We start from the raw sequence: 72,089 nt of genomic DNA, 5'->3' as shown, positions 1-72,089 counted from the left end.
AGTTTGCCACTTTGTAACACGACAAGCATATATATATATATATATATATATATATATATATATATATATATATATATATATTGATTTAACAGGTTGTTGGAACGCTGTGGTTATATGCCAGATTAATAAAATTGATTAATTAGGCGTTTTAGAATTTTCCGAATGTGACCCGAAGTTTCGATAGGCCATATCTTAGCAGCCGTTCGACGTAGCCGGATAACAATGGCTATCTCTAAATATGAATCGTCCCTTCTGAATCCAAAAATGCAGGTTTCGGGGGCGTAACATCACTATTAAGAAAGTTGTCAAAAACGATATTTGGCATTTCCGGAGGATATGGAAATGTTACACGTGAGTCAAGACATAGGTATGAAAGATATTAGAAAAATATTAAAAATAAAATTGGTTTCAACTTGCTATCATTCATAGTTTTCGAGATAATCGCAAATAAGTGCCAAAATCCCAACGGCCGAAGACTTATTTAACAGAGTGTACACCAACGCTGATACATTAAAATTAATTGTAGTACTGCCAGACAATAATTGTTGACTGTAAGAACAATCCCGCTAGGCATCTACATTACTGAATCTTGGGCATGAAAATCGCTTAAAATAAAGTCTTAAAATTTTTAGCGACCCGACTATTGATTATCCTGCGCTTGGCTGTATTAATTTTAGCCATAGGAAATCGCGCTGACCGGCCATTCTTAATACATTCTAGTCTAGGCTTACGGTGAAGCTTCGACTTGGTTCTTTTAGCATTGTGTAGTCACATCTTAAGCCTCCTGGGCCCCGTTACCCTAACATTATATTGAGTGTGGCCACATAATTGGTGGCAACGGTAAACGGTTATTTTATTATTATTAATGTGTCATATGCGGTCTGGTGGACCTCATGTTTGGTGATATTCGTTCATATTTATATATTTTTTGCCATTGTGCGGTAGATTTTGTCCCTTCTTTGGTCGGTCGCCATATTGTTTTTGCGGCGTCGGTTAGTTTGACGGTGAAGCACCCCTTTTTGTGGTTTTAGGGTTAGTTGGGATTAGCAGCCTAACGATCTTTTTTTTTGTATTTTTATAATAGGTTTAGTTAAGTTGGTAATTCTCCGTAATTGCGTTGCAGTTATTTTTATCTATTTTATTTAATCTTGTTCTTTTAGTTGTGCTGGGATTAATTTTTTGTATTTTATTATTTACTTTTTTTAACTGATTTATGGAAAATGAGCCTGTTGGCATTGGTTTGGTTAGGACTGACTCAATTGACGTTTCTTCAGTCGATTCTACCGATTTGAGAATTAGCAAATTTAATACTGCCTTTTATAAATTGTGTGGAATACCAAGCAGTGAAATGAGTCAGGAAGGGGAAGAAAGTGTATCAGAGGGTACTGAAATGGGAAAGGTCGTAGAGCTGTTGAATTAGATGGTAGCCGGCCGTAGACCTAATAAGCGTCCACCTGTGCCCAATTATTGGTTTTCAGGGAAGGCTGATGACGACCCTAAGTTGCATTTACAGCGCCTAAAGTGTTTTGCTGGGTCATATGACCTCACCATGTATAAGCTACTTATTAAATCGATTCCATTGACGCTTACTGATCAGGCGGAGTTATGGTTCAATAACAATGAATCTAGATTTACTTGTTATTATAGATTTCACGTGTTATTTTTAGAAAAATATTTCTCTCGGGAGTATGGAAGGGAGTTAAAAAGGCGGTTAGCTCAACGACGACAGCAGCCGAATGAGGATCCCGAAAGTTATGTTGCCCAGATGTTGGCCCTAAACAATCAATTGACCACCCCTTGAGATTCATTAGATTAATTGGACCGCATGTACGATGGGCTTAGTGCTGACCTAGCTTCTTGTTTGAACCTCAGTGTCTGTCAGTCGGTACATGACTTAGAGCGTGAGATACCAATTGCTAAGCGTATTCTAACACGGAAAAGAGAAGTTTATTCCCATATGTTGAGTAATAATAAGCACATTCCCTCTCCGGTTCCTCAAGATCAAAGGGTATGTAATGGCCGTGGTCAGGTAGGTTATCAGCCCCAGAGACCCGGTGGGGTCGAAGTTACCAAATCCGTTGTTTTAACTGTGGGAAGGACGGTCACATGGCAAATGAATGTCGAAAGCAGAGGGTACGGAGATCGTTTGGTAATGATCATAATGAGACCAGACCTAAGGAGGTTATTAGCCCGCAGGCTACAAAACACTTGTAGGGTCGGAGACAGGTGATGGTGGCTTGTCTCCGACAGCGGTTAGTGCGATTAACGCTATTTATAGTTTCCCTCAGCGTATGGCGAGAATTAATGCCTTTTTACCAAATAAAGTTAAAATCGAATATCTAGTTGATACGGGCGCTGATTTTTCTTTTCTTTCTGAAGCCGTATGCTCTCTGTTGTTCCGTTATTGGTTCCCGCGTGACGTGTGTGACATGGTTATATTGGCTAATGGCCAACCGAGGGGCTGATCACTCCCCGTAATCGGTGTACAGGCCTGTAGCTTTGACTGCACTAAAATGATTACGTAAATGACTACAGATTTAGCACTAAAAAAGGCTGTACTCACTTTCATATTTACGTAATCGGTGTACATATTATCAGAGAGTGGTTAGCCCCTCGTGGCCAACAGTCGCCCATTTTGGATGAGCAGAAATTATCAATTTATATTAAGAATAAGCCTTTTACTTATATGTTTCGTCTAATGGCTGACCTTCCCCTCGACGCTGTTCTTGGCAGGGTTTCGCAGTTTTGCATCATGGTAAGCTCGATGATGAGAGAGGCACTGTATCGTTGGGTAAGTCTCGACCTATCAGTTTCTTTTTCTTATCGGAAGAGGATGTTGAGGTGTCTGAGGAATTTAAGACGTCTATTGATCGGGTAATGGGAAGGACTAATGTCCCGGCCGAGATGGGAGTGCCGTTATGTGGCTTATTGAGTAAATTTCCTGAGGTATTTGCCCCAAAAATTGGTTTAGCCAAAGATGAACGTTATCAAATTAATACAGGGTCATCCCCACCTATTGCGCAAAGACCCTATAGGGTGTCTAGACAGAAACAGGTGTTGATTGAGAAGCATTTAGAGGAGATGTTAGCCCATAATGTAATTAGACAGCTCCTGGATAAGAATAATAATCAGCTAAGCTAACAGCCAAGGCACCACCTTATGCCCTATTAATTGAAAATGGATCAGGTTCCAACCAATAGCGGCGCCAAGATTTTTGGGGAGGTAGGCCAACCACTTGGAGGCCACCCAATATTATGGAGCCCCCCCCCCCCCACCACAATTTTTTTAAATCCGTCCAAGTGGATTATTAAATTTATTTTAAGCAAGTGGTGCGATTTTTGGGTAAAATGGGTACGCTACGAAAAAAATTAGAACCAATATCACTAAACAAATGAGTGGTTATTTTACTTATTTCTATGACTGAATTCACGTCTATCAATTTACATTCATTCCTTCGGTACTTCGCATGTACATCCCTTACATCAGAACTTACAACTTTAAGAAAATGAATGTACATAGGTACACTTAGTAAAGTAAATTTAAGAACCATTTATTTGTAAATAGAAAATTAAAGATACAATTTGCATATAGTAGCGCTCGCCAAAAATTAAAACTAAAAAATAAACTACTGTCAAAGAAAAGTTACTCGTACCTTTGAAAGGAATAAAAACAGCAGTGTCGTTAAGCGAATCACTCGCAATGAATATTAGAAAATTAATAAATAAATAAATTATTTCGCAAACAAATTACAGAATTTTCTGATATTAAATAATTTGGAGGCCCATTTATAAAATTTTGGAGGCCCCTTAAGACGACTTTTGGAGGCCCCTATCAAAATTTCAAGTAGGCCCAGGTCTACCCCGGCTTGTTGCTGGCGCTGCTGGGTCGATTAAGTTGGCCCCCCTTTTTTGATTTCCCAGAAAATTTCTCTATCAATTTTATGCAACCACAATGCGACAAAATGCGACAGCAAGAAAAAGAGATGCGACTTAACCATTATCGAGATATAATTAAAATTAAAAGGGGGCTAAATTAACGTCAGCCCCCATAATTTTGTTATTCAACCAGGACAGAATATCATAGCCACTACATGTCAATGCGAAGAAATGCGACAGATATAATTTTGATTGCGAAAAAATAGTTTATGAGAAAATTAATAGAGAAGGTGGGGGGGGGCTAACTTAACATTAACCCCACCATATTAATTCGTAATTTTAAATAATTAATGCGACACTATTTTTAACGAATGCGACAAATTAGGTTATGAGATAATAGACAAATGAAAAAAGGGGGCTAAAATAATAATAATCAGCTAGGCACTCCATTTGTGTTTTAGAAGTGACAGTTTTATTCAAGCAAACTGATAGTACCGACTGCATATGATTACGAATCATCTCTTTTTGAAATCGACATCTGGGTGACTGCTTGATACATCATTTTAATGAATGGTACTTCATTTTAAGTGAATGCGACATCAATATAAAAAGTATCATCAATATAAATGAATGCGACATCAATATAAATGAATGCGACATCAATATAAATGAATGCGACATCAATATAAATGAATGCGACATCAATATAAGTGAATGCGACATTAATATAAGTGCATGCGACATTAATATAAGTGAATGCGACCTTAATATAAGTGAATGCGACATCATTATAAAAGAATGCGACATTAATATAAGTGAATGTGACATTAATATAAGTGAATGCGACATCATTGTAAAAGAATGCGACATCAATGTAAAAGAATGCGACATCAATGTAAAAGAATGCGACATCAATGTAAAAGAATGCGACATCATTGTAAAATAATGCGACATCATTGTAAAAGAATGCGACATCATTGTAAAAGAATGCGACCTCATTGTAAAAGAATGCGACCTCATTGTAAATGAATGCGACCTCATTGTAAATGAATGCGACCTCATTGTAAATGAATGCTACCTCATTGTAAATGAATGCGACCTCATTGTAAATGAATGCGACCTCATTTTAAATGAATGCGACCTTTATTTTAAATGAATGCGACCTTTATTTTAATGAATACGAACAAGTTGTTCCTTTAAGCCTTGTTCATTTTTTAAATAGCGATTTAATTAAAGGCATTGTAAAGTTACAACATTATTGTGGCTAACGGAATAAATTTGTTTGTCACAAAACTACGGGCAACCAGAGGTGGTGCTCGTATTTTAAAATGTTTAAGTATTTTTATATAAAAATTTTGGCCAAACTTCCAGGGGCGTAGCCCGAAGTGGAGCCAATGGGGGTTGGGGCTTCACTATATCATCTTTCTGGGCCTTCTAACAGTTAATATCTGGGCCCCAATTTAAATTTAAAATAATATCCACAATTTTATTTTAGATTGTTCTTTATAATCTCGTTATATTGCAGGGGAATCGTCAAGCGAAAACCGCGTTAAAAAAAGCGGTTGTTTTTTTAATTATTTTTATAGTTTTCTAATTTTCACTTCTGAGCGACTGCAGCGTCCTCGTTTGATTTTGTGACGAACAACCATTTGATCTTTCAGATGAGAGCGCACGCGCGGTTTCAAATCAGCCTTAGGCGGATGCCTAATATTAAACTATGCAAATTTATTTTTACTTGCTCCGTCGAGGGTCTCTGCAAGGAGTAGGGGTCGGCGTTTGAATAAGAAATTATACGATTGTTTATATTTATCCTTAACCGAAAATTATTCAGAAATATTCGAAAAAAATGAAAATTTTGCATGTTAAATCGTTGTTTATTCGTATAATTTATTCGTATAAACAAATAATGATTAATTGAGATTTTTGAGTTAATTTATATGTTCCGCCGACCTCTAGCAAGGAGGCGGTACAAAATGACTTAAGGGATTACAAAATGGCGGTGATTTTATAGCCATTCAAAATGACATCGAAACGGAAATAACTATTTTGGAGCGTTTAATTTTAAAAAACATGAATCCCTCCTCAGAATTACATTACTTCTAAAAGTACAATAATTAATTTTTGCCACATATTGAAGTATTTCATTTCATTGATAAAAAATATCTAATCACTTTATGAAATCAAAATTGGTTTAAGGAAGAATACCGATTAGCAGTATTAAGGCTGTGTTGGTCTTTCCAAGTAATTTTTTAGGAACCCAAATCTCTGAAACAAATCACTTTACAACTCATGTTCATTAGACAAGCTCAACTCATTAGGATCCATAGAAAACAGCACCTTATTTGTGACGTAGCCGGAAATACGTCAAAGGTGTCGACGTGTGTCAATGTTAAGAAGAAGTTGATATATAAAACAGAAAAAGGTTGGCTCAAAAGGGGTGGGGCGTTGGACACGGAACCCCCTTGTCTACGCCACTCCTCTTTATATTTGACAAACTTATCTTTAACACCCTCAATAGAATTTATTTATGTCGTACAATTGCGGTTGGATGACATAAGTATTTTGAATTAGTTGCATTTAATAAATATGGTCCTGGGTTCAATTAAATTAAAGTCACATTATTTAAAAATTATATCGTTTCTAAAACACAAATGGAGTGCATTCAGTAGTCAGTTTCGCAGGTATTAAATATTGTCGCAATTAATAAAGGTGTTGACGCATTGGTCCGCGTTAAAGACATAATTTAATATTTTTTTCAATTTTTAATATTCTGAGGCTACCATTAAATTAGCTTTTTACTTTACCTAATTTGTTGAATTCGTGTAAAATAGTGTTGCATTAATTTGATTGCCGTCTTCTTAGATTGTTTTTTTTTCTAAATCTGATAAAACAAATTCTGGTTAGGAAATACTCTTTCTATGGATGTCGCATTTGAAAAAACGATTGTCGCGTTAATTAGCAAATTATTTGTTTTTAAACTTTTTATTATATTTTGGGGGCTGCCATTAAACTAGCGCCCTTTTTTATCTATTATTGGTCATATTCCAATCTTGTTAGGAAGAACTATTTCTATTGATGTCGCATTCGGAAAAATGATTGTCGCATTGGTCCGCGTTAACGACGTAATAATTTTTTATTACAAATTATAAATATAAAATTTGGGGGCTGCCATTAAATTAGCCCGCATTTAATATTATCTATTACTGGTCACATTCCAATATGGTTAGGAAGAACTATTTATATTGATGTCGCATTTGGAAAAATGATTGTCGCATTGGTCCGCGTTAACGACGTAATAATTTTTTATTACAAATTATAAATATAAAATTTGGGGGCTGCCATTAAATTAGCCTGCATTTAATATTATCTATTACTGGTCACATTCCAATCTGGTTACGAAGAACTATTTATATTGATGTCGCATTTGGAAAAATGATTGTCGCATTGGTCCGCGTTAACGACGTAATAATTTTTTATTACAAATTATAAATATAAAATTCGGGGGCTGCCATTAAATTAGCCTGCATTTAATATTATCTATTACTGGTCACATTCCAATCTGGTTACGAAGAACTATTTTTATTGATGTCGCATTTGGAAAAATGGTTGTCGCATTGGTCCGCGATAACGACTTCATTTTTTTATAGAACTTATTTAAAGGCAGCCCCCCAAAATATAAAAAAATAAGACCCCTTTTTTCATTTGTCTATTATCTCATAACCTAATTTGTCGCATTCGTTAAAAATAGTGTCGCATTAATTCACATTGACGTCTCTTTATATTAAGGTTAATTAAAATTATTAATCAAAAAAGGGGGGCCAACTTCGACCCGGCGCTGCTACTTGTTCCAACAACAAATTGGTAAAATAGAAGTTTCAACAGATATCTATTACCCCTTCGCTCCGCGCGTATCGTTTGTATTACGACGTTGCAGTGCGTTGATGATAATAAGTAAAAGAAAGATGATGATGTCGGACAGTGATTGGGATACTCAATGAAACTTTGATTGAAATGCTTTTATTGATAGATATAAAAATATTAAAACAGAAAAAATGCAAAATAACAGGTAAATCAAAAATGGGATTCCTTACAAACTCTGGCGTATCCTCGGGATACCTGGCAGCCATGGTAAGGTTATTACACTTAAAAATGGGGGCGGTTAAATAAAATAATATAGAAAGAGAAACTTGCGTTGAGCGCTTAAATTTACTTAAGAGATTTAATAAAACTGGGATTTTTTAACAATAGGCACTTTTGTTTTTTTGTGTTTTGTTTTGTTTTTTTGGTTTGTTATTTGTCAAGGATTACAGTAAAGCAAAAAGTTTTAACCGCAAGTTATTATTTAAAAAGATATGATCAATGTAAAATTGCTACTTGCTAACAATTTTTACAACGGAAAATACGAAATATTTCGAGATTTCTGTACCTGTTGCATAAAGTAGGACTGATGACGAAAAATAGAAAGGCTCAATTGCCACACAGTACTAACTTTTAAGGGTTGGGAATTTTTCCCGTATTTCAACGCATTTTAGCCTTTTTTAAACCATACTATGTCATATTAAATGTCTTCTGTGTGATGTTGACTTATACAACGTCGAATTTATTCTAAGTATTGGCGCCTGACGGCGCCGCGCACTCACTTCGCTCGAGCGCTGGGGGCGCGCGGCGCCTCCCCAACCCCATACTAAAAAAAGCTATGGGCCATCTATAACGCAACCTAGAATATAAAAAAGTAAGTTAGTATGTTTTGCATTTCCACATTTTATTTTTCGTCATCAGCCCCACGTTATCCACAACGCATTAAAATCTAGGAATTTAAAGAATCGTCCTAGGGAAAATTCACTGCAAAATTCATATCTTTGTTAATATTCATTTCCGCCAAAAAAAAATAAATTAAAATAATCCCCATCTTGCCCTCTATCCAAAAAATATATAAAAAAATCAGGTGGGGGTCAGCTATTCTACACGTAACCCAAAATTGCTTTCAAGTAACAATTTTAAATTTATCATATCTTTCTAAATAATAAATTGCGGTTAAAACTTTTCGCATTACTGTAATCCTTGACCGTTAATAAACAAAACCAAAAAAAGCCGTATTAAAGTAGAAAACACATTTTCGGTTTGCACACGTTTTAAAAATTTAGTAATATATTGTCGTTAAATTTAATTCGTCCTCATTCCTACCTCATCCAACACGTACAAAAATCTCGAAATATGTCGTATTTTCCGAGGTAAAAATTGATGGCAAGTAACAATTTTAAATTTATCATATCTTTCTAAATAATAAATTGCGGTTAAGACTTTTTGCATTATTGTAATCCTTGACAAATAATACATCTAAAAAAATAAACAAAACCCAAAAAAAACAAAAGTACCTATTGTTAAAAATTGCCATAAAACGGGATTATGGGGAAAGTAACTAAAAATTCAAACTGGCATGGAGACGGTACAAATCGGTTAAGATACCGTTTTGGGTTGGGGGCTTGGTTTTTATACGTGTCGGAATAAAGGAGTATTGTTCGGGACTCTCGACACGGGGCTTTTCTCGCTCTTGGGACAAGAAATTGACAAAACACTCCAACTTGTTATTAGAGGAATTATTAGGAAGTATCGATTTAACATGGTTTTAGGGGCTCTAGACTCAATCTTTTAACTTGTCGGGGATTAGCGTATATTCTTAAACGTAGTTTTTTCGTCTCAGGGAATAGTCAGGGGGGTTTTTAAGGAAATTTTCAACGTTACGGTTTCGCTCTCAGGGGATGTTATCTTCTTTTTGCTGGCTCTGTTTCTTGGTGTCTCGAATATCTGGTTACTGCATAAGCGACTTGGACGACTTATTTCTCGATAAGAAGGGGACGATACCCAGGAATGTCCTTTGCCAGTGGGATGATACTTCGATGACAGTTGGGTTTGGAGGGGTGCCTTTAGTTGACTCGATCTGCTGATAGTGTTTTATCACGGGAAAAACGTTCTTGGATTTAGGGATCCATTTGAAAATTAAACGCGATGGGCATTTCGCCTCTTTTGGGTTGATCGTTAATTTTGTGCATTATGCCTCTTTTATTTGACTACGTTCTTGGGATACCGCGGCCTAAGCCTGGACTGGGTTGGGGATCTCTCCTAGTTCCGATTCTGTTCGAATTCTTCCTGTTAATTCTCTCCGTTTCCTTGCGTTCTCTGGTTTTGTAGTTCTTCCGTCTAGGGGTGGAGGAAGTTGGGTGTCGGAAGTGTAGGCTTGGTAGTGGTTTTTACTTGCAGTTATGGTTTCTTGGGGGTTTGGAAGGCGGCGCTATTTTCGATTGGAGGGGTCTCTGTTTTTACCCATTTGGATGACTTTCAATTTTTCGTCCTTGGCAACTAAGTTTGAGGGATTTTTCCAGAGCCGAATATGACCTTTCACACTGTAAGCCAGGGGTTAGGTTGGCCGGTACATAGTTTACGTGGAAAAGGGGGGGGGGGGTATAACGAATATTTAGGCGCTTTAACGCGACTATTTGTTTCCTTAAATGGATTAGAGACCAATATCCACCCCGGCCGGCTAATTCCGCGAGGTCATTGTTAAAATATGTTTTCCAAGATAGGGAATTTCCAAAGAATATCCTTTTTTGTTATTCGCTGGCTCTCAATAGTATTGTACCCCCTGATACGTCACTGGCTCAAGAAAAGGTTTTCCCCATGTTTTACCCCTTTGCTAATTTCCGGTACCCCTGGTACATTCTCGATGCGGTTGTGAAACAGAGAACTAGACGAGATGTTAAAAACCAAGAATGCGCGGGAAAATGCAAGATTGTGTCGTGCCATTCGATGCCGAAAGGTTGTGGAATTGAACTCGGACTAGCTGTAATAGATTGAAGGTTTCCGCGTTAATACGTGTAGCTATGAATGCCGTTAAAAGTACCATCGTGGACGCGCGATGAAATTGGACGCTCGCCGTACTACACGACCGGGAACCCCGACCATGAAGAGCAGGACCGATGCTAAAATCGCCCGGCCATCCATCAAGGAGAGCCGCGTGTCCGTGATCACCAAGTCTTCGCCACCGAGAAGTCACTCGCCGAGAGATAAGTAGAATGAATTTCTAAGAACAATAGAACTTGAACGCTATCGCCATAGAGTCTTGTAATAGAGCATAGTAGCTAAGTATAAGACTATAGAGCAATAGAGCGTTTTCATTAAATGATTCGAATCATTCCCCTTTTAATTATCCTGAGAGCCAGTAAACGTAGTCCTGTATATTTTAAGTATTTAGTGTATTTTAGATAACTTAGTGTATTTAGTATTTAACCGTACTACAATTTTTAGTATTCAATTAAACGTTTCTTAACCTTCATTTAAACTCGTAGTATCCTTGATTATTAAATTTAAATCATAGGTTTAAGTGTATCATTTAGATTAGATTAAATCTTTATGTATAGTAATTTTTAGTTTAGTCTAATTTTAAATGCTAACGGTATATAATAAGTTGGCCGGGGCGGAATATTGGGCTCTGACCATAAAATCGTTACAGGGGGGAATTCGGACGCTCTTTCTTGCTTAGAACTGTCGCCTCATGGGGCAATCTGACCTTCTTTGTGGATTTTCTATTTTTTCTGGGCGCCGGATTGTTTATCGGGGGAAAATAACACTAAGGTGGGACAATGAATAGAATAAATTCGCTAAATTTTTGTTTTAAATAAACTTTTAAGATTTTTAGGGGTTTTTTAATTTAATTTTAAAATTTAGAATTTTAAATTTATATTTATTTTCTGGGATTTTTCTGTGGCTTTTCAACCATACCACGCATGACATATCAAGTATAGTAGGGGTTAATTAAGTGTATTAAAGGCTTTTTATTAATTTGGGATTTTTGATTAAACTTAATGTTTATTATGTGAAATTATTAAAGGTAGGATTATGGGATACACAAATGAACAAGTTGGCAAGCCAAAATATACCTCTCCTCGGAAGAATAGTCCCTAACGGTATTAATTTTTCGAGATGATTCTTAAAGATATATCTCCGCAATTCCGAGTTATTTACTAAAAACGTAATCCGGTTCAATCCTGCCCGGTATAAAATTTTATTTATAATTAAAATAATTGAGACGAAACAACCGAGTATAATTTATTCAGAATATTATAAATTAAGTAGTTACAACAGCGAGTTAGACGTACTAAAACAATGCACAATTGAATTTAACCCTATTTACGGTACAAGTTTATCAGTTAAATATAATACGAAGCCAATTTAAATGAAAAAAATATCTACAGAGGGTATTTGTATTTTTCTCGCTTACGAAATACTTGCCGCATCTTTAACGCTCATTTTATTTCAAATTAAACATCTTAATCAGTCGAGAAAACGTTTAAAATAAATTACGAAGTAATGACGACCCAGTTAAAAACCAGACCAACATAAGCGTAAGCGCACGATGTATACAACTCGATAAAAATAAACGACTGAAAAAACGAAATAAAATACAAATAAAACGTGGAAATGCCCTCCACGTCACGCACATTCGAAATACGCAGAAGTAACGTTATACTATATCCAGTTTAAAATATTAGAGTATCAAAAAATAAAAAAATTAATAGCAAAAAACCAAACACACCTTACCTTTGACAAAGCACAGAAAAGGCACTTAACTGAATTTTAAATATTAAACGCCAAACCAACACCACCGCAAAAATACAACAGTATCACAAATTTAAGTCGATAAGAATAAGCATTAATAAATTACGAACTTTCCACCTAGTCACCCGTATTCTGCGCTTAAGGTAAGTTGAACGTCATCTTGACTAAGAGCTTTCATTGGGCGGCACGCTGATGGCCCCCACGTTTCAACCCTCTTGACTAAGAGACCTGATTAGCGGGATTAGAATGAGTCAAAGTCACATGTTACGCGGTTGCCGGAAGAAATATTTCATTGCCATCTATTTGAGCATAACTCAAAGCTCATAATAAAGTGCCATCTATTTGGAGAAAAAAAGCCCAAAACAAATACTGCCATCTACAGCGTGACCTCCAAACGTAATTTGACCTTGATATGACTGCCATCTACAGGGTGACCTCCAAACGTTATTTGACCTTGATTTGACTGCCATCTACAGCGTGACCTCCAAACGTAATTTGACTGCCATCTATGCAAATCATCTGTTATTTTCGTAACTTTCAAATTGCGCGCCAGGTGTGAGGCCCCCCCCCCCGCTATACACCAAAAAACTTGTAACAATTTATTTCGACCCCCTGTTACGTAAATATGGAAACACTAGAAATTTCACGTGTTGCAGCAGGATTTAGAATTTACATTCAATAATGGTGCTAATATTCATCCAATTGCCATTAATTTAATCCAATGACATCATAAGAATACAAATAAAACAGCATGAAATACACAATTTTTAAAATGAAACAATGGTTCTTCTTTGTATTTATGGTATTATATTTTGTATATAAAGCAGGTATGACATACAAATTTCTTCTTTTAATAGTTTTGCTGATTTAGTTCCAGCTGTGATATTAAAAAAAATTGTTTTATTTCTATTTGCTATGCCGCCTAAGACAAGAAATAAAACATACAGTAATGAAGAAATTGAAGTACTTTTATCGAAGATGGAAGATGATAGGTTTGCTGCATTAAGAAACCATAAAGGAGGGGCTCTGTCATCCGCTCAATCTGAATTATGGGATACCATCACCAACTGTGTTAATGAAGTTGGTCATAACAGCAGACAGCCCGAAGAAATTAGGAGGAAATGGAGCACCCTTAAAAAGGAATTCAGAACCAAAGCTGCTAAAGTTGCCGTGACGTTGCGGGAAACTGGTGGAGGATCTTCATCCGATGTGCCTAAATTGACTCCAACGGAGGAGCGCATTAGCCCTTTTGTAGCTAAGGCCACGTACAAAGGGATACCAGGGAGTATCGATTCCGCTCTTCCCCAAGAGACACCAGTTCCTTCAGGAAGTAACGAGTACGACAATAAAAATACCAAATATACTAATTAACAATAGGTTACCAACATGCAATTCATGCTTAGCAATACATAGTTCCAATGAAAAAGCTAACTACTTAGGTAGCCCAAAATGTAACAATGAGTACCAAAATTAAACGATATGTTAAAGACAATAGGTTAAGTCATTAAAAAAACCAACCAAAAACATAACAATGTCAAAAAAAGCAGAGTACATGCACAATATTCCAGAATCAAAATACAAGCAAAAATTAAAGCGAATAAATGAAAGAAAATAATAAACATGCGAGAAATTAATATAGAAACATTATTTAACACATACCCCCACAAAACCCATTATTTCAATGAATAACGCACAGCAATGACTAGTAGTATCTTTCTCCAAAAGATCGAAACACCTTGTAATATTTGAATGTCTTCCACAGGAGTACCATCGTCTCTGCGCAGTTTGGGGATTTTGCAACTCAGTACGTATTCAAGTTGAAGTTTTTCCCTGCACTTCGAATGTACAGTACTTAATTGACAAAACATCTTTATCCAGGGACAGTACTGGTTATGCAGTCACCAACTTCCTGGATTTGTTTAATGCGGTGGCCAACGACATAAGTTGCCAATCCGGGTCCAGTGAAGTAGTTCATTCTGCTGACACGACTTTGAATGAACAAGGGGAAGGAAGTCATCTGAGCTCCAGTGCATCAGCTGTCTTTGAGCACGATGGAGAGATGATTCCAACCAACAAAGTAGCAGCATCCACTGGTAAGTTAAAATCCATTAGTAACAAATATCTATTGCCATTTGTTCATGAGAATTACCTGCTGAGATGAAACGATATTGATATCCACTACAAGACTGATTTGAGAACACTATCCCTCAAATCAGTTTCTGGCTGCTTGGCCTTCATCAGTTGTAGGTAGGGAAACTTACGCTTGAAGCTTAACCCTTTCCTACTTCCAGAGTCCAAGAAACGTACCCTAAAACAAATGCTGGGTAGTGCGATGGACGACTTCGTGGAAGCTGAGAAGCAGATTTGTAGAGATGTTGGCGATATCAAGGATTCGCTTGCTATGCTGGCATCCAACTCGAGCCAGGATTCACCTCAACTTGCTCGCATTTCACAGCAGTTGGAGGAAACTAATGCGCACCTCAAAACACTGGCTGACTGCTCCACGGAAAGAGGGGAAGATTTCAAGAAATTTCTTGAAAATGACACTAGGAAGACAGATGCCTTCTGTCAACTAGTTGCCTTAATTATTGGTGTTCCGGTGCAGCCTCCTCAGCAACCTGCTCCATAAACATTTTTCTGGTTATAAACGCCCGGGGACTTAGGCCTGAACCCAATTGTGTCATTTCACGCAATTGGTGGGATGGGATACCCCGTTATCAAAAACGCGCCATTATTTCTACCTCCGGGGTGGTGTGGAAATGAAATAACTCAAATGGATTGGATTTTGAAAGGCGGTAAGTTACCCTTGGTCTTGTAATGCACAATTCCACCAGTTGCTGTCTAAGTAGCCTCCCCTGATCCAGGTAGTGATTACCTTCTTCTGCTCTTTCAACCAATTCTCGTGGCATTATATGTGCAGTCGCAATCCTTCGGACATCAGCATTGACATCGGCTACAGGCGGATAAATTTATTTAACTTAATTGTCTTTGATATCGATTGTGTTTTTGTACCAGGTGCGACTGGATGTTGAACGTTGTTGCTTATGCAATAATTATGTAAATAGCAGCAGGCTGTAATGATACGGCAGGCTTTTTCAGGCTCATAGCACAGATACCCTCCGCTCTCATCTAGGCACCTAAATCTGGATTTCAGGACACCATTCAACCGTTCAATGACGTTCCTCCCTTTGAAAAAATGACATAAATGTTTGGGAACTATTTGGGCGAAAGTTGTGTAATACCTCGCTTGTGGCGTTTGTTAAATTCAACCTCTTTTGGAGTGTTAGGGTTTAGAAATGGAGTCATAACACAGGGTTGCAAGCCATACCCATTACCACCAAGCAGATATCCCACAGGCATTCTATTATGCACGAAATCACTGAACATACCCGAGTGACGCCAAATAAATGAGTCATGGATGCAGCCTGGCCAGCCAGCATCAAGGTTGGTAATTTTCAGATGATTATCGCAGACTATTTGTACATTGATAGAATAATTGTTCTTGCGGTTAAGGTACTCAACAGCATTTTCCTTCGGTGCTTTTATATTGACATGTGTACAGTCCAACGCTCCAAGAACGTGTGGTAACACGCACCTACTCAAGAATGACCTCTGAAAACCAAACCTTGAAATTTGTGTATTATATGTTAAATAAAGTCATTTGCACGTATCTTGGTTTCTTCAGCGTACTCTGGTTGTGTGGGAAATGCACACATGTTTGGCATTTTAGCTATAATGGCTTCAGATACTCTTCCTATTGCCCTACTGACAGATGGTTGGCTCATCCCATTTTCGTAGCTACTTGCTACTACTCGTTGAAAAGAACCAGAGCCATAAAACATTAGAGCAGCTAGGACTTCCTCTTCTACAGTTATCACTAAAGCACCTACATACTGTTTGTCCAATTCTAAATGAAGCCTTAATATTTCTCACAAGTTATGTACATCGTCTTTCGACATCCGATATTGCGCTAAAAACTCTCTATTCGGCAGTTCGAAAGGATTTCGTCGCTGCCTCCTATAAATTTCATTATCAGCTAAGCCTAATTCCGCAACAGCAGCTATAACAGCAACAGCTCCAGCCAGAAGCATTTTGGGAAATAATTGAAAAAATGGCGGAAAATAGCAAAGACTAAATAAATTTCAAACTTTTGAGTGCTGTTGAGAGTCTATGGAAAACATGACGGAAGTTGCAATTTACGTCATTCGAACTCTTTCTGATCCCGCTAATCAGGTCTCTTAGTCAAGAGGGTTGAAACGCGGGGGCCGTCCGCGTTCCGCCCAATGAAAGCTCTTAGTCAAGATGACGTTCAACTTACCTTAAGCGCAGAATACGGGTGAATAATCAAACCGCAGAGCTTGAAAATGCGACGTATACACTTTGAAGGTTCCGTCAAAGATGATCCTTTCCGAAAACGTATAGGTTCTCAAAACATTAATACACAAAAAATAAGTAAAAAGGTTCCTCCAAAAAATGAACCATTTTGCGGAGGAAGTAAATAATTTTAAAAGAATAAAAGATAAAAAAATATACAACAGCAAAAATAAAACGTCAAATAATAGAAGAAAAAAATCTTTAACTCCATTCATTAAAAAAACACTAAACAAAAGTACCAAATTGAAATTAAGCAACTTATTATATTAAACAAGATTAAGTCTTTATAATTTTTTTTCATAAAAAAACCACATTAGGCCTTCACAATTTCATTCGTAAAAAACACAGATTAGGGCTTCAAAATTTCATTCGTAAAAAAATTCAAGACTTTATTAACTATTATGCTTACGATGAGTGTCTTATTTGCAGTGTAGCTTGAAGTTATCGTTGGTTCTGTGGTAGAGCGCTCGACTGCCTAACTGAACGGCCCGGGTTCGAAACCTGGGTGACGCACTTGTTTTTAATTAAATAAGAAATCGCTAAATTAGAATTTCTTCGATAATTTAAATATTTCACGAAATCTTGCTCTATTTCAATTAAACCAAAATTTCATACTGTATTAAATACGCTTTCGATAAAGCTGAAGGTCTAATTTTCAATGAAATGTAATAAGTGTCGGTGGTTCTGTGGTAGAACGTCCGCCTGTCAAACAGATGGTCTCGGGTTCGAAACCCGCCCGATGCGATCGCAAATTGATACTAAGACGAATACCGTGAACAATTGGTGGAAACCCTGCCATTGGATGTTGAGAGGTAGCATTACACTCAGCACTCGGTCCGTCCCAAAGTCATTAAGAAGAAGTTGGAGAGAAAACGCCCGTACATACAAACTCAACAACCACAAACGTCATAACAACAACACAACACCCACAAACGTCATAACAACAACACAACATTGCCACCCTACACATAAACAATAACGAAATATCCAAACTACTGAATTAAACCTGTCGTGACGGTGAGCGTTGACGAAAAAAAACCACCAAACCAACCCCGACCGCAAATTAATCCGTTAACACTCACCGTCCCACGGTGGTTTTGCAAACACGGTTTTTCGACTTTGTTCCCTAATTCCTAGCAACTGCGAACGCAGAGATCTCAAGAAACTGCGTGCGCAGTGATTACACTTTGCACCGAAAATGCGAACGCGTTCGCAGGCCTGACAGAAAGACCCACAGACAGACACGGTGATTGTATAACCCCTCCGAGGGGACATAGTCCCCTCGGAGAGGTAAAAACAGCCTTATTACCTCTCCGAGGGGACAAAGTCCCCTAGGAGGGGTTATACAACGACCGTGTCTGTCTGTGGGTCTGTGGGTGGGTCTGTGTGTCTGTCAGGCCTGCGAACGCGTTCGCATTTTCGGTGCAAAGTGTATCACTGCGTACGCAGTTTCTCGAGATCTCTGCGTTCGCAGTTGCTAGTAATTAGGGAACAAAGTCGAAAAACCGTGTTTGCAAAACCACCGTGGGACGGTGAGCGTTAACGGATTAATTTGCAGTCGGGGTTGGTTTGGTGGTTTTTTTTTCGTAGAACCCGTTAGTTTTTTGTAATTTATTTAGTTTTTTCAGTCGTATATTCTTATCTATTAGGTTTAGCGTATTGGTTTTCAAGCTTAATAATTCATTTATTAACAACATATCGAGTTGGTCTGGTTTTCATCTCGGTCGTAATTTATTTTAAACGTTTTCTCGGCTGATTAAGATGTTTAATGCAGTTCATCAATTGGGTTCGTTTGTGTTTATTTATAAAGAACCCTAACTATTCCCTCTACGGTCATTTATTGATATACGTTTAGTCAAGTGGCTTTCTGTGCTTTGTGAATGGTAAGTTTTTCGCTTCTTGTTAACAAGTTTTTTGGTGGTGTGGATATTTGGATATCTACGATTCCTAATGCAGTCATTGATACCCTGGGTGTGCGAGTCATTATATGATATTGGAAATTGGACGGTTTTGGTCACAACGTCAACAGGATGGTTCCGACAGTCTACGAGTCGTCCACTACCAGATATCTACGGTATCTTGATCGGGCGAACGTTGAAATAAAATGAGCGTTAACTATGCGGCAAGTATTTCGTAAGCGACAAAAATACAAATACCCTCTGTAGATATTTCTTTCATTAAAATTGGCTTCGTATTATATTTAACTGCTAAACTTGTACCGTAAATAGGGTTAAAGTCAATTGTGCATTGTTTTAGTACGTCTAACTCACTGTTGTAACTACTTAATTTATAATATTCTGAATAAATTAATCTCGGTTGTTTCGTCTGAATTAAAATTTTATACCGGGCGGGATTGAACCAGGATTACGTTATTAGTAAATAACTCTGAATTGGGGAGATATAACTTAGAGGGTCATCTCGAGAAATTAATACCACTAGGGACAATGCTTCCGAGGAGAGGTATATTTTGGCTTGCCAACTTGTTTCTATTTACATTCATAAATGGGATACACAAAACGTAAAATACAATCTTAACATTAATAAACGAAACATTTTGTTTATGGATCTTTTAATTAGGGGTTTTAAATTGTTCATATTATTTATTTTATTTAAATTTAGGTATATATTTATATATGCTTATTTTTTAAAATAGTTTTATTTTTTAATTTTAATTATAGGCTTACTTATTCTTATTTACTTATGTGGTTAGATAAATCGTTATTTTTTCTCTCGCCATATGGCGCCAAAGGGGTAACAAATCCTATTGAAGGAAGAAAGTTGGTGGAAGTTTAAAGTGCTATAAAAGAAGTTAATTCGGCTATTAATGAAAATTTTATTTTATCTCCTGACAGCTTAGCTAGTTCACTTGTGTATTGGGCAACATATCATCGGAGTATCTTCCACAAAGTGACGGTCATTTTTGTAGCTCAAATTCTTCTTAAGAACCTTTACATATTTTATTGAGTGGATAGGGAGGAACTAGGAAAAGTGTCTTAGTAATAACTCTTCGAATATTTGTTTGCTCTTACATTTAATATAAATTTTGCGTTGCTTTGGTACCTCCTACAGTATTAGCTGCTCATAACCTACTAGGAGTTTATTTACACCGCTGGTTAATTTGGCCCGTTCTATGTGGAAAAACAGCCAAGTATTACAAATTAGGTCCAGACACCTTGCAGGTTATGCGAAACACGCTGGGCAATTTGAAACTACTAATAATTGATGAAATCTCTATGGTATCTTCTTTGCTCGCTTTCATCCATTGAGATTTTGCGAAATAACTGGAAAAGAAGAACCGTTTGGTGGCATTTCCATTTTGGTACTAGGTGATTTGTTGCAGTTACAAACTGTTTTGGCTGAACCAGAATTTTCTTCGATATCTCATAAAGAAGCCCGAAAACGTTTTGACTCAGTTGGTGGATTAAATTTGTTTATTTGGGCTATTTAAAATTTTACGAATTAACCTTTAATAAGAGACAGAGGAAAGATGTATAAATTTAAGCTAAAAACCTAACCTTTATAACATGTATAATTTAACCCCCTTTAACTGTTTCACAAGAAAAATATCTTTTGTCGCTTTTATCTTCCTACCTTTTAAACCATAAAATTGTATTCTACCTTCACTTTCGATCTCAAGCAATTACCTGTCAACCTTTAAAATCTATTATCTGCTTGATGAATTGGTCATATAGTGTAGGGCAAAGGGAGCGTTACTGCGCCTTGAATTTACCAAATCTGCGAGAAAAGAGTGACCTTCGCCATTGTCCGCGGCGGCGAAGCCGGCCTTCCTTGGTGTTCCTAGTGAGACACCCTTTGGGATGCCGTGCGCTGCAAAATGGTTAAGTGAGGGACCGGGGCCGTAAAAAAGGAGGAACCCAACCCTTCGACGGTGCCCGTTGCGCTACACTTGACCAGATCTCACAATCCCGCTGATCCAAAAGGATCTCCCACGAAAGCTTTAAAATTAATGTTGTTTGTTAAATAAAGTTTTTGTTTGTTAAAATTTCGTTCCAATTATTAAAACTACCATCCTCAAGTCCTTCCTAACAACTCAAATAATCAAGTCCATCCTCACCATTTCTTTCTTAACTGAAACACTACCCACTGTTTCAGTCCGGTAGGAAGTGTACGCCAAGACCAGCTCTCCCAAGAGGCAACAAAACTAAACTGCTAGTACTTAATGCGTGATCTTAGCTTTGACGTGTATGTTTTCGGGGGCTGTTTGAAAGTAGTCGTAGGGTGAAATTACAATGATAAGAACTGAATAAACCTCTAGTGTGGAGTTGACAACGTAAAATATATTCCAGGTATTGGCGCCTAACGGCACCACGCAATCGCTTCGCTCGTGAACTGTGCGCGCGGTGCCTCCCCAATCCCATTCTAGGCAGTACCAAGCCTTACGCATCAAGTATTGTCCAAGTCGATATTAACCTATTTTCCGAATGAATATTCTTAGTACTCACCTAGATTATACAACATTGGCGTTCGAGGTTGTTCCTTTGACGTATAGTAAATCGTCAAAACAAACACATTTACCCACGACACGATAGTTAGATGCCATAATAACATCCTAAACTAACAAATTCTAACTATTCTCTGTTATATTTATAATACAGACGACTAAAAAACCGACTAAAAAACCACATACATTCAACAAAGAATCAAAAAAGTCGTCACAATCACCTGTGTCAAAAACAGGTATAACGTCTTATCTTTTCTATAAATTAACGTAAAGGTTTTGTTTCGGTTATAAACGTTGGATTTATTTTACGACACCGCGTGTACCGTACAATTCCTATCCTAACTTATAACCTAACCCGACCTATTTCCGACATTTCCATTTTTGTAAACTTACCTTCCCCGATGGCGATTCGATCCAAGATTTTCTGAATGACAGTCCAATTCTTTTCCTCGAGACCACATATTTGTCGATCAAATGTACCAACACCAATAACACTACCATAACTGAAGATAATATTTTTAAATACAGTTAAAGTTTCCCTACTTAGTATGTTAAGGCCACTTGGTGCGATGCCACTTGGTGCGATGCCACTTGGTGCGATGCCACTTGGTGCGATGCCACTTGGTGCGATGCCACTTGGTGCGATTCTACTTGGAATGAGATGTTACTAGGTACTATGCCATTTAGGGCGATGTCACTAGCTACGATTCCAATTAGTGCGATGCCACTAGGTACTATACCATTTAGGGCGATGCCACTAGGTACGATTCCACTAAGTGCGATGTCACTACGTACTATGCCATTTTGGGTGATGTCACTAGGTACGATTCCAATTAGTGCGATGTCACTTGGTACTATAACGTTTAGGGCGATGTCACTAGGTACGATTCCAATAAGTGCGATGCCACTAGGTACGATTCCACTAAGTGCGATGTCACTAGGTTCTATGCCATTTAGGGCGATGTCTCTGGGTACTTTGCCATTAAGGGCGATGTCACTAGGTACGATTCCACTAAGTGCGATGTCACTAGGTACTATGCTAAGGTTGAAATTTTTTGGAAGCTTTGATTTCAGCAAATTTGTCAGACATTGGGCTAGGATAGAGGTTATGAGTTTTTATAATTTGGTTCAATATATATTAGACTAGAATCAAAAGCAATTACAGCTTCAATTTCATCCTTTGAAAACTGCCAAAAACCTGCGAAGAAGCATGTTTCATGTCCCGAATGGCTAGTACCATTTAAATGAAATGAAGTAGCATCTACGTTAAAGGCAGTTAAACACTTTTTGAAATAGAGATACCCTATTTAATACTACACCATAGGCGAAGAAACATCCGTGAATTAAAAGATAAGAATGTAAATAATTTTATTAACAAATTTAGACGTTTCAAGCCGTGGCACTAAGTTCCAAAACGCCCGAAAAGCGGCCAAAATTCCCCATCGAATAATTCGAAAAAAAAATTTGCATACTATGAATCAGTGTAAAATCAGATTTCATCCACAGATATCTTTATTCTCTACGACTCCTAGCGGCGAAACTAGTTCCCTTGGCGGAATATCGCAACCACACTAATCACAATCTGTAGTTTGCCATCGGGCTAGTTAATTTGAAAATTTTCAGAATTTTTCCACTGCCCAATTTGTTTCAGAACAGTGAAAAATACCATATTCCTCCATGTTGGAAGAGTGTTTTCTCAAAACCCGCATGTACCATTTCAAACGTTTAACCACATCTCCTAGTACAATACCACAAAATTATGTTCTAGTTACTTTCATGCGTTGATCTCTGCGCAAATTAAAGAAAAATTAGTTTTAAGTTTTAAAAAAATGTTCCTTAACTAGCCCAAAAACCGCCAACGTTTTGGCCTAGCTTTGGCTGAAAAAAAAATAATTTAGCTTTTTGTACCAAAACGATTCCTTCTTGTACCTCGCTTTATTCGGAATTATTATGCCATATTACAATGTAAAAAGTAAGTCTAACGCCTTATTAGCACATGCTATATTACAAATATATATAACCTGAATTATCTGGTTCCAGTTCATCTTCTATGTCTAATTGAAAATTATCCAATGTGTTTTTAGTGTAGTCTTCGAGGAATTGGTCCGTCGTCAGCGATATCATTTGGTTCTTTTGAAGATAATTCATTGTTCGGGAATGGCGGTTCGTCAGGTTCTTGAAGTAATTCTATCGCGGCTTTCGGAAGTTGAATGGCGCTTCGTTTTCCCAGCCTCTTGTGTAACGAATATTTGGAGGCAATTGGATCAGAGGAGTCCATAGCTCTATTGAATATATCTGTTAAATTGTCAATTTTTGAACATTTGCGAGCGTGTAACTCTCGATGTTCACGATATAATTGGTTTCGGGACTCAACTGCATGTTCGCTTAACATGCCCATTGGTAAAGTCAAACTTTAAATAATTTCTTGGCCATGAAAAAGAATATTATGAACTGTAACTGGCAAATAATATCATGGGTATGTGGCGACGTACTTAATAGCAAGCCTCTTGCAGAAAAATCAAAACTTTTCCGCATTAATGGCCGTACTTGAAGAAATTTCACACAAAATTACACGCAATCCTTCAATTAACCACTGTTCAAGGTCAAGGATTTGAGAAAACGTAGATCGGTTTTTGGTTGAAAAGGCTCTCCTTGCGGTGTTGCCATCATTGCTAGTGCCGGCTCCTGTAGGATTAGGGAAGTCAACACGTAAAGTTAATTTTTCCCATTATAAGCTCTTAATTTCTTTTTTCGTTCCATAAACGTTTGGTTTGTTTTTCCACCTTTTATTCTCCACGACCTTAGTCCCTTAGTGTTGCGATAACGCAAGTGCAAGCAAAACTCCAGAAAACGAATCCATGCGTGTAAAGGGCTTAGACCGTACTGCAACCTACTTTCGTCTTTTTTTGTAAAGGTTTGTCTTTCAATGTCATTGAATTGTGTTGGAGTAGCTCCACATATTGGACAACACTGTTGCGAAGAAGTTTTTGTAACAGTGCTTAAAACTTAGCCATCAATAATGTTCATATGGAGATTGTACGTAAAGGAAAATGTGATGTCAGAAAGTTTCAAAATGTACGGATCTAACTCGTCATTAATTTGGCTATCTACCTATGCTTTTTCAGCCATAATCGACTCTTTTGATTCTTTAAAAAATTTAATTCGCAGTGGCCTACAGAGTCGGACCGATTGCGGGGCTTGATTGTTCCAAAGTGTGTACCCACCATCTGATCGCATATTAAGGGAAAGTACAGTTATTGCAAAAAGAGCTGCATCACACCCGTCTAGGACTGTTGTAAAGTTTTTCTTTTATTGCGACTGGCCAGTGCTACCATCAAATCCCCACGAAGCTGATAAAATAGCATTAATGGTATGTAAATTTAGGGCTTTGGCGTACTGAATTAGAAATTCGTTTTACAGAGTCAAGATTCTTTCAGCAGTGTGATTGAGCAGGTTCTGTAACGGTACAAATGCTACAAGCTCTGAAATTTGAATTGAATTTGGCCTACATTGTAGCTTTGACTCTATGACCTTATGGTATAAAGGATAAGTCTGAGCACCGTGAGATATTGACGTCTGTCTAATCATTTTGTAGGCAGAAACGAATAAGTTACATTCTATAATAATCGCCAACGCCTCCTCTGCAGAACAAGTTGAAGGTTTGTCCTTTTCAAAATTAGATAGTTACACCGATGGTCTACTTGGACTTTTCATTAACTCTCGCAACACATCAGCCAAATCGGTTGGTCCTTGCCTTTTAGCCGCAACTTCCACCGTTTTAAGTACTCTTGGTAATGGTTCACCCTCAATTTTCTAATTAAAAAAATAACCTGATTGCGTTTTGTGCGATATTTGGCCCTCATACATTCTGCTGGAGGTCTTCCGACGCCAAACGAGGTTGAAGGTGTATTTAGGAAAAAAACTTTGGGAATAGAGAAATTCGTATTTAGCCAACGTGCATGTTTTTTTGGAACGCATCATTCCTCCTTCCACATGCTTTAGTTACATTTTTCTTTTGCTATCAACTGATGCAGAGGAATATGTTTTTTTTTCACAGTTATTTCGGTGGTGGAAACAAATTGGGCAGTGGATAAATTCTGAAAATTTTGAAATTGACTAGCCCGATGGCAAATTACAGATTTTGATTAGTGTGGGGAACTAGTTTCGCCACTAGGGGTCCCAGATAATAAAAATTTCTGTGGATGAAATCTGATTTTACACTGAATTGTTTTTTAAATATTCGATGGGGAATGTTGACCGCTTTTTGGGCGTTTTAGAACATAGTGCGTGGTTCGTGAATCAGTCTCTTACCTTTAGCATACAATTACCGTGAAAAAGTAAAATGGTATGAATCTTTTCATAATTTTGTTACTTTACACTTAAAAAGCACCCAGAAACTCAAATTTCGCATCCAAAAAGGAGCGCGGATCAAGTATATACGGTGGCTAGCGTAGAATACAACTAATATGGCGTATATTTCTGGAAACACCATTTCTATACATATATTGCAACTGGAACCTTTTTCAACAGGTCGCAGCTAAAACTGAGGATCCATATCCGTCTTAAAGACATCTTGGAGAGCAAAAGGAAAAAACTTAATTTCAATTTACTTAAATTTGGGAGATTTCGAAACGCATAAGGCAGATTCTCGAAACATTTACATTTTAGATAATGAATCGAACTAAACTGTATGAAGAACGTGTAACCAATGAAATCTTTATTTTCCGAATGTGCGTGTTTGCGGAATAATATAATAGTTTTGTTTACCCTGATTTACAGAACTTGTTGGTGGTTTAGTAGCGTAGATTTTCAAAGTTTTTCAAAACGTAATAATTAAAACATTTTAGCCTCGAACCTTCAAATTTAAGATATATTTGGTAAATTCAGGGGCAGAAGATAATGAAAAATTAAGTGACTTACTTGATTTCCTACGAAGAAGTCATTTGCTTCAGACAAAATAAACATAACAATTTTGAAATACAGTATGTTTATGATATAAATATCATTTTTATTCCTGGTTAATTTACTTACATATAACTTTGATATCTGCCGATATCAATTACCAAGTTGTCCACTCACTTGTTTATTATGTTTCAGGTTTTATTTCCAACATTTTCGCGATAAAATCGTAGTTTGTATTTTCTGTGAAGGTATCCATGGCGTAGCACGCAGCATGTAGCTTACGTTTTAGAGTTAAAGATTTGGCTGCTTTGGTTTATTCGGAGGATGAATTTGCACTATTTTAAGTAACAAAAGTGTTTTTTTTTTATAAATTTGAAAATCTACCGTTAGAAACTTTAGTCCTGCATATAGAGCTTTAATTATTGGTTCCAGTAAAGGACTTTTTAATGAATAAATAAATTATCTCGTCGTATATCGCGTAATAACAGTTGGGGAAACGTTTCCATAGCACTTTAATGACTCTCACTTCTGTTGATGTGATATCCTGGTTCGAACCTTTCAAAGCTAATATTTATTTCATATTAACATCAGGCTTTAAAGGGGAACAGCCAAGCTTTTCCAAATATGGCCTTATTTCCGTATCAAAAGATTAACAAGACGTTCAATATACTAACACGTACCTTTTTTTTTCTTGAAAAAATAGCTTTTGGCCCAAAAAGTTGAAATGAAAAATAACGCCAGTTGTTTGGGTTTGAATTTTCGCCGCCAGCTTTGGGCTGCCGCCAGCGCCCCTAACCCCGTATGAGCGATTTGCGAACTATCCTAACTTTTAAAATCGCGCAATTTAGGCTTAGGTCTTTTATAACTGGAACGCGCCGCGCGTGCAAAACAATTTTTTTGCGTCTTCAGCAGCGCGCGCTTTTACGTTGCATTTTTGTCTCACCGACTTCTCACCAGGTGTCACCGCGGACGCGCGCTTTTCAATTTCCCGAAATTTCTTTATTTTATTAAAAATTAACCACTCAATATTTTTTGATGCGGTTTTCGCCATAAATTTTAGTTTTTAATGGTCTATAGGGCTATCTATCTGGTTAAAGCTTGACCGTTCCCCTTTAATTAATTTTTATTTGAATATATAGAAACGAACGAGCCTTCACACAGCTTAAAGTTTACCATAAAAACATGCAACTACACTAATAGCCATTTTAGTAGCGAGGCCTAAGGCTAAACTTATAGACGACTCAAGTTGGATCCATAAGATGAAGGTTTTCAAAGTTTAAACTAACCAATGAAACTTTAATCAAAAAAAGGAAAACATTAAAATAACAAAATCACTTATACATGTGCAACGTAATACCACTCGTGTAAAATAAATTTTACACATACGGTATTATCAGCTTCGTAGGAATCGAGGGAATCTGAAAATAATTGTGAAGTCCGCGTAGTATGGAAACGAAAGACTAACTGATCAACATTATATTAATTACTTAGTGGGAAAAAGGGCGAAATACACATTTTTATGAATTGTTAATTTGTTACTTCACGCATTAGAAATAACCAGTAATTTCTTAATCAGTTTGTACGGTATGTATTAGCAGTCCTACTATTGTAACTTGAGCTTACAAAGAAGATATAGCTCCTTTCCAGACTTGTACTTTTATATTTCAGCAGCCAACGCAGCCGAAGTCGTTGTTAAGTAAAACAAACATTAATAGTAAAATACGTGGACTTTTGTTTTAAAGCTTACTTAATTGAAGTAAAGCCGACTTAATGTCTCGATACGGAGAATATGGAATGAAAACATCAAATAATTGAAACCAATAATTTTAATATTACTTGGGTTTCTGTTTCCTTAAGTGTTTAACCGAAGGTTGATATAAAATCACTTTTTAGTAGTGCAAATAAAAATTAATTTGAGAGTTTAAAAAATGTTTTACGTAAGCAGCCACATTCTGAGGTTTCTTTCGTATTATCATTTTGCTGAAACCGCCAGGGGAAAATTAAGCGTTGGGAGAGACAGCAAATTGTTATATCACAATCTAATTACGTTACGAAAAACCCTACTTAAAAATACAAATGAGTGATTATCTTTAGTGTATACGTTCAAAACAACTAGATAAGTGCAAATAAAATTAAATTAGAAATAAAAGCAAAACGCTTAAACCCAATGCAATAAACTATACACTTTTAATGATACAAATAAACCGAAACCCGCGCGTAAAGATCCTTTTTAAGACGATGTCAAGTGGCATCATTTTGCCTCAGGCAACTACCCAGATCCACAGCAGCCTTTGCAAATACCGTTCCGTAGTTGTTCCGTGGAAATATTCTGTGTGCTGAGCGCTAGTTTCCATTCTGTTTCATTTTTATTAATTTTCTTCTTGTGTTGTTCGCTCATATCACAGGCTTTGCAGGGCATAGAAGCGCAGGTATCCGACTTGTATTTAACAATGTCACTAGCATCCGATATCACGCATTTTATATCTAAAGTCTTTAAAGCATAATCTTTGGTAACCTTACTGTAAGTCACGTGAGAATCTTCACAGCACACTCGGCAGAAACAAATAAAAACTAGTTTAAACTTTACCCAGTTAAACTTCTTTAATCCATCGCAATTAAGACATTGATTAGAGCGTTTCCCGTCAATATTGCAAACGAGAAGGTGAAGCCCAGCAACAGTAAGCATCAGCCAAGTGCCACTCATTTTCATTTCGAAATTGTTTGCTGTTACAAAGACAAATCAATAAGAATGTATGTGTAAGAAGAGGATTATTTTTGAAACATAACGTCGTGGGACCCTTTCGATTTTGAAAGTGAACGGTCTATACCGGACATGGCTAATTCCAGTCAAAATGGCTTAATGTTACGGGTTCCGTTATATTTTGAAGCAGACAGATTCTGGCAGTTTTTGACTCTATAATTCCGAAGATGGAAGGCCCAGAAACTGTTGCATTAATTATAACCTTTAAATCAATAAATTTTTAAGTGCCTGTCACTTCTAACCCTATAAAAAAGATTGTTATAAGCCTTATAGTAATTAAGGACACAAATTAATTGGTTTTAATATTCTGATAGATTTAATATCGATTGAGCTGTTCCACACATCTGCCCCAATATGGTTTTTGTTGCCAGATAAAAGACGGTACATCGTCTTGATTGAAACATATTTTAACTTTTTGTATAATACATGCTTATCAATATTTTATATATAGTATAGCATAATAGGCGTGCTTTTACGTTAAATTTTAACTTTAGTTGAATAAGGTTAGGTTAGATTGCTTTGGTCTAGCTTGCAATTTCAAAATCACTGATAAAGGTACAGACTCTAAACGTTACACGTATATCTCATTAGTGCAGTCAAAGCTACGAGCTTGTAAACCGATCACGCGGTGTGACTAACCCCTGAATAGCCAAGAGTTAAAGTAAAAAAGTAAAAAAGAACCACCTATGGACTGTATTGTAAAGGATGATAAAATTAGTGAATAAGTATAGTAGTCCATTATGAAAAGGGATAATAAAGCTAAACCCTAAACAAATTTGAAGAAATTTAAAAACTTACTAAAAGCTCATACCAATAGGTCTTCGAGCAAACAAAAAGACGCGAAACTCGGACCAAATAGATTTCGAATGAAAAAAAACTAAAGCCCAAAATTCCAACGGTAGACCGGTTTCATCCTATTTGGGACTCGTCAGTACCGAACGGGAAATCTGGCTTGCGACTATAACACCGAAAAGAGACACTAAGCCTAAACATTAAATCTAATCTACTTATTCGGTAATTTTATCATCCTTTACATTGCAGTTCATAGGTGGTTCCTTTTAACTTAACATTGCGTATATACTAATCTCCACCATTCTCCCTCGATTCGTCTTTCCGTTGCTATGCAACTCGTTTTGAAATTTTTAATGTTTAGGCTTAGTTTCTCTATTCGGTGTTATAGTCGCGAGCCAGATTTCCCGCACGGTACTGACGAGTCCCAAATAGGACGAAACCAGTCTACCGTTGGAATTTCAGGCTATTTTATTTAATTTAATTTAGTTTTTCACTCAAAGATCTATTTGGTTCGAGTTTCGCGTCTTTTTGTTCGCTCGAAGACCTATCGGTACGAGCTATTAGTAAGTTTTTAAATTTCTTCAAATTTGTTTAGGGTTTAGCTTTATTACCCTTTTCATAATGGACTAATCTACTTATTCGCTCATTTTATCCAGAGTTAAAGTAAACTACCGGGACAGCGCGCCGGATATAACTTTTTTATTGTTGGCGAGGATTTCCCTGTTAATGATGCCAATAGCTCCCAATGGTTAAGGCTTGGTCCAAAAAGGTGTAAATCTCTTGTAAAACGGCAAATAAATTGAAACCAGATACACTACCAAGTCTAAATTGTACGCTGCACAGTGAACGTTAATTGCATTCCGATGAAGTGATTTTATGCGACTTTGAACGGCCGAATAGACGCCACTCATAGTGCTGGCTCCGTAATTTCTTTATGTCTATACCGATTTCTTGAATTTCAATGAAAATCATTTTGACAACACCAGCGGCTGTTCTGTTTTTTAAATCGTAAAATCCGAGGAACGTTTCTTTAATTAGAATATTAATGGGCTTATGGGTTTCATTTTCTATCATAAGAACCAACAGTATGAGGGATTAATTAGGAAATACGGAATTTTCGTAAAATTTTGATTATTTGGAATCTGAGCAGAATCTTGAAATAAAGTAGAATCAACGGTTTTTTTAAGGGATCCACTTAATCGAAGGTGAAAAAAGTAAAATCAATTTGGATTACGAAAGATTCAGAATTTAATCATATAATCAAGGCAGAATCACGGAATCAAATGGAATAAAGTTTTTTGGAATCAATGAAAATCAATTCTAAGATTCCTAATACTGAATCTTGTACTCATTTTTTTTAGTGACGGACCACTTGACTAAAAGTTAATCACTTCCAAGTTCCAGGCAAGGGTAGCCCTGCAAATAAGGCTGCGTCCGTAACAAAAAGTTGGGACTTATAAATCAAAACCAAAGGGATAATTAAACTATGACTAAACACACACCAGAATCCGTCCGTCGAAATTCTGCTTTGGAAAACCTGACTGAGTTATAGGAGCGGAAATACGCTTCGCCTTCCTTCGCTGGAAAAAAAGTGGGGCTTATGTATAGGCTTAGTAGATAAAAATTTCATAAGGTCCCCTATCGGGCACGGGCTCTGCCGGAACCTGGGTGAAATTTGAAACTCCAAAACTAATGTAATGTCCGTCTGAGGATTTTCTTCCTTTGCCCTACACGATTATAACTATTTTATCAAAATGAGCTGCGAGTCTCTTATTATAAAAACCAGTCGGCTCAGCCGGAATATTAGTTTCACATCGACACAAAGTATCAAAGTTTAAATAGTTAAGCTACCTTCGATGTCTTACGACGTGCAATAATAATCCAACATAATTAATTTACAACGTCGAAAAATATTCCTTTTATAACATATCGAAAGAAATTATCTAATTCAAACATCCCGCCAATTATAATCCTATTCTATCATATCGAAAGAAATTGACTAATTCAAACTTCCCGCCACCCGCCAATTATAATCCTATTCTAGCATATCGAAAGAAATTGACTTATTCAAACTTCCCGCCACCCGCCAATTATAATCATATTATAGCATATCGAAAGAAATTGTCTAATTCAAACTTCCCGCCACCCGCCAATTATAATCATATTCTAGCATATCGAAAGAAATTGTCTAATTCAAACTTCTCGCCACCCACCAATTATTATCCTATTATAACATATCGAATGAAATTATCTAATTCAAACATCCCGCCAATTATAATCCTATTCTAGCATATCGAAAGAAATTGACTAATTCAAACTTCCCGCCACCCGCCAATTATAATCATATTCTAGCATATCGAAAGAAATTGTCTAATTCAAACTTCTCGCCACCCGCCAATTATAATCCTATTCTAGCATATCGAAAGAAATTGTCTAATTCAAACTTCTCGCCACCCACCAATTATTATCCTATTATAACATATCGAATGAAATTATCTAATTCAAACATCCCGCCAATTATAATCCTATTCTAGCATATCGAAAGAAATTGACTAATTCAAACTTCCCGCCACCCGCCAATTATAATCATATTCTAGCATATCGAAAGAAATTGCCTAATTCAAACTTCCCGCCACCCGCCCATTATAATCCTATTCTAGCATATCGAAAGAAATTGTCTAATTCAAACTTCTCGCCACCCGCCCATTATAATCCTATTCTAGCATATCGAAAGAAATTGTCTAATTCAAACTTCTCGCCACCCACCAATTATTATCCTATTCTAGCATATCGAAAGGAATTGTCTAATTGAAACTTGACGCCAAACTAATCCTATTATTTTTCATTCTTTTTCATTAATTATTTTTATTAATTTCAAACTTCCCACCAGATCACCAAAAAGACTTAATAACCATTCGCAAAGCGTTAATTCAAACTTCCCACAAAAATTTCAAATTTCCACCAAAGCTCGGCGTGTAGCTTGTAGCTTCATCTACCGTGTCGTCGCTTTCCACGCCGCCGACACACACTTATTGACATTCCGTCCATAGCAATAGTGTCACATCGAATATATATATTCGATGTGAAACTAAACAAGTTGGCAAGCCAAAATATACCTCTCCTCGGAAGAATGGTCCGGAGTGGTATTAATTTCTCGACACGACCCCCAAAGATATCTCCGCAATTCAGAGTTATTTACGAAAAACAATCGAGTTTAATTTATTCAGAATATTATAAATTAAGTAGTTACAACAGCGAGTTAGACTTACTCAAACAATGCACAATTGAATTTAACCCTTTTTACAGTACATGTTTATCATTTGAATATAATACTAAGCAAATTTTAATGAAAGAAATATCTACAGATGGTATTTGTATTTTTCTCGCTTACGAAATACTTGCCGCATCTTTAACGCTCATTTTATTTCAACACTCGTAGACTTCCAGTTGACGTTGTGACACATACCGCATAAATAAGACCAATGCCGTCCAATTTCCAATATCATATAATGACTCGCACACCCAGGAAATCATTGACTGCGTTAGAAATCGTAGATATCCAAATATCCACACCAAATATATTTACAAGAAGCAAAAACCTTACCATCAACAAAGCACAGAGAGCCACTTGACTAACCGCCAGCTCTTAAAGCAATTAACGGTTAATTATATCCTTTGAATTAACACAACTATATAGGTCGTTAATAATACCCGTAAATAAATAACAAAAAACTAACAAAGTGGACCACCCACAGGGTCTACCCTTTAACCCTCTTATCTCGGCTGACTGCGCTTAAACAAGATTTAACCTTTAAAAAAACCAGATTAGGCCTTCATAAATTCATTAATAAAAAAAGACTTTATTACCTATTATGCTTACGATGCGTGTCTTAATTTCAGTGAACCTAAGGAACTATCGGTTGTTCTGTGGTAGAGCGCTCGACTGCCAAGCCGAATGGTCTGGGTTCGAAACTTGGGTGGCGCATTTGTTTTTAATCAATAGAGAAACGCTGAATTAGAATTTCTTCGATGCAATAATTTCAATTTCAATTCTATTTCAATTAAACCAAAATTTCGTACTCTATTAAATACGCTTCCGATAAAGCTGAAGGTCTAATTTTCAATAAGGTGTAACAAGTGTCGGTGATTCTGTGGTAGAACGTCCGCCTGTCAAGCAGGAGGTCTCGGGTTCAAATCCCGCCCGATGCGATCGCAAATTGATACTAAGACGAATACCGTGTACAACTGGTGAAAACCCTGCCATTGGACGTTGAGAGGTAGCATTACACTCAGCACTCGGTCCGTCCCAAAATCATTAAGAAGAAGTTGGAGAGAAAACGCCCACATAAACACAACAGACTCAACATGCACAACCATCAGAACACAAACGCAACAAATTCAACACTCGTAACCTACGCATAAACGTTACAAAAACGTAAAACACCAAACCGTCACGACGGTGAGCGAAAAAACACCATCCAAACCAAACCGCAAATGAATACGTTAACGCTCACCGTCACACGGTGGTTTTGCCAACCCTTCGAGAAACTGCGAACGCAGAGATCTCGAGAAACTGCGTACGTAGTGATTACACTTTGCACCGAAAATGCGAACGCGTTCGCAGGCCTGACCCACAGACCCACAGACCCACAGACAGACACGGTGGTTGTTTAACCCCTCCTAGGGGACTTTGTCCCCTCGGAGAGGTAAAAAGAACAAGATGGCTAAGACCATAATTTATCATCAACTCGCGCTTAACCAGAACGATAAATATTCTACTGAGTGATTATCGCGAAAGAGAGGAGAGACCAAGAGACAAAAGCGTGAGAGAGTAAACAAAATTCTAACGGTCAAAGCACTACGTGAACTTCGTGAAAATGAAGTTTTTCATCGTAGAGAGCAAAGATCGCGGGAAATCACTCAACAACGTTTCCCATGTGGATGTCATTCCTGTTTTTACGTCACAAAGTCCCTGCATTCGTTTCCTTCTCTCTCCTCGTAAAGCCCGCATACGCTAAGCTGGCATCTTTTTTTCTTTAAAAACACCGTATAGAATGAAACAATACCACCATATAAACCCCGCTAAACACGCAACCAACACATTCATAAAATTACAGACATGAAACTTCCTTACCAGGATAAATTGCTTTCAATTTAATAAAAAGACTGATACTTAATGGTTTAAATATTTAATGTAATACGGAGCGGTAAGACAGTTACTAACCATATTAACCGCACTCAATAATACGCCAAGCGATCTAAGGGCCCGGTGCAGAGACGTTTTTAAGAATCGCCAAATTGCGATTCATCGTCAAATTAACAGAAAGGGGGCGCGGTTTTGGAAAATCGTGAGCTTAGCGCCAAATCAGTGTGCAGAGACGTCGCGATCGCAAAATAAACAGGATTACCAGAGATCCTGGCAGTTATAGAGATGCGACACTCCGTCGAAAACCTGACAAAAAAATGCAAGCATCAGCGCCGCCCTTCGGCCGGAAGGAAGCGCCCGTTTCAAGCCGAGAGACGCGAAAATTGTAAACAACGGTAACAATCCTAGGATCTCTGCGATTACTCCCCACGTACAGGCGTCGCTGCGATCGGCAAAAATTTGAAAAAAAAAACTGGTTTGCTTAGGGTATCTCTGGGAATACGTTATGTTTATTTTGCGAGAGGTCTACGGCAGTCGCTAGCCGCCGAAAAGCTCGCTAAAACAATGGCGGATAGTGGTACGCAAAGAGCTCGGGAAATAAATTGAGAAATAAACGCTTTTTACCTACTTTAATAAGATAAATAATACAACACGCTAGGACAGAATCTTTTAAATTATTAAAATTTGAGTTTCTAGCTCATTATCGCTTTCCGAAAAATGTTTTTGTCAAATTATTGTCAGAGCCAAGGCCTAACCACAATCATGATTTACGAAAAAAAAAATAAGCCAGCCACTCTTAGCAATTTTACAGGTAAGAATAATTTATAATAGGGAATTTTATACATTACTACTTTGGGTGTATTCTAAGCCTTGGTTTATTTATAGATCCTTATTTGCTGGTAGTGTATGCAGTGGTCTTTAACTAATGAGTCAGTAATGACATGGTGAATTTATTCAGTGTATCAAAGATCTTTAGCTATCAACCAGCGTTATACCAATTCAACTACCGAGAAGAAACCTTTCCTCAGGTAGACTAGGAGTTGCGATAAAAGATGTATTGGAATTTTCAAATTTATTTGGCATGCATCAAGAGCTTACCGAGCCAATTTGATGTATTACCCGAGCGGTCGGACACTTGCCATTATTTTGTACAATAATTTTGTAGAGATTTTGGCGATTTATCATATAATTTTGAAGTGATTTTGGGATTTCAATGTTAATTTACCATAGAGAGAGTTAAAATATTTTGCGATTTTAGACAAAGTACGGAATTTTGGTAAATGTCCGACCCCTCGGTATTACCTTAAAAGTGTTTGTCAGTTAATTCTACACGCTTATATCATGTGTTACAATTTATACCTGGACTAGGCTATGTAAATGCCAGATGATTAAAAAACAACTTATATCAAAAAGCAGGACAATTGTTTTACGTGTGATCAATATAGGATATTTCCCTAGAAATTACTTTAGACAATTACCAATGTTTGTACACTTGTGAAATTGCTGTTTTTTTATTTATTGATGTATGTTATAACTAGATTTATTTTAATTGCTATCAGCTAAGTTTTGAAATAAATATTTTCCTAAAAACCAAATGATACGGCTCATTTTCTAACAGAAAATCATTTTCGGAAAATGTTGGCTTATAATAGTAATGAATCTTATTTTCATTCGTTATTTTTTGGTGTACCAACCACATTATAAAATATAGTTTTAAACTGTGTAGTAAATGCAACCAATCTAATAAATAATAAGAGTAAGAAAATTATATAATCAGAAGGAGCCAATTTTCATGCACTATTTTATAGCTTTAAAAAAATTTTGGATAACCTCTCATTTTTCAGAAACTTCGTGGCTATATTATATAAATATATTTTATTAAAATAACGGATTTAACTATAAAAATTATAAAACCTAATAATATTATTAGAGTAAGAAAATTAATAATTAGAAGAGCCAGGATTTCTTCGTCAAAATGCAAGCCAAACATAACCACGTGATAGCTTTTTGCGTCAAAAATCGAGGTCTCCTATTGGTCCGTGACTTTGGTAAAAAAATTCGTAAAAATAACAGCGTCACCGATTAACAGGAATCGCTAAAACGTCTCTGCACCGCGATTTCGATTGCGAGGATCGCAAAATAAACAGCTCGCTAAATCTGAATCGCAAAATTGCGATCCTGTTAAAATTAACAGGAATCGCAAAACGTCTCTGCACCAGGCCCTTAATTGTCTGGCTGTATTTCAAAAGACGCGCTTCATTCATACTCGTTATCTCAATACGACAAATCACCCAGTTTTACTGTGCATTTAAAACTGCTTCAGTTGTTTTGAAACGTTGCTGAACGACGAATTTGATTAATTTCCTGTCATCAAAGTTTCTCGCCCGAAACTTTCTATGAATTATAATTGGGTTTTCATAGAATTTTTGAATAATTAGTAAAAGATCACCCAGGTTATTACGTTATTCCTACAGAATAAACGGCACCTCGGGAACCTCTAGGAGCTATGGTTACAAATTATAGTATTTCGGTACTGTTTTTACTCTTGGGTTACATCTCATTGTCATAGGGGGAAAGGGCTCCCCTTTATAAAAATTTGGGATCACAACTAAATGAATTTTTAAATATTTAACGGATATATTTGTGAATCACACAGAGAACTACGTTGTTGTAGCTTTTAATTGATCTCATCGAAAATTGTCAAAATAAATATTAAATTCGATCTCGGAAATTTACAAAATGAAACACAACAAAATTTTCAGACGATAACAGACAGTCTGCGTCCTCGAGTGATGTGACTATACATGTATATTCAGCGATTTGATTTTCTGACGACTATAGGGCTTAGCGCAGTTTTGGCTTTTATAAAAACACTCGTTGGAAAATCAGCCGTAATTAGAATCGTAAGACATTTTCGATCGGTAATTCCCGCCGAAGAAACTGTGTCAGATTTTTTCAAGATTAACTGGGTTCATGGCAGCTCACTATGAGAACTGGGAACACCAAAAATGTGACGTTTCGCGTTCATTCAATACGAAAGGATGAAACTCACGAAAAACATTACTCAGAGAACATAACTATTAAATGCACTTACTCAAATGGTGTTTAAGAAGAGATATCTGCTCGGAGGTAGGACGTACGATTCAACTGCAGGATTTGACGCCACGACAAACCACTGAGAGTAAAACCCAGTTTGTGAAGAAGGTATCTCTCGCAATTAACACCCACCCGCTGTCAGTCTAGACAGGGTAAAGGATGAGAGGCGTCTGCAATTAAAAAACCTAATTAAATCGAAAGCCTCCAACACAGGCGACATTAATCTTCGTAATGGAAAGCGTCGTTTCAGGCGTTTGAACGCGTAGAAGCGTTAAAGCTGCCCACGATTTCCCCATTTGAATTGCGCCCAGTGGCGCCGCCAGCAACAGGCACGAGTAGGCACGTGCCTACGTGGAAAACTAGAGGGGGCCCCAAATTTATTAAAAAAGGGGGCTTTATATTTCATATTGGTAAATTTTCCGTAGCCGAATTAATAGAGAAATTGTGGAAAAATTTCAAACTTGTGACTACCAACTAATGCACATATTTTATGGGTTTATATTTACTCAATTTAAAAAGCATAATACCCATTGTATAATACCAGGGGGTAAGCGCGTTAGCAAAAACGCGACGGTTGCCTTTTGCGGCTGTCACTTCTCCTCCCTCTGAGGGGAATTACGCGCGTGGCTAGTGATAGTTTCGAATGGGTAGGTAATAAGCCCTAAAATAGTTATTTTTCCTGCTTCGTGGGTGCGAGATTGTAGCAGCCTACTTCCAGGGGGTAGTAGGTCAAACTTTGAAGCCCTCTAGCGCTCTTTAAACTCGTCGCAGAGAAACGCGACAAAAACCTGCATACTTCTCATCCCCTACAACCACCAGAAATTTCTGTACTGACCATTGAATCACCCCAAAGGCGTCGCCAGGCGGTCTTAGGCGGCGCTTAAGCCACCTGGAATATTTCAAAAGCACCACCTAAAATTTCCCAAAAGCGCCTCCTAAAATAAACTATACTGGCTACTCTCCTATTTTAAGCCAAAGGAATTTCCTTTGCGATGCCCGGTTATCTCGTGAAAGTAAATCTTAAGAATCACATCAAACAAGGTTTCGGGGGTGTACCGAAGATGGTAAGGTTTGAGAGGGGATTCGAGGATTGTGCCAACTCTATCTTCATTTTGGCGCAATCTTGGAATTTTCCTTGAAAAGAGCTGTTCCAAGAAAGGTTCGGCAAAGGGGGTTAGGCTTCCATTCCCCCCCCCGAAGAACATCCCTGCAGTGCTTATGGCTAAAGCGCCCCCAAACTTGAAACCCTAGCGACGCCACTGAATCACCCTTAATATAAGTTGATAAAGTAACTTTGTTAGTTATAGTAGTAGTTAAGTTTCAGTCTTTCAGATGGTTGTTCATACCAGCGAAAACCCATGTTTTAAATTTGAAAATAACTGGCTAATGTTTAATGTTTATAATAGTTATTTTTATCTCCTGATATAATAATGCATAAATATTTTCACACAAAGTAAGCGTTATTTACATTTTTGAAAGCATTTCAGTTTTTAATGGGCCTTGGCTGTATCACTCAGCGATTTCCAAATGGGTCATTCCATGACAAAACGCCTGCCACAGAACACCCGACCCCTTTCGATTTTGCCCAAATTTTGTATACAGGGTTTTTTGGTCCTAGGAAAACGATTTTCATAACGATCGGTTCAGCCGTTTACGAGATACAGCATACGCGTTTTTTCAAAAGTACGCCTTGACCCCCTAAATGTTTTCTACTATATCTTAAGACATAATTATCGCAAAATCACATGTAATACCTCATTTTAAAGACAATGCGCACCCTAATATGAATATTTAATCAGAGTTGTCATTTGACGTAAATGTCATTAAAATCTGGGCCTTTAAATTATTTGACCTTTGACCTTGCCCAGACACCTCAGTCGTAGGTCAACGATTTTAGCATTTTTAAAATTCCCACTATCGAATACATAATAATCACTCAAAATCTCAAAGTAATATTTGTAGTTTTCGAGATATTAATTTTTGAAATTTACCCCTCAAATTAATGAAAATGCTATTTTATACACGAAACTAGTTGACCTACTAAATAAATTAAAAATATTATTATTTTGGTAATTTTGAGTTTAGAATATCAAATACACTAATTCTTAAATTAAGTTGAGTTATTTACATATTATTTTTAGTTTTGCATGTTATCTGTAGACAGAAGACATCACTAAATTGCTTGTCCTTAGTATAGTCTGGCGTTCAATATTATTGTAGCGTATCTTACTGCACCCTAAAATGGAAATGTGCTAGATATCTCAAGAAAACCCAATATTGCTCTTAGTCATATCGATTACGTTTTTAATAACGTAAAAATGTTTTAATATCTTTTTAATATATAATAGTTATAATTGAGTAGTTAAATATATTAACAGCGATAATTGAGTAGCGAAATAGAATTTATTTAACTGTATATTCTCGAACAAAGCCCTGAAATGGATCGAAATTGTTCGTTTTGGAAAGACAGTAGTAAATGTCATTTGCAAACACTTTCGAAAACAGTTGGTATCAACAACCATCTGTCCGAGGATGACAAATTAGTTCTTAACAGCTATACCTATGTCCAAAATAAGAAACATATGTCGTCACCATGAAGAACTTTTTATGAAAAGGTATTCAACGAGTCAAAAGAAGTGTATGAATCCTTTTGGGACTCACGACGCTGAAAGAAAGAGTGGACTAAAAACTATTTCATTGGATTTGTTCAAAAAATTAAAGTTACGAGGAATTGAAGTTATCGCTGAAAATAAGTTGTGCATCCAGTGTTTTATGTCTGCTGGAAAAAAAGTAAAGGATGAACTCCAAATACAGTTGGACGTTTCAGAAGTTCACACTGCACAAGAATCACAAGAAAGCGATTCTTTTTCATTTAGTCAACCTTGTTCATCGGGAGATGCGACGCAAGACGACAAAGCTATAGCTTTAGTGGCAGTTAACGAAACTCTAATAAACTTGGGAGAATCTCCTGTTAAAAGAAGTAAGAAATATATTCAATTTGAAAGAATTTATATATGTAACAATATATAAATACATATATTTTTTAACTTTTGTACAGAAGGTTTGTCATCTCGCCAAAAAACAATTCTAAGCAGGACTAAGTTAAACGCTGTGAACAATTCATTGAAACGCAAATTAGAAGAGTCAATGGAAATTTCTCTTGATGAAACAGACGATAATATGGTTACGGACGATGTTTTTAGAAAGCTCGAAGAACATCGATTATATGAGAATATTTTGAACGAACTGAGAGAGAAATTCAATAACTCCAAGACATCATACGGCGAAAAGCTTCAGATCCTGACCTTGTCACCATTTGGAATACAACGCACAATGGAGGAATTTGGAGCACCAGAATACATGGTCAAACGAAGCAGGAATCTTAAATCTAGTCAAGGAATTCTTTCGCTACCAGAGAAACAATCGAAGGGATTAATATTGACCGAAGACGTTAAATCAAAGGTCGTTGAATTTTACGAAAATGACGATAACAGTCGTATGACACCTGGACAAAAGGAGTTTGTGTCAGTTAGAAACCACGAGACAGGTCAAAAAGAACATCATCAAAAGAGGCTTGTACTGCTGAACCTGAGAGAGCTCTATAACAAATTCAAGGAAGAGCATGATTTGACGTTAGGATTTTCGTCATTTTGTTATCTACGACCACCTTGGTGTGTATTAGCAGGTTCGTCAGGTACACATTCAGTGTGTGTCTGCACCTATCACCAAAATGTCAAGCTAATGATATCAGCTCTACCGTCTCCTTGTCCTTTAAAATGTGATATCGATTTCATGGCGCTCACCGTGTGTGACACTCAAAACAGGAATTGTATGATGAGGGTGTGCAAGGACTGTCCTGGGAAAAATGGTCTACTTGAAAATGAATATTTAACGAACCTTTTAGAAGATTTTGAAAATATAAAGTTCATGCAATGGGTGACAACTGACAAGCTCATGACCTTGAGCGAGAGTGTTGAAAACTTTTTCGACTCTTTGGCCATTAAACTACTTGAACTAACGCGTCATCATTACACATCTAAGTCGCAATCTAATTATCTTAAAAACCTCAAAAAAACTCTAAAACCTGGTGACGTAATTGTTCTCGGTGATTTTGCGGAGAACTATTCCTTCGTAATTCAAGACGAAGCACAAGGGTTCCATTGGGACAATTCTCAAGCGACAGTGCATCCCTTCGTAATCTACTTCAGGGTAGTCGAAAACGGAGAACTTAACCACTTAAATTTTTGTATTATCAGTGATACCAGAACACATACAACCAATACTGTTCACAGTTTTTTAACTTATCTAATTCCAAATATAAAAACACATGTTCCTAATGTTAGAAAGCTAATTTATTTTACGGATGGATGTGCTGGACAGTATAAAAACAAATACAACTTTTCTAATCTCTGTTGCCACAAACAAGATTTTGGTTTGGACGCTGAATGGCATTTTTTTGCCACATCTCATGGCAAGGGACCTTGTGACGGAATTTGCGGAACAGTGAAGCGTAAAACAGCAAGAGTCAGTCTTCAGCGACCAGTGACTGGACAGATTTTGACTCCAACAGATATGTTTAATTTCTGCCTATCAAACTTCGAAAATATCAAGTTCATCTATGTTAAAAACGAAGAAATTGAGCGACAAAAGGAACTTTTAAAAGAAAGGTTTTCTAAAGCCATAACAGTAAAAGGAACTCGAGGGTTTCATAAATTCGTTCCGAAATCGTTAAATGAAATCATGGTTTCTCCGTTATCTAATGACGATTCGCTAACCACAGTTAAGGTTTCGACTTTAGAATTGTCAGATACTCGAAATCAAGAGGCTGAAAACTTTAAAGTGGGAAATTTGGTAGCCAGCGTCTACAAAGGCCAACTTTACGTTGGATTAATTGAGGAAGTATCAGAAGAGTTTGGAGACTTCTTTGTAAACTTTTTGCGTCCCCCTGGTATTTCGGACAAATACACATGGCCCAGAAGGATCGATAGCAGTTGGGTGTCAAGTGAAAATGTTCTATGTGCATTTGAAATTCTTGTAGGTTTACCAAATTCGAAAGGCTATCAAATCAAAGAACACGATAAAAATAAAATTACCAAAGCCTTTTCCATGTATAAAGAAGTTTAAGCTGTTTTGTGTAAATAAAAAATTAATTGGTGTGTAAACTATAAAAATAAATGGTTTTGGTATTTCATTTTGTGTGTGGTGGGGTAAATTTCAAAAATTAATATCTCGAAAACTACAAATATTACTTTGAGATTTTGAGTGATTATTATGTATTCGATAGTGGGAATTTTAAAAATGCTAAAATCGTTGACCTACGACTGAGGTGTCTGGGCAAGGTCAAAGGTCAAATTATTTAAAGGCCCAGATTTTAATGACATTTACGTCAAATGACACCTCTGATTAAATATTCATATTAAGGTGCGCATTGTCTTTAAAATGAGGTATTACATGTGATTTTGCGATAATTATGTCATAAGATATACTAGAAAACATTTAGGGGGTCAAGGCGAACTTTTGAAAAAACACGTATGCTGTATCTCGTAAACGGCTGAACCGATTGTTATGAAACTGTCAAAATCGTTTTCCTAGGCCCAAAAAACCTTGTATACAAAATTTTGGCGAAATCGAAAGGGGTCGGGTGTTAAAATTAAAAAAAAACTAGGTCGTTTTGTCATGGAATGACCCAAATACTAAGAGGAATTCGCCGAGAGTTATTAGTCTTTAGTCGCAAAATAATTTACGTTTTCAATGGCGAAACAGACCATTATTAAAATAATGCTTTAGGTAAATAGGTAGTGTCATACTTATGTTTATTATGTTACTTATGGTTAAAGTAAATATATTAAAAATTGGTTGGCAAGAGGGGGCCCCAAATTGTAGTGCCGACGTGGGAAAAAATCCTGGCGGCGCCACTGATTGCGCCATTGAACCAAAGTCGTAACATTGAGGGGTACAGAGGTCCAGCAGCGTAATATACGCTTTGAGGGCCAGCAGTACAAGAAACGTTCTTAACCGTCGATAGAAAACAAAAAACTTAATTAAAGGGTTGGTTAGAATATAATTAAATCATTATAGTAAATGCATAATCTAAGCTTCGTTTTACGAAAGTAATTAGTTTTTTGGCTGATGCCACGTAACTTTTCAATGTCGAATCGCAGTAAAGGCTTATCAACACGTATAATTATGAACAAGTAAAATTATGTTGAAAATACCGTACAATTAAGTCGTTAGTGTAATTGCATTTTCTGTCCGTGTAAAATAAAAATGTCGAATTGCAGTAAGGCCTTATCAAGACGTATAATTTTGAACTAGAAAAATTATGTTTAAAACACTGTACAATTAAGTCGTATAGTAATTGCATTTTCTGAAGTCCGTGTAAAAGAAACACGAACTATACGAATCATGCAATTGCCATATTTTGATTGAACAGTTATTCTAGTATTCGTGGGTTTTTGGGGGACAATTTTCCAGGCAGATATTCAAATCTCTCAATTTTTTACTGCACGAATTAATTAGTTTTTTCGGTTAGAATTGTGAGAAAAACCTATTTTAAGGAAACATTGTGATTGTTTGGAAACGTTTTCTATTAAAAGATGGAGTTAGGACTTACAAGGCATCGCGATCACATCAGTAGAGTAAGGCACAAATAAAATGTATCTAACTAAACATCGTTTTTTAATTTATTCAATTTTCGGGAGCAGTGTAAGCAAATTACAGTGTTGAAGCTGATATAAATAATATTTAAACAGAATCTATTAGAAGCTTCAAAGGCTCGACAGATTTTAAATTATTTCCTGTTAACTGAAATCAAAACCCCATCTAATACCAGTCTCAAATAATGCATTTAAAATTGTTAATATTGTACGATTTTAAGTTTTTTCGTTAAGTCTTATCATTTATTAAAACCATAACTAGAAACCCTATCAAAAGATTGGCGTTTAACAATTTAAAGAATACAAGTAATTGGATAGAAATAGCAATAATGTAAGAAGCATTTTCCATTGATTTATACCCCCTTAAAACTTAAACCAAATAAACAATCTCAATAGGGACGAGTGGAATGAGAGGGGGGGGGGAGACATGAACCCCAGCTGCCTCGATACGTTCCACGTCGAGACAGCGAAATCTCTCTATAACGCCGTGAAAGCACTCGCGTAGGAACCACCTCACACGAGAAATAGTGAGAGATGACAACGGCTTAACTATAACTTCTAATTCTGTTCAATAGCCAGGCAATTCTAGAAAGTTTTTTGTTTCAAAAATGGCCTTTATTGGCTTAAATTACAAGTAATACAATGTTATCAATATTAATTTAAATTGGTTTTTCGTTATAAAATGGTAGTTAATCGAGGTTTGGTACGGCCCAGAGGGCTTAAATTGTTAATGTCATTCACGAGAGATGCATATTTCTTGGACGACCTGTACCTGGCCAGCACCCGAATTTTGCATCTATTCAACAACCACCGCGTATAAAAGGCACAATTTTGACTAGAAAAGTTAATTTTCGATAAGTTTAAATAACGATCCTGAAGAATGCACTTTACACTCATGAATACGAGATTGCCGAAGCAATGATTACCCGGGGTGTTAACCAGGTAGAAGACGTCCAGGTAAATATGTCTGTGGCCAGTGTGATTATGTACCCAGTAGATGACACCGGAGATGAGCTGGGCACGATTGGGCAATCGTAGTATACATGTTGAAATCTGCGGACTGCAGGGCAGAAAGGGCAGTGCGACGTAAGATGGTCCGGAACAAAGTGCACCAGACGGGCAGGGCAGGGAAGGGCACCGTGGAGTGCGCTCCACTAGACGCACTTTTCCAGTCGAGCTTTTAATGGAGAAATTTTCAAGATGCGCCACGACGCAAGAGCTCCCTGAGGAGTGAGAGGAGCGACAAAAACGGGACGCAGTACGCGATAAGTTTTGGCTACCAGGGCTTGGTAAAACAGGTCGTTAATAATGTTGTGGTCGAGAGCAACACGTGATTTACCCCGAAATGAGGGGAAGTTCATGACGTAGCCATGCGTTGTGAAGGTACGAACGATTCCTGAAGAGTCGAACGCGCCGGGGAAAGAGCAAATTGTGGCGGCGTGAACTTCCCGAACGGTGAGCAACACACCACGAGTTGGTCGAGAGTATCGGAAGATATTTGGCGGTGAAAGCCAAGACCCTGATCCGGTGTCCAGAAAGTCAGAGCCGTGAACTCGGCCCAAACGAACGAAGAAGCCGTAGGACGCGGTGGAGAGCGTAGCGCCGCGCACCGATTCTATAAAAGGAGAGTCTAGCACAGGAAGGGATAGAAGGGTGTCCGAAGTGACCGTGTGTCTAGAATAGCGCCTTCCGGAAGAATGCCAGTTAAGGTAGATAGCGTCGAAAAAAGCGTTCGCGAGAGGAAAACGGGTACGCCGAAGTAGAAGCGCTCCGAGCGACTCAAAATCGGGGACGCACTCGCGGAGAATGGCAGCGGCGGAAGCTGCTCGAGGCATGGTAGCTCCAATACCGTTGGATATAGAGAGAGCTTCAAGGACGCGAAAAGGTTTCACCTCGGCGGCGATGTTGACGAGGCCGAGACCACCAGCGCGCTTGTCAGGATAAAGCGAGGAGGTGGACACCCAGTGTATGCCGTTCCAGAGAAAATTGACCAGCAATTCTGGGGTGGCGGATAGAAATTCGGCTGGGGATTGAAGAATTTTAAGTCTGTGCCGCAAGACATTAGATGTGAGAGAGTTCGTGATAAGCACCCTTCCCTCGAGAGAGCAGAGCTGTACGGAAACGGACAAGACGTTCAGGCCGGTTTTGGGCTTCGTACCCTTTGGAATTACCCAAGTAGGTGCCTAGAAAAAGGCCTCCGCGGGAACGAGAAGGAATATCAAGTGGAGTATCCACTCGGCCCTTCCAAGAGCCGGACCACAGTAGGAAATATTTTTTTAAATTCACCACCGCACATGACGAAGGATATCGAAGTTGGCATTATCGCGTATAAACGACTTAAAATCGTCTGCATACGGCAATGAGGGCTGCCCTGCCGGATGCCGCAAGGGAACGGAATAAGGTCTCTGAGCGCGTTATTTAAACGGACGCAGAAGTCTGAATTGGCTAAGATGACTAGTAGCCAGTGGCGTACCGATGGTTTGTGGCGCCCGGTTCAAAACTCTTAAAATTTAAATTTATTTTACAAATTTACAATAAAAATAATATTTTTTATAGAACAATTTTTTATTAAGGTTTGATTAAACAACGTTTACTAGGATTCTTTTAATCATTTTGGGTCTTTGCCCCCCTGCCCCCCGGCCCCCCTGTCGGTACGCTACTGCTCGTAGCGAGTCTGTAAATGATTTCGAAATTCCGAGACGAGATAGCACGCGAACAAGGTGGTCGTGGCAAATAGTTTTCGTACGGGGTCAAAATAAAGTCGGGGTCGGGGTCGGGGTGGGTCTATCCCCGCGAAAAACAAGTCGGGGTCGGGGTCGGGGATGGAAAATTCTTTGTATTTATTAAGAATAGAAAAATTATAAAAAATAACCCAATTTTACTGGTTAAGATTAGATAGTGTATCTTGTGTAATCCAGCCTCTGAGCCTAGGGACTATTAGTCGAGGGGTAAGATTTTTGTGTACACCGGGAGTTCGAACTCTGCAGAGTTCACGGGAGTTCGGGAGAGTTCTTGAGAGTTCGGGAGAGTTCTCGAGAGTTCGGGAGAGTTTGAGGGAGTTCGAGGGAGTTTGAGGAGAGTTCGAGGGAGTTCGAGGGAGTTTGAGGAGAGTTCGAGGGGAGTTCGAGGAGAGTTCGAGGGAGTTCGAGGGAGTGCGAGGGAGTACGAGGGAGTTCGATAGAATTCGAGGAGAGTTCGCGGGAGTTCGAGGAGAGTTCTTGAGAGTATGAGGGAGTTTGTGAGAGTTCGAGGAGAGTTCGAGGAGAGTTCGAGGAGAGTTCGAGGAGAGTTCGAGGAGAGTTCGAGGGAGTTCGAGGACAGTTCTTGAGAGTACGAGGGGAGTTCGATGGAGTTTGATAGAATTCGAGGAGAGTTCGAGGAGAGTTCGAGGGAGTTCGAGGGAGTTCGAGGGAGTTCGATAGAATTTGAGGAGAGTTCGATTAGAGTTCTTGAGAGTTCGCGGGAGTTCGAGGAGAGTTCGAGGGGAGTTCGAGGAGAGTTCGAGGGGAGTTCGAGGGGAGTTCGAGGGGAGTTCGAGGGGAGTTCGAGGGGAGTTCGAGGGAGTTCGAGGGGAGTTCGAGGGGAGTTCGAGGGGAGTTCGAGGGGAGTTCGAGGGGAGTTCGAGGGGAGTTCGAGGAGAGTTCGAGGGAGTTCGAGGGAGTTCGAGGAGAGTTCGAGGAGAGTTCGAGGGAGTTCGCGGGAGTTCGAGGAGAGTTCGAGGGGAGTTCGAGTAGAGTTCGAGGAGAGTTCGAGGGGAGTTCGAGGGGAGTTCGAGGGGAGTTCGAGGGGAGTTCGAGGAGAGTTCGAGGGGAGTTCGAGGGGAGTTCGAGGGGAGTTCGAAGAGAGTTCGAGGGAGTTCGAGGGAGTTCGAGGGAGCTCGAGGGTGTTCGAGGGAGTTCGATAGAATTCGAGGAGAGTTCGAGTAGAGTTCGAGTAGAGTTCGAGGAGAGTTCGAGGGGAGTTCGAGGGGAGTTCGAGGGGAGTTCGAGGGGAGTTAGAGGAGAGTTCGAGGAGAGTTCGAGGGAGTTCGAGGGAGTTCGAGGGAGTTCGAGGGAGTTTGAGGGAGTTCGAGGGAGTTCGATGGAGTTTGATAGAATTCGAGGAGAGTTCGAAGAGAGTTCGAGGGAGTTCGAGGGAGTTCGAGGGAGTTCGATAGAATTCGAGGAGAGTTCGAGTAGAGTTCGAGTAGAGTTCGAGGAGAGTTCGAGGGGAGTTCGAGGGGAGTTCGAGGGGAGTTCGAGGGGAGTTCGAGGAGAGTTCGAGGAGAGTTCGATGGAGTTCGAGGAGAGTTCGAGGGGAGTTCGAGGGGAGTTCGAGGGGAGTTCGAGGGGAGTTCGAGGGGAGTTCGAGGAGAGTTCGAGGAGAGTTCGAGGGGAGTTCGAGGGGAGTTCGAGTAGAGTTCGAGGAGAGTTCGAGGGGAGTTCGAGGGGAGTTCGAGGGGAGTTCGAGGGAGTACGTGAGAGTTCTCTAGAGTTCAGGGGAGTTCATAAGAGTTCCAATAGCAAATGTACACCTGAGTTCTTGAGTGTCTTACGCCTCGCTATTAGTAATAGTCTTAGTCGCTAGCTCCGCCGTAAAATTTTCATTTTGAAAACGAAAATATTTGAGAGAGTTGGCCGTTTTCGATCTAATGAAATCTGGCAGCCTTGACTGCCTTCCGGCCTGTATCTCCATACCGAAAATGGCCGAAAATATTTTACAAAACTGATCGGCGGCATTTTTTACCGTTATTTTGTATTATCGACTAAGACTATAGTAAAAATAGATAAGATAGTTAGATTTTAAAATAGAGGTCTATAGCTTAGGCATTGTAATTGTTTAAATAAGTTGTTTAATAAATTCACGAGTTATTTACAAACGTTGTAGCTGCACACTCCTTAGCTGAGACTGAGAGAGCCCGAAACAACGACAGCTATGAAACTAAAACTTAAAGTCGACTCAAGTCGGAGTCAAACGTCAAGCGAGAACCACATCAGCGGCATCAGCCGAACGTCATTCGGATCCTTCTATTGTCGCCCACGAAAAAAGGGTACTAAAATATGGGGTTCCTGCGAAGATGTAGATTCTGCAAAATATGCCAACTGTGATTCGGAAACAACCTGTGAGGATATAGCTAATCACCTAAAAGATCTGGACATCAAAAACTCTCAAATCGTAATTCAGAAGGACTCAAATTCCTGGCGGAAATCCTATCTGATATCCTGTGAATCTAAATATGACACATCTATCATGAGACCTGAACATTTAGGGATAATAAACAAACTGAAACTATTGCTCTTGATGAAGTATGACATAAAGGTTTGAACATTGCTCATCTAAACATTTGCATTATTAGGAATAAAATTGATCACATTAAGGTCATCATGGAAAAATATTCTATTGACATTCTTGGACTAACAGAAACCTGGCTTCATGAGGACGAACCAAATAACTTTCTTGAAATCAGTGGCTACAATCTTTGGAGATTAAACACTTTAAGTAGGAAGGGTAGAGGTATCTGCGTATACTCCAAGAATCATATTCCCTTAAAAATAATTAATGAGCGTATAGACTTTATGGAAGCTATTCCACTGGAAATTCTCTGGCTTACATTTTCTGAGATGAACTCTGCTAGCGTTATTATTGGCTTTATATATATACCCCCAGTCCACGAAATTCACGCAGCATGTGAAACTTAACAAGTCCATCTAGAAAACTTGTTACTTCAATATAGAAATCCTGAAATAATCATTCTTGGGGATACTAATTGCGACTTGAATATGGATCCTAAATCAGCAAAAACGAATCTTTTGTTGAGGACACTTTCTGATTACAAGCAACTGGTTGATACTCCAACGAGGATAACCTCTACTTCTGCAACTACTATTGATCACATTTATACTAATTACCCGGATCGCTTCCAACAGACTGGAGTCATTACCATAGGTTTCTCGGACCATTCTATGATCATTACCAACAGAAAGAAGAAAGCGCGTGTTCTGCACAAAGAAATCAGTACCATAAGAAATTTTACTAAAAAGGATCCTGATAATTTTGTGCGGGATCTTCAAACCAATGGAAACTCACAGTTACACTCTTTTACTTCTTCCTCTCAAGGAATCCGAATCTTAACTGATCTTATACATACCACGCTTGACAAGTATGCGCCGAAAAGGCAAAAATGTTTTGTTGTAAACAGTGCTCCATGGATCAATTCAAAAATTATATATAATATGCATGTACGTGATGTACTGAAAAGGAAAAGTAATTCCTACCCAGGTTCGCATTATTACGAGCCATTCAGAAGGCAACGTAACCTTGTTTATAAGATGATTCGGCATGAAAAGAAAATGTTCTTTCAAAACAAACTTTTCAAGAATGGAGGTGATTTACAGAAAAATTTCTGGAACACTGTTAAACCGTATATAAACTCTAAAACTAAAACCAATACTCCGGCGCTCTTGGACAAAGACAAACAATTAAGGCTAGAACATCCGCAACAAATCGCGACTCTATTTAATATTACTTTTAATCAGACTGCTGAAAGACTAATGATTAATGCTGTTACTGGTAGTCCTAACCGAGGCATCTTTGTTCCTTCTACAACCTTGACTGCCACCTTCAACTCATTCAAGTTGGTAACGGAACAGGAAATTTTCTTAATATTAAAATCCCTAAGTCCAAATAAATCTTCTGGCGTTGATGATCTGTCACCGCTAATTCTAAGCAACCTTGCTGCTATTATTTCTGAATTTGTTGCGAGAATTATAAATTTATCACTTGAGTCCGAGATTTTCCCCACAGAATGGAAATGTGCCAAAATAATCCCAGCATATAAATCTGGAGATATTGAAAATCCCAATAGTTATCGTCCGCTATCGGTACTGCCAACTCTATCAACAACCTGTGAGAAAACTGTGTATAGGCAATCTTATGACTTTCTTAACTCGAATAACTGCTTTTATAAGTATCAATCTGGGTTTCGCCCGGGATACCTACAATCACAGGAGTTTTTCATTTAAATGAATCAATACTTAAAAATCTCAATCAAGGACGGTTCATCGTTGTTATTTTTCTTGACCTATCAAAAGCTTTTGATACGGTTCGGCATGACTGTCTTCTCATTACTTTAAAAGAAATGGGTATGCAAGATACCCCGCTAAAATGGTTTAAATCCTACTTAGAAAATAGGCAGCAAGAAGTTCATTTTCAAGGGGCAAAATCTGAACCTCTTACAGTAAAATATGGTATTCCCCAGGGGAGTGTCCTCGGACCGATGCTCTTTAATGTCTAGACTGCGGATGTTCATAAGTCGCTTAATCACGCTGCTGCTAATGAGTATGCTGTTGAAGGACTTGATTCAAAATTCTGAGTCAGATCTAATCTACATAAATACCAGGCTCTCGCAAAAGGGTTTAGTTCTTAATATGACAAAAACCAAATTTATGATTTTTAGTCCGTCTCGTACTAAGAAGACTGAAGCTGAATCGATTGAACATATTTTTAATACTCAAATAGATCGAGTAAAGACTTTCAAGTACCTCGGTATTTGGTTTGACGAGGGCCTCTCTTGGACGTACCATATCGAAAAAATCGCTGCCAAAGTTAGACAACGTTTTTGGACCATCAGACCGTTACAATGTTTTATTGACCCTATCAATCTTAAAAGACTATATGATGCAATTGTTAAACCAATCTTCGACTATGGAAATATCATTTATTTTAATGCCTCTAAGTCCAGCCTGGATAAATTAGAAATTCTTCATAATACTGGCACAAAGTTGATTCTCGGAATGGCTAAAAGATCTTCTTGTACACAAGCTCGCGCAACTCTTAACTTTAATACTCTGTCTTATTCCTATAAACAAGCCCTACTTATTTTTATGTTTAGAGTGAAAACTCTACGAACCACTGACTACATACTGCAGTGGTTTTCATGTCCCTCTATTTTGAATAATACCAGGGGTGCTGATAATAATTTTTACGTTGAAACCTTCCAAACATCTCTTAGAGATAAAAGCACTAAATTTAACGGCATTAAGCTATGGAATAGTATCAATTATAAATATAAAACTCTTGATAGTATAAATAAGTTCAAGGCAGCCATCTCTGATATATTGACTTAAATTACTTTTTTGTAACTAATTATTAAATTCTTATAAGTGTATTTTAATTTAAAAGTTGTGGACCCTTTTGTAAACAAATCTTGTGATTTAAAAGGATATCCAATAAAAAGCATTTTATTATTATTATTATTATTATTATTATTATCTATTTTATATTTTTAGGATTTAGCGGGGTGCGTCGGCTCGAAAATTTAAAATTACACTACGAAAACATAACCCCGAAAAATGGAAAACCCCGACATGATTTGCGACAGTCGGGGTCGCGGTCGGGGTCGAGGTCGGGGACAAAAGTACGAACACTAGTGACAAACCCGGTCAAATGTCTTCTCAAAGTCGATGTTGCCGCAAGACATTAGAAGCGAGAGAGTTCGTGTTAAGCACCCTGCCCTCGAGAGAGCAGATGTGACTGTACGGAAACGGACGAGACGTTCGGCCGACGGCGAGCGACTCGTCGAGGCTATTAGCTAACGAAATGAGGTCTCGAAGAACAGTACAAGGGTTTTTTTTTTGCTCGAAAAAGTGATTTTTTTCAAAAACTATGTTTTCTAGAAAGTGGAAATTTGCACTGTACATTAAACGTGCCGGGGGACACTTTCTACCAAAATTAGATCTTTATCAAAAAATATTTTCACGTTTTTTGAAAATTTAAATTTTAACCGCTAGGTGCTATAAGAAAGTTGTCTATGAGAAAATTGTAGAGAGTCACCGAAAACGTACAAATAGCGTTGGCGCAAAAAAATCGACGTCTTTTTCACTGACAAAATACGACTTGAAAAAGTGACAAGTTTTGCAAGCTAAAATAACTTTTTTTTAATTCCATTGGGAGAGTAGTGTAACTTTATGAAAGTCAGAAATTTGTTAATCTGTTGCTTAATGCAATAAACACCGCTGAAAAATCGAGGAGACAATGGTGAAGAAATTAAATTAATAAATTAAATTATTAAAGGCGATTTAAATTACGTAAGATCTGGCGACCTTGCTGGCCAATGTGTCGAACCGTTTCACCCTATTCATCGTTTTGAAATGAGGCGTGGCACCCTTTTTGAAACCACAATCTGGCTCATTTAGCTATTGACTTTTCCTATTAGTTTTTTAATCTAATAGACCTGTGTTTGCATCTAGTCTTATTCGAAACCTATTTTAACCCTGATAGACGAGAAGATATATAGACCACAGGTTTAAAGGTCAGTAAAAACCTTAAATTTATTTAGTATTTAAATAACTGTAATACAAATTATGTAACATTATTGTCGTAAACAATCATGTCTCAATATTCCAGAGTTCTAGTGGCCATTTACTATGCGGAAGGTGGAAGAAATCTACGGCGAGTGAGTGAGATCTTTGAGCAACGACATCCAGATAGAAGACCATCCATAATTACTGTAAGGCAAGCTGTAATTGATTTTCACTAGTATGATAACGTACAACCTCAATTTCGTGGGGCTGGTTAGCGGGATTTGGACTTTGAAAACACCGTTTTAGCCTATTTTGCCGCAAACCCACGTAGTAGTTGTGCCGCGGCGAGTAAGGATTTGGCTTGCAGTAAAACTCCCATTTGGTTTACGAGATGGAGACGCTCAACAGCGGCTGGTATTTTAGTTCTTCTATCAGTATTTTGTACGTTCCTTTAGTTTATTTTTGTTGCGATAAAGGTGTAATTCATTCATTAGGCGAGTTTTTCTTCTTTGATATATTCACCATAAAATATATAAGCTTCATAGACGACTTCGATTTGAAATCGGCGCCATTTTGAAATGTAGTGATATTTTTAGTTTTGAAAGTGCGCGCGATGAATTTTTAAAACCCTTGATTTATGAAATGGAAATAAGATACGATAAAATGTATAATACGAATAATATTTGACAGAATTATAATAATAAAAATAATAATAAAAATAATCATAATAATAATCAAATAATGAAAATAATAATCAAATAATAATCAAATAATAATAACAATACTATTAATAAAAATAAAATTAAGAATAAGAATAACATTATTAATAATATAATATTATTATTATTAATAATGTGAAAATCAGGATAACTAAATTAATTAATTCAAACTGTCGGTTAGTCTTAATTAAGTTTTTCCCCTTGAAGGCCTATCGGCCGAAGTACCGCATATTTTTCCCCAATAAAGCTTAGTTTACTCCCCCACTTCTTGGTCTCTTTACTTGTTCGCGTTTTTGCTTCTAAATTAATAGAAAACTTACAAAAACCTTAAAAAAAACAGTAAGGTAAAGAAAGTTTACAAGTATTTTTTTTAATATCTAGACATTTAAATTGAGTTAAATTATTATTCTTTGAAAGTAGTATTTTTAACTCCTAACACTAGAGGGCTAACGATCCCTATTGAATTTTTGAAAGAAATTGACAACATGAAACCGAAGAGAGTAACTTTCGCTTGTTGGCAAGAGACCTTCATAAACAAACACACTTCCAATAATTGTTATGTACAACAAATTAATTCGGAAGCTGTTAAAAAATTTTAAGACATCAATAAAGACATTTCGGATACCTCCCCAAACAACATTGTGTTAATCGGGGATTTTAACTGTACGCTCTTAACGTTTCTCGACCGCATTAACACCCTCCAAACTAGGAATAATATCTGTAAATGCCTACAAATCCTTACTTATCGTTATAATTTTTTTTTAAATTATTTTAAAGATATTTATAACTTGAAAGTGTATTAACAAATATGACCAATAGTACAAAACCCCCAAAAAAAAACACCAACACGAACTTAGGGCAGGCAGTACAAATAATCACCGAGTGCGGCGCCCGGAGGGAAAGTGTTTAGTACTGAGGCCGCATTGCGTCTCTGCACCGCGAGGGCGATCCGTTGCAAAAGGAAAGTCACCGACCGACGGCCTATCAAATGGCTCAAGGCCAGACCATCCCGCCCAAGGAGCCCAGGGTTTCGACCGCGACAGCAGTGAAGATGAACCGATTTTCCAAACCCGCGTATTTTGATTTCTTCCGCAATTCGGCCTGGGTTGCAGCCCAGAGGCGGGCTGAAGAGGAAGACGCCAAGTAGGACGAGGCTAGAGGGTTGGTGCACGTAAAGTTCCAGACCAGGGATTTCCCATCGGACTAGGGGACCAAGGTCATACGTTTATCGAACCAGAAACCCTGATGGTAATACGATGATGTGGGCCATGAGTGGCGAACCGAGTAAGCAAGCCCGTCTCGACCAGGATTGTATCCGTTTGTTAAAAATATCCTTACTAGGCTCGGCGGTTCTAGCTCCGACCGTTTAGGTGTTTATATGAATTTAGACTTGCCAGAAGTATACGTCAGATATAGGCTGCTTTAATAACTCACTTTTAAAGGCCGACTACATAAATCTTCGGTTTACTCTGTCTTTCACTGGAAGTAGGCTGACTGCATGGCACACGTGTATTGCAGTAAGCCTACTCCCAGTGAATGACAGAGTAAACCGAAGATTTATGTAGTCGGCCTTTAACAGACGAACATTTGATTAAAATATGCAAATATAACTGGAACCTTTGGACAAAGTCGTTCCCCAATAAAAGAGCTGACAAACTAAAGTGGTGGGAGTCCCTAAATAAAAATGCTCTCAAAGGAATATACGTACAAAACCACAACTGAAAAGAATGACGGAATTGGTGACTTGCTGGATAAAATTGAAAGTGTAAATATTTCTGCTATCGAAAGGATTGTATACTTACCAAAAGACTAGAGACTCTACAAACCGAAAAAGCTGAGGCTATGATGGTCCGGGCCAACATTGATTTTTCTGTCGCTGCGTGATACTCTTGTTTTAAACTAGAGCGATTAGAAAAATGCAATGGAATTAATAGATTGATATCTGTAAGGAAAAGTAACGGGTTAGAAACCACTTCCCAACCCGAGCTGTACCTGGAAATTAAAAATTATTACGCTAACCTTTATGACGTTCAACCTGTTGCGGACTGTTCAACGTACATAAAAATTCTTCCTCAACTCGATGATGAACAAAAAAAATGCATGTGAAGGTGATATCACGAAGAAAGAACTACAAGTAGTTGTAACTGATTTAAAATAATATAATAATAGTGTTGATATACAAAAAAAGGTAATTGGTGTCCTATTTCCCTACTCAATGTCGACTACAAAATAATAGCGAAAATACTGGCAAATAGACTGTAAGTACGGTTATGGAAACAATTGTTCATGAAGACCAATTAAAACAATTTTATCAAATTTGAATATTATACGGGATGTCATTAATCACTTTAGCCATAACTCGAGTGACAAACTTGCTATCCTTAGATCATACAAAAGTTTTTGACCACGTCTCGCATAAGTATTTGCTCTCAATTTTAAAACATATCAAAATTGGTAGTACCGTCTTAAAATGTTACATACTATTGTTTAAAGCTGGCAAATGCTAATTTCTAAACCCATACCGTTCACTCAAACACGATAAGCCTTGTTAATATTAAACAGCTGCAAAGGAAGTAATTTTTAAAGAAAACAAATAGTTTCCCAGAGTACTTTTCGGCCCTTTGCAGCCAAGCTATTGGTTAAAACCTTTTTGAAATTTTAATGCTAATAAAATGTGGTAGGTCGCGCGGCACACCGTTTTCTTAAATACTGTTGATGTTTCAAAATCCCACCGTATTTTACACTACGGAAGGTAGCAGCGCAGACTCCTTTGTGTGGGGTGACGGAGTGGTTAGCGCTTTCGCCTCGCAGCAAGAGGAGCCGGGTTCGATCCCAACTTGTGGCACTGGGTGAAAACTCGGAACCACTCCTTCTGCTCTCAACCTAGTAATGGAATACATAGAAAATAGTATCCTAAAGGAAACTAATATAAAAAAACAAACAAAATTTTGCATCCAAAATTTTGTTTGTTTTTTATGTTAGTTATCTTCTTGATAAAAAATAAAACATTAGAAGCGAACGACCTTTTAAAAATAGTTAATAACATCAACAAAAATATACAATTTACCTTCGAGAGTGAAAAGGACGCAGCCTTACCGTTTTTAGATGTTCTGGTACAACACAAAAACCAGGTCATAACCTGTAAAATGTATCAAAAGCCTACCCACGCCAAATGTTTTTTACATTATCAATCCTCCCATAGAAAAATATAACAAGTTGGCAAGCCAAAATATACCTCTCCTCGGAAGAATTGTCCCTAGTGGTATTAATTTCTCGAGATAACCCTTAAAGATATATCTCCGCAATTTAGAGTTATTTGTTAAAAATATTAACCCATTTCTATCCCGCCCGGTATAAAATTTTAATTATAATTAAAATAATTGAGACGAAACGACCAATTTTAATTTATTCAGAATATCATAAGTTAAGTAGTTACAACAGTAAGTTAGACGTACTATAACAATGCACAATTGAATTAAACCCTTTTACAGAACAAGTTTATCAGTTAAATATAATACGAAGCAAATTTTAATGAAAGAAATATCTACAGAGGCTTTTTGGAATTACTCGCTTACGAAATACTTGCCGCATCTTTAACGCTCATTTTATTTCAACACTCGCCCTTGATGAAGATACCGTAGATATCTGGTAGTGGACGACTCGTTCACTTCCTGTTGACGTTGTGACGCATACCACATGAAAAAGACCAATGCCGTCCAATTTCCAATATCATATAATGACTCGCACACCCAAGAAATCATTGACTGCGTTAGAAATCGTAGATATCCAAATATCCACACCAAATGTATTTACAAGAAGCAAAAACCTTACCATCAACAAAGCACAGAGAGCCACTTGACTAACCGCCAGCTCTTAAAGCAATTAACGTTAAATTATCTCCTTTGAATTAACAGAACTATATATAGGTCGTTAAGAAAGTGGACCACCCACAGGGTCTACCCTTTAACCCTCTAATCTCGGCTGACTGCGCTAAAACAAGATTTAACCTTTAAAAAATACCAGATTAGGCCTTCATAAATTCATTAATAAAAAAAGACTTTATTACCTATTATGCTTACGATGCCTGTCTTAATTTCAGTGAACCTAAGGAGCTATCGGTTGTTCTGTGGTAGAGCGCTTGACTGCCAAGCCGAATGGTCTAGGTTCGAAACCTGGGTGGCGCATTTGTTTTTAATCAATAGAGAAACGCTAAATTAGAATTTCTTCGATGCAATAATTTCAATTTCAATTCTATTTCAATTAAACCAAAATTTCCTACTCTATTAAATACGCTTCCAATAAAGCTGAAGGTCTAATTTTCAATAAGGCGTAACAAGTGTCGGTGGTTCTGTGGTAGAACGTCCGCCTGTCAATCAGGAGGTCTCGGGTTCAAATCCCGCCCGATGCGATCGCAAATTGATACTAAGACGAATACCGTGTACAACTGGTGGAAACCCTGCCATTGGACGTTGAGAGGTAGCATTACACTCAGCACTCGGTCCGTCCCAAAGTCATTAAGAAGAAGTTGGAGAGAAAACGCCCATATAAACACAACAGACTCAACATGCACAACCATCAGAACACAAACACAACAAATTCAACACTCACAACCTACGCATAAACATTACAAAAACGTAATACACCAAACCGTCACGACGGTGAGCGAAAGAACACCATCCAAACCAAACCGCAAATGCATCCGTTAACGCTCACCGTCACACGGTGGTTTTGCCAACCCTTTGAGAAACTGCGTACGCAGTGATTACACTTTGCACCGAAAATGCGAACGCGTTCGCAGTCCTGACAGACAGACAGACCCACCCACAGACAGACACGGTCGTTGTATAACCCCTCCTAGGGGACTTTGTCCCCTCGGAGAGGTAAAAATTGGAATTGTAAAAGCATTTAAAAGTAGAATTGAAAATATATCAGATAACGCAGTTAGTGACAAAAACATTTTAAAAGAACAATTCATAAATAGTAACTATCCAAAGAAATTAGTAAATGAAATATTTGACGATAATATTGTAAAAAATAATATAAAAAAAGATAAATCAGAACATATTATCTCTCTCCACTACATAAGTGGTATAACAGAAAAAACCCAAAGACAATTAAAACTTTAAATATTAATTTAGTCAGTAAAACCATAAATACTTTAAAAACAAATTTAATAAAAAATAAACCCAAAACTGAAGATGAGAAAAAAATCAGGAGTGGTGTATGAAATCCAATGTAACTGTGGTAAAATATACGTAGGACAAACGAAGAGACAATTATTGAAACGAAAACAGGAACATAAGAATTGTGTATAAAAACCAGATGAAAAAAATGGTTTAAGCATGCACATTAAAAAAGAAAATAACCACGATATTGAATGGAACTCGACCAGAGTATTATGTCAAGAAGGAAACTGGTACAAAAGGTGTTTTAAAGAAGCAGTTTTTATTAGAGATAGGGGAAATTTAAACTTAGAGGAAGGATCAATAAACATTAAAGGCTGGGGAGGTTTTAAATTAAAAAAATAATATTGTTAAACAATTGCCCACCAGGGGTAATGTTATCTTTCCTTTTTTGTTCGCGGTCGTAAAACGTATATTTGTAACATTTTAATTAGCTTGTAACTAGTGGCTGACGAAGGACTACGGTCCGAAAGCTCCCAACAATTTCATCAAAATAAACAATTATAAATCCAAGAAGTAGCAGTCTTTTTATTATAACTTTTCAACCAATTTACTCCTTCTGCGTTGAGTTTGCAAGTTCTCTCCCAATGGTGAAAGGGGTTTTCCCCCGAGTTCTTCGGTTTTCCCTTCCCATAAGAACTTGTCGAGGTGAACGGTAATATTTAGTATAGGGAGCCACCTGTTTAAAGGCATTATAAGTCGCTAGATGACTTGGGCCTAAGGTGGTGCCTTGGGTATTAGCCTAGCTGATTATTATTATTATTTACTCCTGCCAATAACAATTGTTCGTTGAATTTCTGTCTGGATGACTTGGGTCTACTGTGGTGCCTTAAGTTTTAACCTAGAGCTCGGATAAACTAACCGCCAAAATTGAAATTAATAAAAAAATTCGATTAACTGTTTATTCACGACTAAAACGATTTGATATGTAAGAAATAAGTTTGTATTCAAATAATTTTTGGATATGGATATAAATGAAATGAACGGAAATTTCTTATCCAAACGCTGAGCCCCTGCCAAGTTGATTAAAAAAACTAGTACTAATAATAACATTAAGCACATTGTGGTTAGCAAATTGATTATATGTGGTACAAGAATACGACAATTGAAATTTATTAAATTAAGAGTTTTTTTAAAAAGTATTTTCATTTTGAGGCTGATCTATTCTTTAAAATAGCCAATTTAACAATTTTGCGTTTCTAGCTAGTTAAAAATTTATTTTGTTTCTTAAATTTATTCTGGCACGATTGGTTCAATTAACTGATCATAACAGTTTAATAATTAGGTGATATTGTACATGGTTAATTTCTTTTCAGTAATTGGTAAAACACCATCAGATTTAATAGTATCTAAATAAAATGTTAGTTTTTAATATCGTCTATTAGTTTTAATTGCAAATTTACCACTAATTTAAATGAATTACAGAATGATCTCTGAATAAAAATGGGATTTCCTAAATTTCGATATAATTGAAAGAGACCTGCTGAGAAATACTAGTAAGCTAAAATATTTTTAACTAGAAAATAATTTTATAAGAAATATTAATAACAATAAAAGTTTTGTGTTAGAAATTATTTAATTTGTTCATTAAGAAATAATAAGATTTATAATATGGCTTTCGTACACTTTATTACTTCCATTATGAAGTCGCTAATTTGATATAATTAGTTAAATTAAAATTGGAAATTCAATAAAAATTTAAAACTTTATATTGCATATCTATTGAACGAAATCAAATCAATCAAATTGCACCGTGACAACTCGGCAATGACACTTATAAAAATAAAAAATAAAACATAACTTTACAACAATAATTTTAAGCAAATAATATTTTCATGTGAATTGTAAATATAAAGAGTTATTACGTTCCTTAAATTAACAAAAATTAAAAAAACATATTAATTAATCTTGCTTTACATTATTTGGAAATATTTTACAAAACTTAACTTAAATTTTGTTAATAACGTCAACTCAATAATAAACTTGCGATGGTGAATTGACAAACAAGATGTTAACTCAGCTGATAAATATTATTTGTTTTCAATTTTCGATTCAGTTGATAAATCGGAACAATTTAACTGTGTAAACTTAAATTTTAACCTTTGTCTATAATTAAATATCAGATAATTATTTTTATCATATTACGTCATGGTATAATTCCGATCACGCAGCTAAACATCATCGCCAGTCATTATAAATAGTTTTTATGTGTTTCAGTCTAATTGAAATTTATAAAAAAAATAATAAAAAAGGAAAACTTATATTATAATTGAAAAAGTCAGGTCTTGAAAACTAAAATGGCATACGTATATGAAATCATTGTACACATTATGAATGAAGTGTAACACTTAATGTATTAACATTAAAATAAAATGTTTTATTAGGGTAGATATACATAAATTTAAATTGTGAAAACTTTTTCTTCAAAAAGTTCGTGCCAGTCAAAATTGAGGTTTAACTGAACCTTCATAATTGCATTCACAAAGCTTAAGGGCAGTGACGGGTTAACGCTTTCCTGTGATCCACATGTGACACGCCGATTAATTTTGAATGGTCAAAAATGTAATTATTTATACTTACAGAAAATAAATATGTTGAGACGTTAACCGTTTTACCAAATCTAGCTCACGGTATTCCAGAATGTTCCTTCCCTTCAAACTCACGAGGAGACTACCCGAGGTGATAATCACCGATTTTGTTGAAACTAGGTGGGTATTTAGACCTTATGGTAAAATGAAATTTCACCAAGGGAAAAGTTGCAATGGGCATTAGTTTTTCCATGGCAAATGAAAATGTTTTTGACAACACAGTCTGTATATTGTCCCATTGAAAATAACAATTGATCAATTTTTACAAATTTTGATCAAATTGACCAAAATTCATAAAAATATCATAAAATTCATTTCATTTGTCAATTTTGATCTATTTTTTTTTTGGTTTTGAAATTTGAAATTTGAAAAAGAGATAAAAATTGACAAATGAAATGAATTTTATGATATTTTTATGAATTTTGGTCAATTTGATCAAAATATGTAAAAATTGATCAATTGTTATTTTCAATGATAAAATATACATACTGTGTTGTCAAAAACATTTTCGGTTACCATGGCAAAACTAATGCCCACTGCAATTTTTCCCTTGGTGAAATTTCATGTTACGATAAGGTCTACATACCCACCTAGTTTCAACCCAATCGGTGATTATCACCTCGGGTAGTCTCCTCGTCAGTCAGATTGGTGAGGTCTCAACATATAGTCTTAATCTCTAAGTATAAACAAAAACATTCTGGGTTTCAAACTATATTTCGTCTTACGTTTTGAATAATTCGCCAGAACGGTGAAAAACTATGTTCTTTTTCGATTTTATGTTCAAGTATCAAGATGGAGCATTTCTAGGCAAATAAATAACTTATTAGAAACTGAATTTTAAGGGCGGTTTGATTGTTTTTGAATTTGGTTGCCATTTAAACTAATTGCCCATCGCCCGTTAACGGACTTTAGAAAACGTGCACTGCTAGATAATGCTTCAGCTACGAATCTAGTAAGTGTGTCTGTTATGGCGAGAATTTACAGTAAATTGAATATTTCTTATATTTTTAACCCCCAAGGCAGTGGTAAGCCTTATTTCTTCGCGATTATTGGCTTGAATTTATATAAAAACAGCGATGGAAATCTCTTGATATCAGGCGTATCGTATCTACGATGGCTTTTAAAAATTATTTAATTTATTTACGGAAAGTTAGGGTTTTGAAAACGTGACAAATTCCTTCCAGATTAGTAAAAATTGAGAACAGTTTCGTAGATGAATACAAACGTGGAAAGCAAAACCCCGAAGAGATAAATTTGAAATGCTCTTCTTGTATTGTCTATCTTGACTTTTGTTAAAAATTTAAATGGTCGTCGCCATAAAAGTGTGTCCACATTCCTATATTCTCTGTGGTACGCCTTTTCCCAAACTTTAGTTTCAAAGCCAACGGTCATTCTAAAAAGAAAAATGTGCGGCGTCATAAACTAATGACTAATAGCTAATTCGCTAGACGATTCTTTTAATTATCGTTTGGTTGTTAACCGAAATTACTTCACCCCTTTAAACCTGAAATAGCTGTAGAGTTCTGAGAGCAATTGAAAAATTAGACTTTCTAATTCGTGTCAAACTTTTATGCATTTATATGAATTCTTTCAAAATGAATTTTTCTGTATAGATCAAACATTGCTTATGTGGTCGAAGGTGGTGCCTTGGGTATTAGCTATATTAAAAAAAAACTGTTCTCTAACTTTATAGTTAATTTGGTGTAATTAATTTAGAAATGTCTGCGTAGTTCGAGTAGAATTAAAAGACAAATCAAGGTAGGGAACCCATTGTTATTGCATTTAATAGAGCCTCGAAGCTTTTAGTGCTTTAAATTTTTTTGAAGTAGACCAAGAAATTAATCGAGCTGTTAAACTTAATTTTCGGAAAATTTTAAGTACCCAGAAGAGGGCGTTGGGTATGCCTTAAGGTTTCTTGGTAAGATGCAGTATGTTTTTCTCTCGGAGTTGAGGCGGCCCGGCTTTTAAACGGGGTCAAGAGTCACGTGTCGAAAGATGGAAGAGAACGGGGCTGAATGTCTTTGGTAATCGCCTCGGACAGGAGCGTTCTGACCAATACTTTACTTAGCGAAGTAAAATAAAGTTAAATCCGCTGTTTGTACATAAAAAAGTTTTTTTTAATAAAACACTTATTTATAATTGACCAAATTGCATTTAAAATTAATTAAATTTAATTTTTAAAATCAATTTAAATATTTTTTAACGGTTTTGAAATTTTCAAAAATTTTCATTTTTTAAAAGGTTTCACAGGGGTGACCCTTAAATCCTTCAGATTCCCATGTTATTTTCAATGGAAAAATCCCAAATCATGTTGTCAAAAACGTTTTCGGTTGCCATGGCAAAACGAAAGCCGTCGCAACTTTTCCCTTGCATTGCTTTTAGGTACATGGAGGTGTACACTATACCCGAGTTTGAGCAAAATCGGTGATTATCACCTCGGTCGTCTCCTTGTAAGTAATATCATATGCCGCAGCATACATATTTTCCAAAGAGCTATTGTATTTTAAAATTTTGACAAATATTAATTTAATTTAAGAGAAAACTACTTTGATTTTATATTTACACCTTTAACTATTTTTCCATAGACCAAACATTCTTCTAGCACTAAAAATAAATAAGGTGTTTCGTTAAGTAAATATGAAAACGCAACTCACAATTTTCATTTTCTGTTAATGGCGGAATTCAATGTTTTTCAAAAAACTAAATCACCAAGATTTATATTAAAAACCAAATCACTTTGGTTAATGATAATAATAATAATCAGCTAGGCTAATACCCAAGGCACCATCTTAGGCCTAAGTCATCGAGCGTCTTTTATATTAAAAAACCAAAAGCACTGTAATTCGTGTGTTTTTTATATAAACCTTTGTGATTTGTGGTTTCTTGGGGAAAAAAACCAACTCCCTGTGGCTTACGATAAAAGTGTGCTTCCACATGCGGGAATTTTTTCCTTATTCCGGGATTTTTCAACCTTCCAAAATGCTAAAAGGGAATAATGCAATTTAAGAGGGAATACGGGAAAAGTGAGGGAAAACGGCATTTTGCGGGGGAGAAATGAGGGAAAAGTGTTCTTAGCACGGGAAGAAAGGAATTTTTTAGTTTTTTTGATAACATAGCCTGTTGTAGACGTAAAAAAATTTCCAATACGTTAGATAATAATGAAAGTCATGATCTACATATCCATTTGCGACTTTTGAGGATATATTTTTGTAAAATTATTCAAATTTAAGTAATTTTGTACAAAATAAAACCTTATATTTGGAATTCATTTCAGAATTAAACTGAATATTTATATAAATTAGTACTAAAAGCTTCAAAATATAGTGAGAGATAAAAATGGGTATTTCAAATCCAAAAATGGGATAAAAGGGATTTTTTGTTAAATTAAATTATCGTCAGAGGGAAATTTAAGACATCAAAAGTGGAAGCCCTGGATAAAACCCCAAATATCAGGGTGGTGTAATTATATAAGAGTAAGATACAAATTTTAAATAAACCTCACTCACATAAGATTCAGAGTTTCGTAAAGTTGTACATTTTCAATAATTCGCTTATTCATCAACAATACGTATGTTACCGTTTCCAAGGTATTCTTGCTTAAGTAAATATTGTGTTTCAAGATTAATTTGTCATCATCCTCCAGGAAACTTATCAGCGGACCAATGTAAATATCGTGTACAACAAAGCATGTTTTTCCTTTTACTATATCCATATACAAATCTGCCGACAATGCTTCAACTAAGCTTCCGACGACAAGCCGATTGGAAAGACTTTTCTCGTTTTCTCTTTTCAACTAAATTAATATAAAAATTCCGGTCCAAGAATGACACATTACCGCGTTATCTACATTAGGTGTGGAAAAGTACAAACCCATAAAATAAAACATTTCCAGGCCATTGTGTTGTTAATAAGAAACATCGATGATGTTGAAAAATCTCTCCAATTTTCAAATGAGTCAAGGGTCGTGAAATCTTGGGCGTACGTGCTAGATTTGAAATAGCTGCCGATGTACACGAGCAAGACGAAAACTCCCAACAACCAGAAAGCGACAGAGCATCTCCAAGACTGAACCCTTTTGACTTTATTGATGGCTGAATAATAAGAAGAGTCATATATTCACCAGAAGTGGTAAAATGGAATGTCTTAACTGTTTAAGAGTGGCTTCTAAAAAGTAGAGCGCGTTTAAAACATATATTTAAACGACTGACTGTTATAAGTAACATTAACGTACAACTAAACTATAAATGTTTATGTTAGGAAACTCTTCAGCAATATTTTATTGGTATTTAATTAAAACATCAAAGCAAAACGTTAAAAACTTACGTTCCGCAAATATATTGCCAATCAGAGCGAAAACATTATTTTGAAAAGCACGTCTCATATCCCGCAGATTTTTTCTAAATTTAAATTTCATAAGTCCAGTTTTTTCCATTTCAGATTGAAGCTCAAGCGATAACACCATCAACGTTGATAAAGATGATATGAACAATAAAATAAATAGAAAAACCTAGTAGAAATAGACAAAACTATCGAAAGTTAAAAATACCAATGTAAAAAAACCTTAATTGGTAACGTACATTTTATAAAAAAAAATTACAAATTTCTGAAATATTGCAAACACGCCGACATTTTGCGTGTACCTTTATTAAGCTCTAATACGTACTGTTTAAAACGACCCTATCATTTTGTTGTACACTCAAAATGGTTTTAACTAATATCTACCTTTTTTAATTTTAAGCTATACAATGATTAGGGAATTTCGTTCAAAAATCTATGGCAATCTATCATACGAACAATCATTTTTTCACAATCGATGATCAAATGGGGCACATAAAATCAAATATTTTAATAGCTTTTTATGCACCCAAACCCAGCATCAGTTCCGAATTTGGCACCACAGTGGTCTGGAACCTAAAATATTTTTTATTTCTATTTCGCGAACCAATTAATGCATTCCGCGAATTGTGAAATTTGACCCATTTAAGTAGCCTATCATCTAGCAACCGTAATGCACCCAAATGAGTCACCAAAAATTTAGTTTTTCACCAAATAGTTCTTGTGCTTTTTAAAATTTAACCCTATCTTGTTGCACCCACCATGCACCTCAATGCGTCGCTTTAATTTTAATTTTGCACAAATAGCTTTTTTAATTAAAATAATAATTTAATCATAAAGTTCAAAGATAAATAAGGTACGTATAGTTTCCTACACAATTATTTATCAAATCATCATAAATCTACCATTGGTCACTAAGCCTGTAAGCGTAGCACACATAATGAAAAACTAAATTTCTTTCATTAGGGCCACTAAAGCCTATTACGCTTCTAAGTTGAAAACTAAAGACATTTAGGTTTACAATTTTGTCTTATCGCAATCTAATCTTGAAGAAAATATTGGTTTCAATAAAATAAATTAGAATTTGGTTAGTAAGATTTAAACCTTTGATGAACCGCCGCTGTCGCATGCGACGGTAGAATCTAAATTATTGACTTTCTTTATAATATGCTTTATCGAAGAAATATTTCAATTTACACATTCTATAGTAATAATTTGTCTATTTAAGATCTTCTTCAATAAACACTTCGGATTTCGAATAGCAAGTTTATATTAGCAGCAAATATGTAGTTAATACTGGCGCTGAAAGGAATGACCAATTCTGCGTCAAATATGTCGCTTAGAATTGTGGCTTTTAGTCTGTATAAATTACTAGGTATCCCTTTTTCGATCATTGACTTTGCAAAGCTAAAAATGGAATGTCCGAATGATCTGTATTTTCTTTCATCAAATCACTATCGCAATATAGGACGGAAATCAGTGGAGCCAAACTGTCGAAAACGCAAGTGTTCGCTTTTGTAATTACTTCTTTGTTCATTTTTGGATTGGCTGCTCTTTTTGAGCAGTCATATGGAAATTAACCTTCGTCAACACTCAGTCCAATCTGTGTGAGCCATTTTACTATTAGGTTCTAAATAAGAAGACTTGAGACGTTTGTTTGGGGGTGGCACCCCTTTGGTTTCGACAGTTCTCTTTTTCGGTCTGCCCTTCGAAAGTTTTTTGATCCCGTTTCGGCTTTTTCAGGCAGAGCGTGCATATCTTCTTTTCCCCGTATCCCTCATCCTCATTTTCAAAATGCAAACTACAACCTTCGAAGATAATGCACGGCTACCAATAAGATTATTATTTAGGTAAGCGACACCGATGCTTGATGAAAACTACAAGCACGATCCGCGAAATATTTTTTCAAATGATTTGCATTTACTTTGCAAGCTATCCAATTATCCTCAATCACCTTTTTAGGTTCTTCATTGATAAAGGTGTTTGTGATTTCTATTAAGTTAAATAAAGCTAAACAAATACCTTCTTTGTATAATTAGAAAACAAATTTTAACCAGGGTTGCTTCCTGTAACCTATACTATAAGGAGTGTTTAGAGTTTCTGTTGTGTTAAATTAAACCATAGGAATATTTTTATTTTCTTAAATAAATAATAAAGCAGTAACTTGAAGTGTTTATTTTATGTTTTCTATGGTTTGCTCACAATGGTCGCATATATTTTTTCAGCATCCGGGTCTTCGATTATCGAAAGATATTGATATATTTAGTTGATTAATTTTGTACTACGCAAATTTTGGTAATTAAGTTGAGTTGTAAATTCGTAATGGAGCCTCTATTTAATTATATAAGTTCTTTTTTAACTAACAGTAACTTGTGGATGTGCACATTTGAAATAACCGAAAAAAGGACCCTTAAAAATAATGCGGCGATTTCTGTTCATTCGCGATAAATAATTCATTCAACTTAAGTGAAAAGCTGAAACGAAAATTCGGAGTACAAAAATGATAAAGTTTTACGTATTTAAAATCATTAAAGACTAATATTCCTAATTAGGTTTTTTAAATGTTTTCTGGTTTCTTGGTTTCTCAAGTGAATGCCTCACAAATGAGTACAACGTTTTAGCACTCGTGTAGTACAGAGTTTATTATTCAGTCCATTATGAGCTTTTGGAGAAAATATTCCAACCTCACAAATAAAACATCTAGGCGAACTGGAATGTGTTGGACTTCGCGTTTTAGTTGGATTTTCTGCGCTTTGATTGGCTACTAACATCAGAAATATCTCTTAAACAAATTGTTTTTAGAAAAATATAATAACTTTGAAATATTTAATAAAATATAATAACCATTAAGATTGGTTTTGGCGCAGCATTGGGGTGCGTGATGGGTGCAACATTATGGGGTGGTTTAATATTGCACAACCAGAAGTCGTGGGCTACATTAACTTAGCCCGCGATATTTCAAATTTAAAAGAACGCGAGAGCCTTTTGGTGCAAACTTAAATTTTGGGCGGCACATTTGGGTGCATTACGGATGCTAGATGAAAGGATTGTTAAATGTGTTTCAGTCTCGGGTGCCAAATTCGGGACTGATGTTGCAATTGTGTGCATTATGGCTGCAACATGATAGGCTTATAAAATATTTGAATGTAGAAAGACGTAAGCCAACTTAATTCACACATTTAAATGTTAACTCTGCAATGCTCTTTTTTATCGACAATGGCGCAAAATTAAGGTTCGTTTGAAGTATAACATTAAAATTGAACATTTAATCCCAAAGATTGGACAATATGTCGCTTGGTCTTCTAGTTACTCCTCCATTTTAACTAATTTGGGAAAAAGAAGGTAAAATTAAACCAAAATTCCATAAACCTATAACTGAAGGTGGTATTACAAAATCAAAAATGTTATCCTAATTAGTAGTCGTTAAAAGTCCGCAATTAGAATTTTAAAATTGACTGCCAGAAAGCCCGAATTATTCATATCCATTTTAACTACTGTCATAAGACAAAAGGAAACTTTGCCAAAAACTATCACATATTTTTCCTCTGGGCTAGGGTCACCTGCAGTCAGAAAAACGACATGACTCTTATCCGACTTTCAAGTAGTGCTGTGCTACGTGGGAAGTAACTTAACTCAATTTAATTTATGATAAAATACCCAGTCATCTACTAACTTGACTATCCATTTCCAATAAAATAGAAGAAAACTTTTCGTCGAGGCGAGGAGGTCCAGACACTAAGAGAGTCTCCACCAAAAGGAAAGTGGAAGTGTAATGCCAGAAGGCGCTAGAAGCGGATTCCTCGATTCCGAACGGAAGTAGAATTATGTCAACTTCCTAAACAGAAAAGAAATGAATATTTTGAAAATCGCTTAAAACTGTTTAAATTGATATCAACTGACCTCGCTGTATTTCATGGCTGTTTTATTCTCATGTACTGACCGCAATTCCGCGTAACTCATAATTTTAAGCACCGAACTGTTAAATATTTGGCAAAACAATTAGATGTTAAAAAATCTAGTTAAGCACTGTCAAAGAAAAGTATCATTTTCAAGAATTCTTAATATAGAAGCTGCAATTAAGATTTCATGAAACAAATTTATTCATTAAACCTACTTCAGATTAACAGCTCTATATAATAAAGAAACAAGTGATGAAACTATAAATTTTTGACCCTCGTGACTTTGTCCTTCCTGAAAAACATTCAATTTAAACCTTAAGATAATAATGAATGTGCGTTATAGCTTATGTTTACTTCTAAAATGGCAATGACAAATTCGGTCGTATTGAAACATCTATAAGAATTATTTTTTTAATTTTTGTTTAAGAATGTTCAATGTAAGTCAGCAGATAGAAGGTGATCAGAAATCAGATGACTCTTACTCGTCGCTTTTATATATTCTTTGATTAATCCTTTCAAAATTTAATTAGCTTATCTAAGATAACTATTCAGTGTATACGTTGTAATACAATTCAAATAACTTAATCTTTTAATATAAACTAAAGCGCATGGTTCAGATCGGCTTCTTACGATTATGAATCAGATGTAGTTGGGGATCAGATTTTTGGTAAAAGATTATATAAAAGAAAACGTGATCTGCTTTACAAATTATCTTCCGATATCTAAAAATTACAACATGAATGATCTGAACAGTTGGCCGTTGGAAGCACTAAATTTAGACATAAAGCAAATAATCTTTTTCGTCGTAATAACTCGTCACCGTTTTCCATTTTTCGTACATCATTTCCACAACATGAATTAATTTTGTTGGTAATTTATATTAAATAAAAGTAAATAATGCAGGAATGAACTCACCGATATTTGAAAAAGAGATTTTCATGCAGTCTCTGTAGTTCAATTTCCATTTTACGCATTTGAATTATTCGCCTTGTACTTCACATTTGGAATAAAACCGATCTAATAATGACAATAATGATAACGCAAGGTTTTTTATTATAAAGCATTCGAGAATATAAATAAAATTTACCGATCTATATTAAATTTCAACATTCACGCGAGTGCTACTACTGTCAAAATACAAACAAAACTTTTACTTCCAATTGCAAAAATATAATTAACTAACTTAAATTCTCTGAGGTGAAAGTTTCTAAAGATCGATAAAACGCTTATAAATAGTAAATTCATTTTGACATTCAACAAAGAATTTTTTCCCAAGTGCATCGACATCGACGATGTAAATATTTTTATAGAGAAAAATAATATTAGCATTATGACGGATCTTTAAAAACCACTTTAAAATGGTGGGTACATATTACTTTATCTTGCACAAATAGAGACCTTGATAGT

This window comes from Leiobunum rupestre, chromosome 2 (genome assembly GCF_980474605.1).
Source record: "Leiobunum rupestre chromosome 2, qqLeiRupe1.1.hap1, whole genome shotgun sequence".
In the NCBI taxonomy this organism is placed as follows: Eukaryota; Metazoa; Arthropoda; class Arachnida; order Opiliones; family Sclerosomatidae; genus Leiobunum; species Leiobunum rupestre.
Note: the sequence above shows the minus strand (reverse complement) of the source record.